Source organism: Suncus etruscus, chromosome 1 (assembly GCF_024139225.1).
Source record: "Suncus etruscus isolate mSunEtr1 chromosome 1, mSunEtr1.pri.cur, whole genome shotgun sequence".
Taxonomy (NCBI): domain Eukaryota; kingdom Metazoa; phylum Chordata; class Mammalia; order Eulipotyphla; family Soricidae; genus Suncus; species Suncus etruscus.
The window spans coordinates 68,065,587-68,137,675 of NC_064848.1; the positions used below are offsets into that span (position 1 = coordinate 68,065,587).

Genomic DNA, 72,089 nt, shown 5'->3' on the forward strand with positions numbered 1-72,089 from the left:
GCTCTATTCTTGCCAATAGGGTAGATGTAAGTGTTAGGAGGGATTTAGAGCCTCTTAGCATGTGTCCTGGAATAGCTCTCCAGTGTATGACGTAGAGGATGATTAAGTACTCTCAAATCCACAGATAATCAGATAGGCAGAAACTATTGCTAATAAAAATGCCTGGCAACCCTTAGAAAGTGTTTAGAGTATGTATGCTGAGAAAGAAGCTACTAAATTTGCTATTATTGAGCACCCGTCTCTTCTTTCTGAAGTTTCATCTGACTTAGAAATCTCACTAACCAAGAAAGGGTGGAAATACCAACAGAGTGCTAAAAGTGGACTTTAATATTTTTTCTCAATATAAATGAGAAGAAATATAAATTCTAAAGGATCTTTTCCATTCAATCACATAAGCATTTTATTTTAATCCTTTCTCAAATTTATATTCCTCATTAGCACTGATTGATCTTTAAGTTTCTCCTGGTTTTGGTTTTTGTTGTTAGAGTGGGGAACATCAGCAGTGCTCAAGTTCTGTAATCAGGGATTGCTCTGGATAGGACTCAGAGAATCATATGAAGTGCCAGAAATTGAACACAGGTCAACTATATGCAAGGCAAGCACCTTACTAACTCTTCTGCACCACATTCTGTCCAGACTTTAGACACTCTCTTCATATTTATTTTCATTCTCCGTTCTCTTGAGAATAAAGACAAGAAGATGTGGATAGAATACTATGAAGCCTTAATAAAGAACAAAATTATGCAATTTGTACCAACATGAATGGAACTAGAGGACATCATGAGTGAAGTCAGTCAGAAAAAGAGATAAATAGAGAAAGAGCTCTCTATTATGTGACTTAAAGACAAACAGTGAAGTTGTAACAAAAAACCAAAGCAACATATTTCAGGAGAACTGATTTAAAGAATTAAGTTGGAAGGAAAGGTATTAAAGGGCTATGTCTTGGGGTCCTTGGGAGAGGGAAGTGTGTATACTGGTGATGGGTATAGTGTTGGAATTATGTGCAAGATGAACTATTGTCAACAGTATTGTAGATCACAAAATCTCAATCAATAAGACATTTTTTATTTTTTAAAATAATATCTTTATTTAAACACCATGATTACAAATATGATTGTAGTTGGGTTTCACTCATAAAAAGAACAACCTCCTTCATCAGTGCAACCTTCCCATCACCAATGCCCCCATCTCCCTCCTCGTCCACAACCCGCCTGCATTTGAGACAAGCATTCTACTTCCCTCACATATTGACATTGTTATGATAGTCCTCAGTGCAGTTCTTTCTCTAACTGCACTCACCACTCTTTTTGGTGAGCTTTATATTGTGAGCCAGTTCTTCAGCCTTGATCCCTATATTCTCTGGACATTATTATCAGAGTGTCTTTCCATATAAAGGAAAATTCGTGACTTTATCTCTCCTGTTGGCTGCATAATATTCCATTGTGTATATGTACCAAATTTTCTTTAGCCATTTATCTGTTGAAGGGCATCTTGGTTATTTCCAGAGCCTGGCTATTGTAAATAGAGCTGCAATGAATATAGGTATGAGGAAGGGATTTTTGAATTGTATTTTTGTGCTCCTAGGGTATATCCCTAGGAGTGGTATAGCTGGATCATATGGGAACTCAATTTTCAGGTGTTTTTTTTTTTGAGGAATATCCATATTGTTTTTCATAAGGGCTGGACTAGATGGCATTATTATCAGCAATGAATGAGAGTTCCTTTCTCCCCACATCCCCACCAGCACTGATTGTTCTTGTTCTTTGTCTTGTGTGCCAGTCTCTATGGTGTGTGATGGTACCTTGTTGTTTTGATTTGCATCTCCCTGTATAATCTGTGAAGTAGGTAGAAGGGTGGTCTTCCCAAACTGAACTAGGTATATGAGGTGGAAAGTGCCTTTTCTATTTTTTGTTTAGCTTTCCAGACATATTACAAACATACACTAGCAAAATCCTTTCTCCATCCCTTTATTTGAATATATCTCCATTAACATAAGTCACAGTAAGTTATGTTTTGAGTTTTCTTAGTAACCATATGCCTTAGAAGTATTTTCATATCTGAACATAAATATCTGCCACATTTTGAAACTAACCACGAAACAAAGATAGACATAAATGTTGTTTTTAGTTTCTGCTTTTTTAAACAATAGTGTACTTATTTTACACATGCTCAACACACTTGTGATTTTGCTTAATAATGAAAAATTTGTGCAGCCAATTAAGCTGACCATCCTCTTCCCCATAAGGTCCAGAGTGCAGTGGCTGCAGACAGCAATCAGCCCTTGTTGATAGTGTATGCAACCTGTTGCTTGTGTGGGCTGTAATAAGGGACCTTAGAGACAGTCCTTTGTCCTGGATGCTCTTATCTGCTCTTATACTGGTCCCAATCTAAACTTCAAAGAATTCCAAAGGGACACTTTGAAAACTTTGGAAATCTTTAGGATATTGTGTCCAGAATTCCAATTGGCCAAGTCATCATGCCTATCTGCACCAAATTGTTGAAGAAGAAACATATGATTGAAGCTCTGTACCAGGCCACGTTCAAATTTCCAGGTTGCCAGATAGCCACATCTCCAAGAAGTGGGTCTTTATAAAGTTTAATGAGTTTGTAGACACTGGTGGCTGAGATGTGGTTTATTCAAGATATCAGAATCAAGAGCCACTGGACAAATGGTACACAAAGCATGCCTGAAAACCTTGGATCACACCTCCCATCCCCCATCCTACCAAACACCACCCCAACCCACCCACCAGAATAAATCTTGCTTCTTAACAAAACCAACAAAGAACCAAATTTCCTTCATGTTTACCAATTTGCACCTCACAATCAGTGAATGAAAATATTTTGCCATACTTCTTGTCATGTGGCCATTTTTGTAAGAGAAAAACAATATGTGGATTAGTTAAATTTCTACTTTTCTTCTGAATACAGTCAAATACTTTCATATGCTTGGCTGCATTTTTCTATTTTTCATTGAGTTGTTGGTATATTACTGATTTTCTTTTTTTTTTTTTGCTTTTTTTTGGACCACACCTGGTGATGCTCAGGGGTTACTCCTGGCTGTCTGCTCAGAAATAGCTCCTGGCAGGCACGGGGGACCATATGGGACACCGGGATTTGAACCAACCACCTTAGGTCCTGGATTGGCTGCTTGCAAGGCAAACACCGCTGTGCTATCTCTCCGGGCCTGGTATATTACTGATTTATAGAAGAGCTTAGTTGTTATGAAAACAGACCCTTTGCTGTGAGATAAATTAAAGATATATATAGGTATTTACTCTCATGGTGAGTTTTTCTCATTTAAAATTTTGTTTTTAAGACCTCCTGAGGTTGGTTATATTGGATAAGTATTTTTCACTGTAGTTCTTTAACATCTTCTTATACATTAATTTATCATATTTAAGAATTTTATTCAGTAGGAATTACTTTTGATATAAAGAAGGAAGGAAAGCCCCAACTATATTTTCCATAATTTTAATCCTGATATTCCAGTGTATTAATTCAATAATCTTATTTTTTTCTTTTTTTTTTTTTTTTTTTTTTAGTTTTTCGGTCACACCCAGCAGCGCTCAGGGATTTCTCCTGGCTCTATGCCCAGAAATTGCGCTTGGCAGGCTCAGGGGACCATATGGGATTTGAACCATTGTCCTGCACACAAGGCAAACACCCTATCTCCATGCTATCTCTCCAGCCCCTCAGTAATCAATCTTAACCTCATTGACTTGTAGTTTCATCATTTATCTTTATCATGCAGTTTACTTTTAATTATGCTTTAAACTTTTAGGAATAGGTGATAGTTGTGCAATGTCTGCACACACTAGTAATACATTTGTTGGTGTAGTTTAACTGTGACCTCAAATCTATCCTGTGAGATTCTAAATGAATTCCTAAAGTTCTGTTGGCAGACAATATGGATGTTTTTCTGATCATATGCTTTACTGTTTTCCAATTTCTTTCCTTTTAATGTTGTAGTTAATAATATCACAACATTTTTATCCCATCTAAGTACTAACCAGGCCGACCAGGCCCTGCTTAGTTTATGAAATCTAATGAAATTAGTGTGTTTAGGGTGGTATAGCTATAGACTGTCACAATATTTTTAATGCGTTGCACATGTACTTTTCCATAATCAATTGTCCCTTTATTTTTTGTTTGTTTTTTGTTTTGGTTTTTGGGTCACACCCAGCAGCCCTCAGGGGTTACTCCTGGCTCTAAGCTCAGAAATTGCCCCCGGCAGGCACAGGGGACCATATGGGATGCCGGGATTCGAACCACTGTTCTTCTGCTTGAAAGGCAAACGTCTTACCTCCATGCTATCTCTCCAGCCCCCAATTGTCCCTTTATAAAAAGTAAAAGGATCACTACTTTTTGTGCTGTTTAATTTTCTCTTATTATAATCATATTTTATTTCTTTTTTTTATTGTGACCAATGTGAATTACAAGCCTTTTCAATTATATTTAAGGTACATAGTGACAGTGAATTAGGGCCATTCTCACCACCCATCTTGTCCTCCCTCCACCCCTGTATCCGGCTTGTATCCCATACCTCTATTTGCCCCCTCACCCAGTCTGCTAGTGTTAACTGCTGCCCTCTTTGTATAGCATGTTGTAGATTGGGTATCAATTCTATTGTCCTTGACTTTGGGTTTGGTGTTTAAGTCTAATTATTTATTTATTTATTTATTTATTTATTTATTTATTTATTTATTATTTTTAAAATATGAAACACTTTACGAATTTGCATGTCATCCTTGCTCAGGGGCCATGCTAATCTTTGTATCATTCAAATTTTAGTATATATTCTGCCAAAGCAAGCACTCTAATCATTTTTTATTTCCACTCAATGTTCATATGACTGTTTGGTCCTGGTGCCCTCCATTTTTTTCCCTCAATTTATGAGGCAAAACAAGATGATTCAAACTCTGTGATTCTGTTGGGAAAAGGAAAAAAAGAAAAAAAAAGAACAGGCAATGACAATTAAAAAATAGCAACAATAAACAACAGCTAAAACAACTACAAAGAGAGAAAGAAAAAAAAAGAAAAAAAGAAAAAGAAAAGAGTGGGAGGAGGGATGGTGTGGCAAGGTTTCAGTTTTTGTTGTTGTTGTTGTTGTTGTTGTTTTTGCAGAAGCACAGTAAGTATTGGGGAAATTAGAAAGAAAATTCTCTTGGCCTCTTAAGTACCGGGTTTCTCCACCTTGAAGCATACTGTCATGGATGGGAATGACTACAGGCTTCAGACATGCTTATTGTAAAATCCCAAGGTCCTTTTATGATATCAGGAAACGTTCTGCTCAGTTGTGGTTGACAAAATCAGCCCTCTGTAATTAGAGATCTTGGTTTTGATTTTTGCACAGGTTTTAGAACAAATTTTTGGATTGAGTCATTCTTTATGGTTCTAGAAATTCTGCTACGTCATGGTTGTTGTAGTCAGTCTTCTGTAATTGGTAATCTTGGTTTGACTCAGATTCTTGGACAAAGCCTAGGATATATATTCTTTTCTTATGGTTCTGGAAGTTCTGCTCAGTCGTGGTTGTCAAAGTCAGACCTCTGGAGTTAGAGATCCTGTTGTTTGTACAAATCCTAGGCTATTGGTCCCAGGAAAAGCTCTGCTCAGTTGTCAAAGTCATTCTTCTGTAATTAGTGATCTTGGGTTTTGCACAGATCATAGGATGGGGTATTTTCTGATTTTCTCTTACTGCTAGGTGATGAGGTAGGGCAATCTGCTCTTAGATTAAGTTGCTGTTTCCTCTTTGTTAGGATGTCTTATCAACCTGGTGCAAATTGGTGCCATAGCAGTATTAGAAACTCTGGGGAGAAGTTTGATTTCTAGTGCTGTTGCAGGGAATTAACTGTATTGATGCTACAGTTGGGATATGGGGTTATGGGTTGGATGGTCGCAGTCCAATCATATGGAGTCCAAATTGAGTACCCATGACAAATGTTTAGTGTGGGAAGCTCCCACTTATTATAAAATGTATGGGTTCTTATTCCTAGTAGATAAGAGTGTGTTTCTTTCCATAAGATTTTCCATTTTTTAGTAAGCCTATGCAAAAGGGAATGTTGCCATATTATTTTGCAGGTGTATTTGGGGGTTAGGATGACAGGCTATACAATCTCTGTGCCCTGGATTTGGCTGAGCTTTTATTCCAAGCAAGACTTTTCTTATAAAATTTTGTGACAAGCAGAACCAAAATAAATGAAATTAAAAAAAATAGATGTATATATATAGAAAACAAGATTAAAAATTAATTTAAAAATAATAATAGATAAAACAGATGGAGGAAAGCTACCTTTACCTTTGGTAATAAACACACTAAGAGGTATAACTATTGAGGTATTAAACATATAAGAAAATATAGATATCCCCATTAAATCTTTTCTTTTTTTTAAGCCACACCAGATTACTCCTGGCTATTTGCTCAGAAATCGCTCCTGACTTGGGGGAGCATATGGTATGCCAGGGATCAAACTGAAATCGGTCCTAGGCTACCGAGTGCACAGCAGACACCTTACAGCTTGTACCACCACTCCAGCCCCCTCCCCAATTAAGTATTTTGAGATATTCTTGGGAGAGGGGTGAGATCCAGGGCACATTTTCATCTCACCCCATTGTCTTAATAGATTTTGAGTGATGGGTTGCAGCAGTTAAGGGATCAGGTAGTGTCCTTCTGGAGCTGAATTTGGCAAAACGCAGCATTCCACATTGGATGTGTGTGTGAGAAGAAGGGCCATGTAGAATGAGTCAATAGGAGTGGTGGTTGCTTCTTTTTGCTGGGGCATGAGATGAGGGACTGAGAGGGGGTCTTTTCACTTTGGGAGCTGGGTAGTGGCTTATTGGGGCAGGAGGTCTGTCTCAATACCTAATGTGTTATAAACTAAGGGTAAAGAGGGTTAAATAGGGAGGGATAATGGGTCAGGATAGGGAGGAGAGGATAAAAGGAGATCTAGAGGGGAAGTGGGGAATAATATATAAGAGTAATATATACAATATAGGCATGTATTGTTTACAATATAGATTGGGTAGACATAGGAGGGTCCACTGTATACAAACTCATGCCCACTTATAGACAAACATTAGCTCTCTATTCATAAGTTTTTGTCGGAACTTTGACCCTCATAGGATGGGTATGGTGCTTAAGAAATAATTTAATTAAGAAAAGATAAATAACTAGCTAAAATATAGATTAGGGGAGAAAAAATAAAAATAAAAATAAGAGATACAGAAGAAAAAGAGAAGAGGACAAAAATAAATAATTAAAAAAAGAAATCAAGGTGTTTAAATAAAGATATTAAAAAGTAAAAAGAAAAAAAGAAAAAAGGAAATTGGGCCAGCACCTTGAAGTGGAAAAGTTTTCCAATTTTTAAGTGCTTAGGCATTTCATCACTGGCAGGAGCTGACCTTTGTTAAATGAAGCCTTCAGGGTTAGATTGCGGCTGGAGCATTTTAAGATAAGATTAATTTTCACATCAAGGGTACTAAGAAATATGGTTGCATGGTTTTTGGACCCCACCTAATTTTGCTTAAGGGTCATTCCTCATGATGTTCAGGGGACCATATGCAATGCTGGGGATCAAATCCTGGTTTACTACAAACAAAGCATACTCCTTACCTGCCATACTATATCTCTGCCCACAGTATTATGTCTGGCCCTCATATTTCACTTTACCTAAACTTTTAGCAGTCATATTTAAGTGTTTTAATGTTCGACCATAGTAAAGTTAGTGATGTTTATCAGGCATTTCAAGCTAAACACAACAGCCATGAGTCAGACTGAAGAGCATTCCTTTTATGAACATTATGTAAATAACTCTTCTATCCACCTATTGGTATGGGTATGCCACTTGACATTGCTCTGATTTATATATAAATTCATACTAATCAACTATTTCACTTGCATATATATATAACTATATATATATATATGCAAGTGAAATAGTTGATTAGTATGAATATTGCAAACTTTTTTTGTTTTGTTTTGTTTTCTTTTGAGTCACACCCGGCAGCTTTGGGGATAACCCTGGCTCTACACTCAGAAATCGCTCCTGGCAGGCTCGGGGGACCATATCAGATGCTGGGATTCGAACCACCGTCCTTCTGCATGCAAGGCAAACGCCTTACCTCCAAGCTATCTCTCTGGCCAGAATATTGCAAACATTTTAAAACCAAAGAAATTTGCAAACAAAGTGTGCAAATGTTCAGGAAATGTGGTTTCTTTTCCTAAATTTAAGAATGTGAGGGTGTGTTAATCTGTATAGGTGGAAAACTGGACCGGATGATCTCCACATCCCATATTTGCTTGATGTTTCATCTGTCTTGAGTTCCATCTGTATACCTTCTCTCCTAAATGATTATTCTACAAAAAATGATTCAGCTATTATTCTTCTTTGTAAGTAATGTTTTTTTGACATGTCTTTAAGTTGCTCCATGCCAACTGTACCATTTTTCATTTAAGATAGCAATTACCTTGGGGCCGGAGAGATAGCATGGAGGCAAGGTGCTTGTCTTGCAAGCAGAAGGATGTTGGTTCGAAATCCTGGCATTCCAGTAAGAAAAAAAAGATAGCAATTACCACTAACTTATCAAGAAGGTTTTTAATTAAGATATTTTATTTCTTCAGTTATAATAATCATAAAAATTATAAAATCTATAGGAATACTAACCTATCATGTGGGTGCTTAACTATCTTATTTTAAATTTGGAGAAACAGATATAGAACTTAAGTTTGACTAAGGTTACAGAGAGAGTAAATGAGTTTTACTAATCAATGTATTATAAAACAACATGCGCTTATTACATAAGAACCAGTTATACTCACCTTATCCAAAGATAATCACTATTAATATTTTAACCTGACTCTTTCCATTTTCATACACATTTAGTATGAATGCTAAGATATACAATTTTGTATCTTTCATTGAACATTTTAACACAGAATTCTCAATATTTTATAAATACTTGGGGCTGGAGTGTTTACAGTGGGTAGGGTGCTTGCCTTGCATATAGGCCTGCCTACACAAATTCAACCCCTGGCATTCCATCTGGTATCCTGAGCCAACCAAAAGTGATTTCCAAGATCAGAAGTAAGCCCTGAGCATATCTCCAGATGTGGCCCAACTTGTTACTTCCAAATACTGTGTAGTTATTATTCAAGTGACTATAAAATAATCTATTAACCTCAAATTAATTATTCAAGCATGCTTTTTGTTATATGTAAAGTCTTTGAAGATAAAGAAAAATCTTGTTTCTGTGTCCTCAGCACCAAGTTGCACGGGATAGGCAAAAATCTATGTTATCTTAAAATTCCATGTGAGTTTATAATTATTCCTAGAGAAGATGTTAAAAAAGATTAATCTGGACTAACATAGAACTTCAAGTTTACTTGGAAAAGAAAGAAACTCAGTGAGTTTTGAGGTTCAGGCCTATAAATCCACCAGCTTTGCCTTGATAACATGGATAAGTAGGCTACCAAGCACAGTGAAAAGATCTTTGGAATTCAAGTAGATGAAATTTTATATTTCAGTTTCAAAGTTTTGGGGATCAAGGAGCAATGAACTTCTAAAACATTAAAAAAAAAGTTTGTCAAATGAGTTTGCCATATAAGGTTGTTGAAGATTAATCTTGCTAATTTACCCAGACCTAGTCCTGAAAGGCAGAGATACAGGATGAGGACAAAAATTAAATTGTTTCTTGAACAACTGCACTTCTTTTAAGGACTTTAAAATCTCTGATTAAAATCGTAATTAAAAAGTAGAAGTTGAGATGAGGATATGGTTGATTACCCTAGCCATAACAAAAGAAATTACAAAACAGCACTAGCCTATTTTCAGAGAAAAAAATAAAGAGCAGTTTTTGTTGCTGTTGTCCTTGTTAAATCTGATGAATTTCTTTCAACAATTGAATTATTTCAGTATATGTTCAACTTTTTCTCTTGAATTTTGCCCGTCTACAATTGAAATGTACATGAATGAAAATAGAAAGTGGCTGAAAAATGTTAGTTTAAATTCTTGCTGACCTAGATAAAGGCATATGAGTTTGAAAATGTGAGTAATGGTTAGACTAGAAAGTTGTAACCACACATTCCTTAATTTTTTTATTGTTTTTTTTTTGTTTTGTTTTGTTTTGTTTTCTGGTCTACACCTATTGGCACTTAGGGATTACTCCTGGCTCTAAACTCAGAAATCACTCCTGGCAGGCTCTGGTGACCATATGGGATGCCAGGAACTGAACCCAGGTTCATTCAGGGTTAGCAGCATGCAAGACAAATGCCCTGAGCTGTGCTATCGCTTTGGCCCCACCACACATTCTTTAAATTGTTGTCTTGTAATCGGGCCTAAATATGGAGACTATTCATTTTATCAGTGCATTTAATAAACTTTTTTTTAAAGATGACAAAGACTCAGATATGTGGGTTTCTGGACTGATCTTCTATGAGTTGATGCCAGAGTTGGATTCAGAATTTGGACTTATCTACCTGACACTTTGGGTGTTTTTCTCTTCTCTATACTGCAGAGTTAGAATAAACAGACTTTCAGGATGGTTTTCTTAATTAGAAAATTTTCTTTTTAATTTTTGATCTTCAATCAGTTATTGTTTCTTGATGTATACATAGGTTTTCAACATGGTTCTTTTTATTCTTTTTGCCTTAATCTATGCCTTGGGTATTGTCATTTGGTGTTTTTGGAGGCACTCACTTTGGTGATGCTCAGGGGTTACTCCTGGCTCTGCACTCAGGAATTATTCCTGGCTGTTCAGATGGATCAAATGGATTCCAGAAATAAGAACCAGATTAAATCCATGCAAAGCAAGTGTACCTGATGTACTATCTCTTGCCATCTGTTATTCTGGTTTCTTCATAGTGATTATAGTCAGGAGTGCTGGGTGGTGGGGATGGTATTTTGTGCCAGGCATCACACTCAGGACATTGTACATACTACTCATGAGCTCTACCACAAAACCTTTCTATTTCAAAACTCAATGCTATCCAACATGAAATGTAAGCATATAAACTGTATACAAGACACTGTATCTCAAACTGGGACTAGTTGGCTGGTCCCACTGGATTTAGAGCCAAAGTAAGTTGTGTCAGAAAAATTGGGCAACATGCCCAGGGTTCCAAAGATATGTCAGTATGTGCCTGACTCATTGCATCTAATTTTCATTGTGAAGCTGTGTCCATGTGGAACAAATAAGTTGTAGATCTGGAAGAAATGCTTTTGAGTAATTTAAATATCAGATTCTGGCATTTAATAAAGATCTGTGCTGAGTTATCCAAATGAATTGCTTTCACTGCTCAGTCTTCTGTTTTATGTTGAATCGTTTGTTACAGTTGAAATTCACATACCTTCCCAAAACATGTCTGTTCTGTCCAGATCAAAACCTTGCTTTTCTATTTACTGAAGAATAAACCTAATTATCTTTAACAAGTTTGTCCTTATATACTTTGACACAGCTTTACTTCTAACTTCCTTTAATTTTCCAGTGTTTTGCTCTTGGTCTCCATTTCTTGATTTTTTTCTCTGCTGGCATGCTAAACAGACTGTCTAATCAGATCTTTAGAAGAGAAGAAATGAGGCTGCTGAGAACTGCATTTGCTGTAGAGAACATTTGCAGAACACACTCGTACCCAAAATTGTTTTTTTTTTAATCCAAAATTTGCATTCAAGAATGGTACCAAAAGAGGAAAATGCGCCAGAGAATATGGAACATCTGCTCTGACAATGGAATTACTGCTATGACTAGGGGCTCCCCAGAATAGGGGTGATAGGAGCCAGATGATGCTCCAAAAGAGATTTGCCGATTTAAAAAGTGGCATCTGTGAAAATCTAGTAAGAATATAAGGAATGTGCTTGAACAGATGGTACTTGAAAAGTGTTGGAATAGAACCATTCTCTAAAATCTTTAAGGATTAATAAATGTGGCAAAGGGAAGGAATTACAAATGATTAATGATGACTCAATTATACTGTTCAAATTGCTTATATGTTTTTGATCCTAATCATTTTTTGTTTTCTTAAACAGGTCACTAGTTATAATCAAGGTAAAATTGTATAGTGAAAGTAAAGACTTTCTGTGCAGTTTTAAGATGATATCTTGCTTCTGCATTGCAAAAGTTCTTCAAAAATTATAACAGAAGAGTTAAACCTTAAGTGGTAAATGTATGTGTATCTCAATTACATTCACTGAAAGGCATAAATCATAAAATTAAATAAATATATTTGTGATGAAATTATTCTTAGGTTGACACAGATAAGACCTTTTAATTTTTATTTATTTAGTTTTGGAGCCATAGATTAATTAGTTTTGGAGTACTCAGAATTTGTGGTTAGGTCTGTGCTCAAGGATCACTTTTGGTTGTGCTTGGGAGAACATATGTAATGTTAAGTTTAAACCCGGGGCAAGTGCCTTGCCTGCTGTATGATCTCTACAACACTAACTTAACTTTAAGCAGTAGTTTTTGATCTTTTGGAATAATTCTGGTGTGCATGCCAGTCTACAAACAGTGGTTAATAGCCACCATGATAAACCAAATTACTTTTAACCAAACTTTCTGTCAGAGAAAACTACCTATCTGGCAAAGCATACCTTAAATTATAGACTGTCTCAAGTGTCATGTAAATTGTCCTCCTTTCATTATTATCCTTCTCCTTCAAACCCTCAGTCTCTATACCAGTTTTAATTTAGGATAGATTTCTTCAATTTCCCAATTTGCTTTGCAACCCACATATGTGGGAAAATCATATGTATCTAATTGAATTTCTCTTTTCTATCACTATTCTGATATTAATATGATTGCTTGATAAACCCGAGAATTCAGAGCAGTAGGGGGACATCTCTTTTTTCTGACACATCTTTTGGGATTACATTCAAATGCAAGAAATGGAAAGAATGCTAAGTAAAACTTTATACATTGACATTTTCTTTTCTGCTAAGATGTTTAAAGAGCATCACCATACCCACTGATTTCTCCACATAGTTTGTAAATTTCAAAAAGGTGCACCATTTGATCATAAATATGATGGACACATAAAAGAAAACATCATGCACCTCTCTAGGTTCTTCAGCTGGACAAATAAGCAAGTGTCAGCTAGACTGACAGAAGAAAAAGTAAAAAGCAATGTATTATAAACATGTAGTATTCCTATACACATTGGACAAATACTGCAGAGCTGAGTAACTCTCCTTGAAGTCTGAGGTGCCATCGTTTTCTTTTCTTTTCTTTCTTTCTTTTTTTTTTTGGCGGGGGAATGCTATAGTCATTTTTGGATATTATTTTGTACTCTGGAGGTCACTCCTGAAGGTGTTTAGGGGTTAATGCATGCAGAGCTTGTGCTCAAACCATTAAGATAACTTTCAGGAACCCATATGTACATATATAGTTATATTTATTTATTATTACATTATTAATTACTATTATTAAATATGTATTTAAGGTAGGGTGAAAGAAATCGAGGCCATACATAATAATACTCAGGAAATACTCCTGGCAGTATGAAAGAGGTCACTCCTGGAACAGAAGATTATGTGGTGGGATTGGACCTAGTGCTTCCACACACAAAACATGTTTTCAATCCTTTGAGCAATCTTCCTGGCCCTAGACAACATCTTTCAACAATTTAACTCCTGAAGAGAATATAGGACAGAAGAAAGGCAAGATCTGTTTGGTATTTTAATAGGTAATTGTAAAACAATTTAAGTTCTACCTCTTCATTAATTAGGTCTTTCTTTTAAGAAAAATGTTTACAATTAAATTTGAAGATAATATTTATTATGCCATCAGGGTCTTTCCAGTAAAATTAACCTTTGCAAAAGACATATTTGGGAAATGACAGATGTTTGATCCCCTGTAATGCAAATTTATGCTGCCTTTATTTGTTCTAGATGAGTAGACCTGCTATGTTTTCTATTGCTAATGTTCAGGTTCTAACACAAACATTTGTTCCAACCCATTAGTCATATTTCTAACTAGAACTATTCAAAGCAATCTCTTACATTTAATTTTGCATGGATTCTAAATCAATGTTAGAAATTGAGCAATGATAAAAAGTACAGTTGGGGGGCAGAGAGATAGCATGGAGGTAAGGCATTTGCCTTGCATGCAGAAGAACAGTGGTTCATATCTTGGCATCCCATATGGTCTCCCAAGCCTGCCAGGAGTGATTTCTGAGTGTAGAATTAGGAGTAACCCCTGAGCACTGCCGAGTGTGACTCAAAAACCAAAAAAAAAAAAAAAGTACAGTTGGTAGTGCACTTTTCTTGCTGGGTTTGAATCCTAGCATTCTTTATGGTCCCCAAGCCTACCAAGTGTAAACCTTGAGCACTTCCAAGTGAGACCCTGATATAAAAATAAAACAAAACTTACCTTACATTTACAACATTAAATAATTACCATTAATATATAAAATAATTTTTGTCAAGATATTGCATTACTGAGAAAACAACCAATATATTCATATACTAGGTTTCTTTTTAATGGTTAGACATTTTGATTACTAAGTTTCTAGTGGAATAATGACATTTGGGTTATAACAAGTAGTGGGTACCTAAGTTAACATAATTAACCATCTGTCTATTTGCCATTTAACAAAATTTATTCATCAATATTTATTAGAATTCACAAAGATAGGACAAAACCCTGAGAAGACTGGAGTAAAAAATGGTTTCAAATAATCTTTTCCATTTTCCAGCTATGTGACATTGGACAGATCAGAGCTTCAAGCTCTTTTATGTTAAATAGAGAAAATACCTCCTACTTCTGTTTTTGTTTTTCTGAGAGCAGATGAGATAGAAATGAAAAGGCAAGTAATTTGGAAACTCTAAAATGTCATGTAGATATTATTTAACTTAACAATTCCATAAAAAGGAGGCAGTCAGAAGCCTTTGCTTACAAAAGCTCAAACAGCTTTATGAAGAGGAAGTGAATACATAATGTCCCTTTAAGGCTGATATTAGGGACCTGAGTGGTATTACAGGGGATTGGTTGGGAACTGGCCTATCATGAGGCTAACATGGTTAGATCCTTGCCATAGCATATGATTTCCTGTGCACCATCAGGAGCAATTTCTAACTGTAGAGTTAGGAGTCACCCCTGAGCACTATCAGGTATAGCACAAAAATATAATTATCTGGTATTAGATAAGGGTTTGAGTTTTAGCTGAGGCTGGGTCTGTGAATTGGAGATGCTCTGAAGAAAGCTGGTTCTGGGATTCTACTTCTTGTCTTTGTGAGTATCTCCTTGGGATTGTGATAGGTTTATGTGCCAGTAATATTGTTTCCTTAACAATCTAGAATACAAATAGAAATACTATTATGCTGCAAGATGGCTAGTATTTCCTTACACAAAATAAGATGTTAAAAATAAACAACTGTCTCATGGGAGATAGCGGAGTGAATTGTATTAAGGAATTCATGTTATCATCATGGAAAATACCTTCAAATCTTCCAGAATCTGACTTTAATCACAGAGAGCTACTTCTTATCTTCCAGAATACAGTCACCTATGCCATGTCCCTTAAAAACAGCAGTTCCTTGAGTTCCCTAGTTGTAGAATCACCCCACATGCTGTATCTCCAAGCCCAGGTGAACGAGTCTGAATCAGAGTCACACAAAAAACAATCGAGACAAGGCTGAGGGTGAAACACTTGAAATCTGGCAGTCTTCTACCTAATATGGCCTTGCTGCCTGCCACAACTACCGTTTTTATTGAGTACGAGATCACCCCTGGGTGGGGCAGTAAACCCACCCAGGTTTACAAGTAAGACAATTTTTGTTTTGGGTGAAACCAAGTTGTAAGTAAATAGATACAAAGAAACCAGGGTTAGACTTTGTTTTAGGTAAAATAGGTGTAACCCAACACCTAGCTACATTAGAATGAATTCATGGTAAATAAATAAAAGTAGGAAAATATGCTAATTGCTAGTCCCAGGCACATGGATTCCTCCTACTTTTATCCAAAAGTCTTTGAGTCTTGAAAATCTGCCTCTTTTTTTTAAAAAAAGTCATGAACATTTTTAATTTTATTTCATTAAAACCTACATTAAGCTGTTCAAGTCCCAAAAGTATTTTTAAGTATACATTTCTTTTACTACGGAAACACTTATTTATCAAATATTTCAATAGTTGGGAGAATTTTAGATATTAGTAGTTAAAATGAAATACATAACACAGATGGAATCTCTGTTTTGGACAGAAACATGACTTCAAAATACCTAAGGCTTTCTCACACTGAAGCAATTCTAACAGTCCTGTCCTTTAATATTCCCACTGATATTTAATCAAGGAATAAATATCTGGGGATAATCTGAAGTATTATTTGCCATTTTTCTTTCATTTAATAAGTTATTTTATAGTTTTAGTCAAAGTTTTATTTGCTGTGCAAAACTTTTTAATTTAATCTAGTCACATAAGTTTACTTTTGATTTTATTTTTAATTTTATTTTATTGAAACCATTGTGATCTGCAAAGTCCTTTATAGTTGAAAAATTTGCCTTTTTAAAAAGCTTCCAAGAAACAAATATGGGAACACAACTTGATATGAGAAATTGACTTGGAGATATTAAAATTAGAAGGAAAAAATAAAGAAACAACAGGCTTCAAAGAGTAGGTCATGGTGGGTTCAGGAAAACTTAATACCTATCCTAATTGCTGCTCCCATAATAGGAATTTTAAACCAATTAACTTAGAATTTTCTGGTCAGGTCAGCTCCAATGAGGCATTTTGTAAAATCAGACCTCCTGGCCTCCTCCAGGGAAGGTGACATTGCCTAAAAAGATCTTTCATCTACTAATTTTGTCCTGTTCTCTTTCTGACCATATAAAAATCTCAGTTTTGTACAATACCTTGCTGTTCTTTTTCTGCTTGGTGGGATGCTGCTGATTCAGTATCATTAAGGTAAGTTAATTATATCTGAAAATTTATTTGGATAAAATCAGTTTTTAAGCAGCATGCCAGAGACAGTGATGAGTTCGGAGGACTAACCTGATATTTGGAACATGTCCTTGTCATTAACATCTTCCCTTTATCCTAAAGTCCTACTTTTCAAAGAACTTCCAGATCATTATAGCTGCCAGTTTTAGAATGCTTCTATCACTACCGTTCTGCCATCCTTTTCCTGAGAATCTATACGAATAATTTCAAGAGGGGGTGGGGTTGCATGATCCTTCCAAAACTTGGCTCTATTATTAGTTGTGATTGACAGTTCCTAGCACCTCTGCCCCATAACTTTTAATGCTCAGTTTTCTACTCTTCTGTTGTGAATGACAAATACTGTTATGGTCTAGCTGTGTCCCAGGAGCCAGAGCCCTGCCCTGTTTTAAACAAGAGATAACATGCAATAAAATGTTAGAAATGTGCCCTTTTAAGGAATTTTGGAGGCAGTAGTACGTAAACATTTATGAGAGTTTGGAAAAGACTACTTCTTAAGAGGTTGATAAGAAAGACACCATTCAGAAAGGGAGGCCAATAGGTCTGTTAGCTTTTTTCTTTATGGTGGTTAAATATAAAACAAAGAATGACTCAACTCTCCTAAGCTGACAAATAAAAAAGTTGTGCTCCAGCCAATTTATCATTTGCATTTACTTTCTAGACACTATTTGTTTGACCAAGTAAGAGTAGGTTGCTTCAAACTCTCTAGCTTTGGTTTTCTTCTCTTATGAAAGCATGTAGCAACATCGAAACTGCCTGATTATTTTGAAGTTAAAATATGACAAGGCCTGTGAGAGCTGGGTAGTAAAAGTTAGTTCCTGCTAATCTGTTTTTTCCCTGCTTTGTTGGTACTAGAGTGTGAAGTGCAGATGAGGTGATTGCTAAGTGAGTCAATCCTGATAGGAAAATCCATTAATTGCTGATGTGTGTCATTATCTTTCTCTACTAAAGTGCTGGGATACATATGGGAGCATATAACCTCATAAAATGCCATGTGACAGAAAGTGGCACTAAGTGATATGCAGGTGGCAACAAGATTGCACAAGATAACTGTGAACTCAGGTTCATGTTTCAGTGGCCTCCCACTGGTCCACTTCAGAATGTAGTCAGTAACTAACCAGGCATCTATTAAAAGATTTCATTATACAGCTGTTGGTATGACATCATAATGAGCTTATTTCTACTTGCAGTCTAAGACTTCACAAGGCAAAATTTCTCTGATAATATGTTTTGACTCACGTTTTAACTCATAGTCCTGGACTAGTCTTTCCCTTTGTTTGTGATTAAAGATATAAGCACAGCTCACATTTATCACTGGGTGTGGAAAACAAGCTTACCAAGAAATGAGAATGTCTGGGCTCTAGATTTAGCTTTCTTGCCCCAAAAGTGACCATCAGAATAACGATAGGTCAGTGACCAAGAAGTGACCTGGCTTGGAAGTTTTTTTGTTAAACACCAAGAAAGAGTCTCAGTGTTCTCAGTGATTAAAGGTACAAGTGCAGTTTATATTTACCAGAGGGGTGTGGAAAACAAGCTTAACAAGAAATGAGAATCTCGGGGCTCTAGATTTAGCTCTCTTGCCCCAAAAGTGGCCACCAGGAAAACTATAGGTGGGTGACTAAGAAGTGACCTAGTTGGAAGTTATTTTGTTAAACACCAAGATATCAGTGTTCCTTTAAAAAAATATAAATATGTCTTAGAAAAAATAGCTCAGATCTCAGGCTCTTTAAACTACTTTCCTAAATCCTTTCCTCACATAAGCCTCCCAATAATCCTCTGAGTTTGATGTTTAAAATCTGCATTGACCTTGTAAGAAACAAACACAGATCACTAGAAGGCAGGGCAGGAATGGACCAATGGCTACGGGACTTTTCACCCTGATTGTGAAGTGAACAAAAATGAATGAGAAGACTTTTATAGAATATTACTGGCATGAAACCCTAGGGATCCAGAAATACTGAACCTAACTCTTCCAATGAAGTTGCTACATTGACCAAGCAACAAAACAATGACCAAGAACAGAATACTCTTTTATTCATTTATCCTTGGTTAGACTTTGCCTCCAAATTTCAAAATTTCAATGCTTCAAGCTAAAGCTTGAGAACTCTCTTCCTTTTCCTTTTGATCAAATCTAAATCGTGTGCATCTAACTGAAATGGCTGCTAGTATGGAGAGCAAAAGAGTCAGAAAAACAAACATGGAGAGTGACAGGGAGACTTGTAAAGCTTTGGCTCTTCAGATGGCCATCAGAAGCAAGAGCCTAAATTGAAGACTAGTGCAGAAGTTTAGAAACATGAGATTGCTTGGGGGAAACATTTTTCTTGCTCCCAGATGTGGAACAATTATTTCAGTAGCAATAAGGGAGATATTAATGAGAGTTCTGACAAGGCTCAAGCTTCAGTGTGTGCAGCTTTACATAGTAATGGTGTCCTGAGGTACTTTATTGTTATTTATTAAGATTTTTGTTTTCTCCAGGCAGACCTCTGGGTCTACTTTGGCTTGATGCTAGGGATTGCTTCTATGGTACCTGAGGAATCAGAAAAAAAAACTAAACCAGGAAAAAAAAAAACAGCTCTGGCCTTTCAACTTGTAATTACCTGTCTAGAAAGATGCTAATTTGACCTTTGTGCATGCCCCCTAGCATAGTTAGCCTAATATGTATTCTGTGTTAATACAACTCAAAACAACTTTTACTAATTTGGGTGAAATTGAAAAAGGAGTATGAAAGAAGAAAAGATAGAGCCTTGGAAGCAAATTCTTACAGTGCATTTCCTAAAGCAATTGTTACGTACTGGAACATAATGTGAAAAATGAATAATGGCAGATAATTAGTTATCCTAAGGAGGTGATAGAAACTGACAGAGTGGTCTATTAAAACATATTCATATGCTTGAACTGTACTCTATAGATGATTGTCTCTGGTGGTCTGATTCATAGAGGTGCAAATTCTCTATCCCAGACTCTGTTAAATCTGAATCTTAGGGGTTGAGACCTGATAATATATTTAAGACACAACAGGGTACTCTTAAGTTGGTTCAAGTGAGTACATCATTGTAAATTTCATGGAAAGAGATCTGAAGGGAGAGATGGGTTAGGGTTGACTTTCTGGGGTGATGACATCCTTGGGCTTCTTTATTTTTTGACTTCCATCTCTTAATGCACTGGTAGAAGTACATTCTTAGCAGCTAGGCTTTAGTTAGCTGATAAGGCCTTCCTGAGTAGCTGATTGTACCAATGAAAGCTATCTGATGCAAGCCACAACCATCAAATTGTCTCACCCATTTCTCTTGATGTATAGCAAGTCTCGTCCCTATCTTTTAATTTTACCACCTACTCTCTCCTTAGTTCTTAGGACATTTCTACGTGATAATCAATACTTAGAGTGCCTTTTGCTTATTCATTTTTGGCAGCACACAGACTGGCTGTTTTACATTTTTTCCTATAGACTCCCTGTCTTCAGCATTCTTCTTGTCTTTAGATATATTCTGGGTAAGGTCTCTGGCCTGGCACTGGCTCTTCAAAGTGTGACCATCTGTGATTTGTTCCCTACTTAGTTGAGGACTATACCTCTTGTCCCCATTGACCTGAACTGGGTCTCAGTTAACCCTGGGGGTTTTATCTTAGGATTTTGGTTAGGAATAGGCTTACCCTTCCTAAAATGACACTTCATTCTGATCTTTGCTTTCTTTCACTCCAGTTTCACACATTGCTCCCCTTTTCTTCTCCCCAAATGATTCCTGTTGGGTCTTGTAGAACAAGAGATATTTTGCTTGACACAATGTAAAGAAGAGCAAGGCAACTTAAGCCTATTGATCTGAGTGTCTAAAGACAAAAGAACTTGGTTAATTTGTCATGGAGAGATCAACAATCAAAGCATAGGCTCTGGTAATAGAGTGGTAAGGTGTCAAGGGCAACAAATGTCCTACCTAGGTAGGAAAGGTATGGCCAGTGCTTGAAATTGACCAGTAGAGATGATAATAGGGGCAGTGACTTATAAAAATAAGTGGATATTAAAGTAAGTAGCATGTAGTTAAAGTATACTAGGAGAAATCTCGAAAAGCTGTCAGTTTCTCTCTTAGTGTGTCTAGTGAATGGAGAAATCTTTCTTTGGCACACAGAACATAGAATTGCAATTTTAGGACTCTTAGCACATTGACTATCTCATGATAATGACCTAGAGGTGTCTACCATCAGCTTGTTACAGAAGTAGTTTACTCTTTCACTTGCCTTAGACCTACTCAAGAAACTTTGATACTTTTTCAGGTATTCTGGACACTCTTTCCTTGTACATATTATGTATTTTTTTCTCTACTGGATTCCTCATTTTCTTTGCCTGTCTTCCCTACACTGTACGTCTTTTTCTCATGTTTTATTAGTTCAGTTGTTTCTTTTTATTTCAATTCAACCTCATCATCACCATCTTCAGTTACCCTTCTAGAATATGCATTGAATATACTTCAAGATTATTTATTTGTAACTTATGGGTTTATGTCCTTGCTCTGAATTTAAAAAATCAGTGTAATTAAAATGATCTAAAAGTTCATGCCTGGCAAAATTCAGTTCAACTTAAAAAATGAAAGATGGGTTTAATTAATACCTATTTTCACTGTTCAGATTTAAGTATACATACTCAATTGGGGATTAAGTAACCTCTGCCCACTATATCTGCTTCTTGTACCTATTACTGCCATTTGCTTTATTATAGATGGTCCCCCAAACACCCATTGGCTCCAGTTGTTCAAGGGAGTAAAACTGCGCATAGAGAGGAAGTATTTTAAAAATAGTCTAAATCTGGAATAAGATCAAATGAACCACAGAATTACCTCATCAACAACTAATATTTTTTATAACCTCAATGGATTAAGAAGCCCAGATATTTAGATCAAAAAGGGTCTCAGAATAGTATATTGGCTTCCTTTAATTATTCCTCAGTGGTTTATCTATTCAAACCAATTTAGCTGAACAAATATTCATTAGACACCTATTAAGTGCTAGAAATTTTCATTGTTCTATTACTTTTAATTAGCACACAAGCTTCCCACTTAGTCTATACATTCCCTAGCTCCTTGTACTAAAGAAGTTTTTAAGCTGAAGATGTAGCTCATTGGTAAAGCACATGCCTTGCATATGTAAGTTCCTGGGTTTTATCCCTGGCACTTCTGATAAATGACAACAATAAAAACAAAAGCACCATCATTGTTGGGCAAAGCAAAGAATAAACAGAGACAGAATTAGAATGTGATTTACATGGGGACAGTGCTTCTCATATAGTAAGTCTAATTTCCTAACAAGATAAGGAAGGTTGAAAAAGATGAATGAGCTAAAAGGAAATGGTTTCAAAGTTAATAGTAACTACTATCTTTTTTGTATTGTGGGAAAATGTACATAGCTTAATTTAAACATTTTAATTATACAATTCAGTGACAGTACATTTATAGTGTTGTGTAAACATGACAAATATATATATAATTATATACTTGCAGAAGTTTTTTGCTATCTCAAGTCAAAATTCTGTGTCCTTTAAATGATAATTTACCAATCCCTCTCACCTAGCCCTGGTAACCACTAGTTTATATTTTTATCATGATTGCTTCCAATAATTCCTCTTGGCATTGCTAGAACACAAGAAGTGATAATAAGCAAATATTCTACCACTGGTACACTGGTTTCAGAATTTGGCCTCATTTAAGTTATTATTATTGGGGAGGAGAATCACACTCAGTGGTGCTCAGTGCTTATTTCTGACTCTACATTAAGAATCACTCATGGTTGGCTCAAAGGATCCTTAGGGTTCTGGTAATTGTACCCAAGTCTGCTGTTTGCAAGGCAAGCACTCTACCTGCTATGTTATCACTCTGACCTATATTTACTTTTAAGAAATTTGTTCCTTTATTGGAAAATTAAATTTTTCTCATTATTTCAAACAATGTTTTAGCTTGATTTTGAAATGCAAGGAAAATAGTTAAGTTCATGTATAGGAAATGATTAGTTATTTGTAGAACATGTGAGAACCTTTCTTATGGAAATTATGAAGACAAATATTAGTTCTGTAAAGAAATGTTGAGGGATGAGGGGCCTCTTCATCCTGGGAAAGAATCTCAAACCTTAGGTCAGATGGCAAAACAAAACAAAAGAAAACAAAAAACAAACAAAAAACAACCTTTAAGCTTCCAACACAAAGATGTTGGCTGGCATGCATCCTCTGTTATCAATATGTTATATTCATATGCTAGCCAATATATTTTGGTGTGGTGTTTATACTGTATCTAGCAGGGGATGTCAGAAGGGACTCAGAACTTCCCTGAGTGATACTGACTTCCCCCTACAGTCTGGATTCTTATCAATAATTTAAGTGATTTGGGATATGAAATTTAAAGTTTTGCATCTTAAACCTTTGGTTATGCCACCTTTCCCCAACAGTTTTTGTCTTACCCTTAAAAAATATTTATTATTTGGGTAGGAGGGTTAGTCTACACTGGGTGTTGTTCATTAGACTATATATATAGTACTGGGAATTTGAACCAGGGTAAATGTCAGCCACTTCTGAAGCAAATGTCTCTCTCCCTATACTATCTTTCTAGCCCTTTACTGTTTTATTTTAATTCATTGTTTTATTAAAGTACCGAGATTTAGTTATTCAGAGTTGAGTTCAGATATACAATGTTCCAGCACTGATGCCACTACCAGTGTCAACTTCGCTTCACTAATATCCCAAGGTTCCTTCCCATACTCTTTTTATTTATTTATTTTTATTTAGGGGGGGTCATAGCTGGTGGTGCTTAGGAGTTACTCCTGGCTCTACACTCAGAAGATACTCCTGGTAGATGTGGGGACCATATGGGATGCTGGGAATCAAACCGACAGAAAACTCGGTTTGATTCTGAAGTCCATCTGGGGTTTGCCACGTGCAAGGCAAACACCCTACCACTGTGCTATAGCTCTACCTCCTCCCATACTCCTTTTAAACTTTAAAAAACTTTAAAATATTTTTATTGTAACAATGTGATTTCTCAAGTTGTTCATAATATAGTTGTTTCAGGTACAAAACTTTCAAACACTAATATCACCACCAGTGTGGTTTTCTCTTCACAATATCCCACCACCATAAACTGCCTCCATGTAGGCACAAATAAATTTATTTCATATTGTTTGCACAAAGGTAAATTAAATTATCAAAATTTAGATTAACAAGGGTCAATTTGAAATGATGTTATATCTCTCCATCATTTTAATAAAGTCAGTATCTAAGAATTTTTTTTTTGGTTTGTTTTTTTGTTTTTGGGCCCCACCCGGCGTTGCTCGGGGGTTACTCCTGGCTGTCTGCTCAGAAATAGCTCCTGGCAGGCACGGGGGACCATATGGGACACCAGGATTCGAACCAACCACCTTTGGTCCTGGATCGGCTGCTTGCAAGGCAAACTCCGCTGTGCTATTTCTCCGGGCCCAGTATCTAAGAATTTACTGCTGTTGTTTCTGCTAGTTTAGCTAGTTGTTACTGTCTAGGCTTACTGAGCTTAAAGATCTCTAAGTACCTCTCCTATAATATTTTCTGTGATACTATTAGACTGACACTACTTTTTAATATTTATTTATAGATCAGACACAAATTTGAAGTCTCAGAGATTGGCCACTTCCGTTGGAAGGTGTAAGGAGTGGTTGTTGAACTACTGTACTTAATGCAAAAAGGGGAATCTGTACTCCCTATTCTGAGAATGCTATAGATATCAACTTGATAGAGTTACCTGGGAAGTATCAGGAGTTATTATTTTCTTTTGGATCTTAGTGGAGAAGGTGGGCAGTTTTTTCTACTGGGATCATGGCGCTGTATGCTGGGAGTATGTGTGTGGATCAACTCAATCTAATCCTCTTCCTTAAAGAAAATCCCAGAGTTATAGCCCTATAGTTTGACCTCATCTGAGGTGCACATTATTTGATTTCTATTGTGGAACTGGGCCATTTTTGTTGAAGGTGTGGCACTGGGCTGATGTAGTTCACGCAGTAAAGGGAATCTTTTGCCCTTTGGCAGTATTCTTTCCTCAGTCATTATCTGTGTCCATTTCTGCATTTTTTTACCTTGGTTTTGTGGCTTCTTTTTTTTTTTTTTTCACAGCTTTGGAGAGTTAAAGAATTTTAGCTGCCAAGTTTGATTTGTTCATAACCTGTATGTATCCCTTTTTAAAATCCTTTTCTGGGCTTATTTGTTTTGAATTTTACAAAAAAGAATTTTGTCACTCTTAATCTTTTGTTCAATCTTTATTCAATAACTTCTAGTTATTCTCTAATTTTTTGGCTTATGCACACGTAAGTTGTATCTAGGTTTACTTTATTCTATTTAATGAACTTTAATGAGTATAACCTTCAGAGTTGGCATCTACTCATGAAAAGTTGCTTGACTGGGATAAGAAAGTCAATTCTCAATCTGAAAAAGGGACTGCAATAAAGGCAAAAAGTAATTTACTTGCTAATGTAACAAAGCCAGCATTGAAGCAATTAAATTAGAATATCATAGTTATTATAAAAAGAGGATATTTAGTAGGTAGAACAGAAAATGTCATGAGATTTTGGTTGACATGGATTTTTGTTGTTTTTTTTTTCAATGGTACTTACAGTAGAAAATAATTCTTTCTATTAAGAACTATGTGACATTTTCTTCCCATTTATGGTGAGAATGCGGGTTTTATCACACACACACACACACACACACACACACAATTAAAGCTCATTCAAGAAACAGAACTTCTCTGTAATCACATAGACTATCTCAAGCTCATTTGGGATCAAGTCAAAAGAAGAGTCAGCATATTTTACAGCTAGTAGGCATAAGAAAAGCCTTGCTATTCCATAGCTGAAGAGATGCTTTCTTAATTAAAGACATTAAGATGAGGGTGGTCAGTTAGCTCCCAAGATAGTGAGGGTTATGCTAGCAATATGGGTGGGTTTATCCACTAAGTAAAACAGAAAAGAGAGAGCTGCATGAGTGGGTCTATGAAGAGGATCTAGGAAGGATCAGAGAATGAAGCCAGGACACATGCCAACTAAGCATTGACTGATGGTTTACTCAGAAGATACCACTGCGAGGTGAAGTATACATGGGCCGAGCATCCTCTCTTTCCACAATTCTCTGAGTCTGATCCTCAGGAAACTTGAGCACAGTGATTATAACCTTTGCCACAGTCTTAGTCTCACGACCCATCAAATACTCATAAAGCACTTTTCGCAAATATTCAAACTCAGTAGATTCTCCTAAGAGTGAGCCACCAGAATGATATAAATTGCCACCTTTAGAGAATGTCTCTACATTTTCCTTACATATATTCTTTTGGTACTTCTTCAAATGGTCTTCTAAATTCTGAATCTTTTCTTGGAACTCTTGCTCTTTTAACTTGGAATCACTGACTAGTGTAGTCATCTGTGCAAGTTGTGCCTGGAGTTTCTTAATAGTTACCTCCATGCTATCTCTCTGGCCCTGGTTTGCCTCTTCTTGCTGGAGTCTTTGCTAATATTTCTTTTGCAGCTCCTCAAGTTGAGTCTGCAGGTCCATCACTTTTGCAGTCATTTCTTCTTCACGAGCATCAAGGATTCCTTCATATCTTTTAGCTGTTCTTTTCAGATCATCTTTTTCTGCGATTTTTTTAATGTAACTTATTTGTTTCTTCTTGATGGCTCTCCAAAAGCTCAGCCTCCACTGCCTGGGCTTTATCTATGGTTTATTTTATGGTCACCTCTAACTCCTGTTCCTTTTGTGCCAGCTGTGTATTAAACTTCCTCATTAGCTGTTTTAATGTAAAATTGTGCTTCAACTCAAGATCTTCCTGTTCCTGTAGCTCTATAAGCTTCTACTTCTTGGTGAAGGTCCAGAAGTTTATTTTCACTCTCTGCGAGGATTGCTTTTTTTCTGCAACTCTAACTCTTCTAGAGTCAGCAATTCTTGCTGTTCTTTTGCTTGGGTGATCTTCAAATACTCTGACTTTTTTCAAGAGCTGCTTTCATTTGCTCCTGAAGCTCCTTCACTTTTTTCTGAAAGCTAGTGATCAGTTTCTGTTCTTTGCTAGCCAGCTCCTCTTCAAGAAGCTTCTGTAGGTTTGCTATTCATTCTGAGAATTTTTGGTGCCATTCACAACCTCCTGTTTCATTTGACTTAATTCCTGTTGAAGACTGAGACGTTCTTCCTCACTTGCTTTTTCAATCATTTTGATTTGTTCATCCTTTCTTGCCTTCATTTTTCTCATGCTTCTTATGATTTTTGAGCTGTACTCAAGGCTTTTTCAAGTTTTTCAAAAGCAGCTCTTTCAGACTTTTACTTCTGTTGCCGTAACTCCTCTCCTTGAGTTGTCACCTGTTTGATGCGACTTCGAAGCTGAGCAATTTCTTCTTCTTTCATTTCTAGGGCTTCATGCATCTGGCGCTTTGTTTCTGCTATCACCATTCCCTTATCTTGTTCAAGCTGTTCTATTAAGTTCTTTGCATCATGCAACTGAGTGATAAATTTGGTCTTCTCAGCCATATGACGCTCCTTCATATTTTCGAGTTCTTGAAGTTGTTCATCTAGTTGTTCTTGAAGTGCTTCTTTTTCACTGATTAATAGTGTACACTGCTCCTTATGATTCTGGATTTTTTTCTTACACAGCTACAATAAATTCTCTTGGCACTTGACTCTTTGCTGAAGTGTTTCCAGTGTTTTAGCAGAAGCTTCATCTTCCACCACTGTTTGTTCTGTATCACTCTCGGGCCTCTCTTTAGGAGAGTCTTCAGCTTGAGGTTCCACCTAAGGGAGTAGTGTCTGTAAGTCCAAATTCATAGGGCCATTTCATAACCTTTGTTTCAGCAGAGCAACTTGGGTCTGGAGAACACTGATATACTGATCTTTTTCCTCAAATGATGCATCAAACTCCTCTTGGAGGTGTTTCTTTGCTTGCTGGTCTATTTGGCATTCCTCTCTTAATTCTGCAATTCTCCGAAGTGATTTATCCTGACTCTGACTTAATATATCATGTAACTTTTTCTTCTCTCTCTCCAAGTTTGATAAGCTGCAGCAAGTTCAGAATACTTTACGTTGTAGTTCTTCAACCTTCACTCTATTCTTCGCAACCACTGAATCAGATGTTCTCTGCTGATATTGTCCAAATTCCCCCAGTGAGTCTTCAGCGTGGCCTTCCAGATCAGAGGGTGGATCAAAGGCCATAGCATCAGAGTCAAGGTCAAATCGGTTCAGTGACTCTTTGGAAGACGTCCGTGCCAAAAGCTCTTGAGAAGGGGATCAGAATAGAGATTCCTTTATTGGACTTTGAAACAAAGACTCCATGGAAGGCACCAGGAGCTGGAGCTTCTGTGCGAAGGACTGAGTGTCACCTGACTGAAGAGTCTCTGGTTCATTTCCATGGTCACTGTCAAAAAACTTTGTGGACTGAACAGATGCATTCTTCATCAACTTGCTCTGTCAATGAAGATGTCCTGCTTCTATCTCTTGTTGGTGTTGAAGTATTGGAGGAAGTCTGAGGAGACGCCAGCTGCTGCTTCTCGCTGATCTTCTGCTTCAGTTTCTTGAACATGGCACGGCCTGGGGATCTGGGGGCGACCCAGCGACTACTTCACACTGGGGCTTCGTGAGCGTGTCGCCGCCACCACATCTCTCAAGTCTGGGTGCCCCTGGCTGGCTTCGGAACGCCCCATCCAGCCAAGGTGGCAGCAGCGGCAACCACGACAACTGCAACGGCAGCAGGTGAGCGGGGCCTGGTCCACCATTCTTATTAAATCATTGCTAGCAAAATATCTGTGTTATTTTCATTAAGGCTAGAGTTTAGATTTACCTATTTAAATTGTTAATTTCATGGATTACTACCGGCTCTATGCTCAAAAATTCCTCCTGTCTCAGGAGACCTTATGGGATGCCGGGGGATCGAACCTGTGTCAGTCCTGGGTCAGCTTTGTGCAAGGCAAACACCCTACTACTATGCTACCACTCTGGCCCCTATATGGAAATTATTGACTAGAAATTTCTGAAAGGAGCAGGAGAGATAGTACAGCAGTAGGGCATTTGCCTTGCACGCAACCGATCCAGAACGAATGGTGGTTCAAATACCAGCATCCCATATGGTCCTCTGAGCCTGCCAGGAGCGATTTCTGAGTGCAGAGCTAGGAGTAACCCCTGAGCGCTGTCAAGTGTGACCCACCCAAAAATCAAAAAATAAAATAAAATACAAACTTCTGAAAGATAAAATGTGTTTGGTTTTCAGAGAGTTAAGGTGTGGGGTCAGTTCCTCTTCAGAATGCCTTTTGTTCCAACTTTCTTCCTTTAGTGTGGTGCCACATGTGACAGAGACCAATTTTTTATACCTGTTGATCCTAGTATTTTAGCTGCTGTATACATTGTGCTTTCTCCAGATGCCTCTGTTGTGTTCTGAAATGAGCCTTCTGCCAAACCAAACATTGAAGTCCTATATTGTCATACCTTAGCTTAGAATGTGACTGTATTTGGATACTGCATCTTTAAAGAGGTCATTGAGGTCAAATGAGATTATTGGGTGGATCTTAATTCAATCTGACTGGTAGCCTCTTATGAAGGAATTAGAGCACAGACATGCACAGAAATGACTATATGAAAAAGACATGTATGGAAAAAAAAGGAAAAGACAGCCATCTAAAGCTGAGGAGATAAACCAAAACTGCTTACATAGATTTAGGACCCCAGAGTTATTTAAAAAACACATTTGTTGTTGTTGTTGTTGTTGTTGTTGTTATTAAAACCTTTCTGTCAGTGCTAGTTTGTTTTGGGCACTCTAGGAGGCAGATCTAGTCTCCATATCTTGACTGTGTTCTTTTTTTTTTTTTTTTTTTGGTTTTGTTTTTTGGGCCACACCCGTTTGACACTCAGGGGTTTCTCCTGGCTATGCGCTCAGAAAACGCCCCTGGCTTGGGGGGACCATATGGGATGCCGGGGGATCAAACCGCGGTCTGTCCTACCCTAGCGCTTGCAAGGCAGACACCTTACCTCTAGCGCCACCTTCCCGGCCCCTTAACTGTGTTCTTTACACACACAGAGGCACTGTTCTGATTGGCTTGGAGATAAAACTTGCTTTGTCTTCTTAGTCCATTTTAGTTTTACCTTTGTGGGCCTGCATTCCAAGGCTTATTTCACATGACAAGTCTTCTCTTATCTTGTATGCCCCCTCTCCTTCCACATATATTTAGCTGTATTTACCTTTGCTTCCATATTAATAAAAGAAAAATAAATCACAGAGGCTTTTGTTGTGACTTTACGGCTGAGGTCACCTCTCTTTTAGTCAAATAGTTTCCAAGTGTTGTGTATGTAAATATTTTAGGGGATTACTATGTTACTCACCCTAACCTGATTGGTGATTGTGCCCTACCCTAGGGTGTGACCTGGCCTTCTGCCCCCACCCTAGGGTAGGACCTGATTCTGCTTCCACCATTGGTTGGTATCTGATCCCACTATTGGGTGGTACTTGATTCTGGGGGATAAAAACAAGGGTCTGTGGAAGGCGAGGGGCTTTTTTGCTGGAACTGAGGCTGAGTCTTTGGACTTCAGTCTTGTCCACCGAATAAAGCTAATATTTCCATAAGCCTGACTGTCTGCGAGCTGTTTACCTGCCGTTTCACCTCGGAACCGTCGGCTAGACAAGGTGGCAGGTGCGTGCTCCGAGCTGGAAGAGAAAGGCCTCATCCTCCATCCTTCCATCAGTCAACCTCTTCAGGGACTGACTTGCAACACCAAGAAGTGCATTTTGTACTGCCAGAGTAATTGGGATGTGTGGGGGCCACATCTTTCCATGCTTAGGGAACTCTATCATACCTGAGATCAAAGTCAGGGTTCCTATGTACATATTGTATGCTTGAACTGTTTGAGCTATCTCCTTGACTCTCCTCCACTTTGGAATGTGCTCGTGGTTTTTTACTTAACCTCTTTCAAAACCCTGGTGCTCACTGACCCTCCACAGGGCTCACTTATCTTATTCTAGATGCTTTAATTTGTGTCATACCATCTCAGACATACACTCCCACCCCCTCTTTCTTTACAATCTACCCCATTAAAAAAATCTAAGGCAGCTTACACAAGCATGCAAAACGCAGTGTGGTAACATATTTAATGTAGGGAAGAAGACAAACACTGTTAGAAATATCAAGGGGGGGGCGGAGAGATAGCATGGAGGTAAGGCATTTGCCTTGCATGCAGAAGGATGGTGGTTCAAATTCCGGCATCTCATATGGTCCCCAGAGCCTGCCAGGGGCGATTTTTGAACATAGAGCCATAGAGTAGTGCTGCTGGGTGTGGCCCCCCCCCCCAAAAAAAAAAAAGAAATATCAAAGGGATCCAGGACTCATCAGATAATCAGAATGCAAGTAACTTTTGCTACAGATTTGGGCCACTTTTCAAAAAATTCACTTGAAATCGCAAACTTTACAGTTACACAATTCACACCGTATATAAAATGAAAATAAACTGATTGCTCAGGAGAACTAAAGCTGTTCCTGGCATTATCTTGAAGGAAATGCATTTCCACCTGTGTGTTCTGAAATGGCTTCATGTATGAATGACATCTGGATATCTTAACAGTGAGTAGTGATGAGGTTTTTTAAAACTCTCACAGAGTTACATGCATTGAGGATGAATTCAATAGAAATGGCTCTACAGATGCCAAACAGTGGGAGTCAAATACACAATTCTTTGAATTTAAAGATAGATTTCAAAGATCCTAGGGGAAGACAAGGATTACATAAGTATGCTTCAGGCAGAACATTAACTGTTTCTCTCTTTTCAGTTTTGATAAACACCTGGAAACAATGAGCAATAAATTCAGTTTTATGGTAATGACAAGAATCAACATGAGGGGCCGGGTAGGTGGCGCTGGAGGTAAGGTGTCTGCCTTGCAAGTGCTAGCCAAGGAAGGACCGCGGTTCGATCCCCCGGCGTCCCATATGGTCCCCCCAAGCCAGGGGCGATTTCTGAGCACATAGCCATGAGTAACCCCTGAGCGTCAAACGGGTGTGGCCCAAAAACCAAAAAAAAAAAAAAGAATCAACATGAAGAAACTTTTCTGAATTGGCAATGAAGTGTAGATAGCTTGCCCCATTGGTGATTAGAATGAAGATAAAAGATGCTATTTCTGACACAAACAATAGTACAAGTACAACTTGCCTTGCCTGTGGCTGACTCTGGTTTGATCTCTGGTACCTTCTCTTGTCCCTCAAGTCCCAACAGGAGGCAAAGCTAGGAGTAAGTTCTTAGCTTGATTTGGTGCGATCCAAAGAAACAAATTAAAACAAAATTGATTTCAGTTGTCAGTTTTCTGATGCCAAATTTTTCAGATACATCTGGATTTGAATGAGGTTTTTTTTTTTTTTGTTTGTTTTTACTTTTGGGCCACACCCGGCAGTGCTCAAGGGATTTAATTCTAGTTCTATACTCAGAAATTACTCCTGACAGGCTCATGGGACCATATGGGAAACCGGGGATCAAACCCAAGTCAGTTGTGTGCAAGGCAAACACCCTACCTGCTGTGCTATCACTCTGGCCCAAAGATGACTTTTTTTCTTATTGTCTTAAGAAATACCCTGTGCCAATGAGCATAAGTAATCCTGTTAAGAAAATACTAGGAGATTTACAAAATGTAGACTAAATATACTATAGAATTTGAGCTTGTGTTAAATGATTTGAGACAATGGTTAAGAAAACAGGAGTTTGTTCTGGACTGGGTGCTATTAGGAATTTGGGATAATTCTATGATTGAATATCTTAATTTTTACCCTGAATATAAGAAAATGGACATTACCTAAAACTGTAATTGGTGAGAAGTTTCAGCCTTTTCTCACAAGGAAAAGATTGTTTGGATAGTTTTCATATCTTGTTTTTGTCTGTCTTCTGACATGAGTATGAAGTGGATGTATTTTTGTCTTATTTCTCTCTGAAATAGAGTGACTTTAATTTTGCCTTGTAGCAGCATCAGGCTGTATTTGCCAGTACCTGGTTTTATCTAGCTATTTTTGTTCCTCTTACACTGTCTGGACTGAGGAGCACAGATGGCACACTGGATGAGGGAGGAAAGAGAATAGTCCAAAAGTAACAGCATTTCTCTCCAAAGCTTTGGGCTAAATACTGATTTATGTTATTTAGTTTTGCGGGGTTCTGCAAGCCCCCCAGGGGGGGGCCCCCGGCCAGCAGGAATCAGTCGGGAGGCTCACGGACGACCACATCTTTATTTAGCAGGGCTAGAAGCACAACCACACCTGTAAAAAATCTGTGAGAGGTTAGTAATAATGACCTTAGGCGATTAAACCGGTCTAAGGTAATCTTTATTGGGGTTCAGCATCTTATATAGAGGAGGAGAAATGGGCGGTAAAAAGACGGTGTCAATCATACATTTTGGCGCGAAAGCCATGAGACAAAGGCAGTAAATCATCTTCCAGAGGGGAGGGAGAAGGAGTGACAATTTTACAATCATTCCCAAGTCAGCAGCTTTCAAAGGATTGCCCTATGACCCTAAAGTGGGGTCTGCAGCTCACAATCCGGAACTATCAGCAGTTTGTGATGGGCAAGTTTTGTTGCATAGTCATTAACTCCGTAATGAAGTTAAAGGGAGTAGCCTAAATCTGGGAATGGTATCGGGGTGTTTACTTTCTCTCTGGCTTCAAAGAAAATATCCTTCAGCTGCAAAATACCTTTCCTGTTAGCTCAAGGACGCACGGCAGAACCTGCACGTAGGCAGCTTTTAGATGAAAAAAGCTGCATAAAGACAGAAGACAGAAAAATTGATCTCTGACAGGACACTGTCTCCAACATAGTTTTTCTTATTATATTTTTATTTTAATTAAGCTATAGTTAATTTTCAAAATACCCTCTTAGAAAATGGGTTCTGGTTTGCTTGCTTACTTTTTTTTTTTTTTTTTGTAGTGCCCGAGATTAAACTTAGGGTCTCACATATGCAAGGTGAATGAATTACTATTGAGCACTGCACTTCCAGAGTAAGGGGTAGGGGGTTTGAGATACACATGGTGGTGCTCTGGGGTGTTCTTATAAGGGTGGTGCTCTTATGATTCAGCACTCAAAAATATTAAGAATTCTGGCAATGCTTGAGGGACCATATGGCACGCTGCCCCATCATATGCATGCAAAGGAAGTGTCCTACTCGCTGTACTATCTTTCTGTACCCATCCCCCAAATAAGAGTTTTAAAGTCTAAATGTGGTTTAGAATCATCCGAGGAGCCTTAATCCAGCAATTCTTACTAAAAGTAAGCCATTTTCCTAGGATATTTTTTTTCTTAATGCACTGATAATACAACATTTTTTTTTGCCAGTTCTCTGATGCCAAAATGTGTAGCAATGGCTGCCATTTCTCTTGTCGCTGAAGTTATATATCTTCTTGAGCTCATTTAGAGCTCAAAGCTTCACAGATTGTCCTTTCCATATTCTTAGAAAAAATTTCCCTTTCCTTCACTGTAGTTCTGGTTCTCTGTACCTGTGTTTTGTTAGTCCATTCAGCCATAGAGAATATTTTAATTCCTTTTTTTTAAGTGATCATAAAGTACAGTGATATTGAATACACAAATTATTTACATTATTCTGGGAAAGCGAAGAAGGAAATTTAACATTGCTTTTTTTTTTCTTCTTCAGAACAGCAAATTTTTCTTTTAATTATAGTAGAAAAATAACACACAGGACACATCTATATTGAATTCACTGTCTCCCTGACAGAATATTCCATTTAGGACTCAGCATTGTTGACTCAAAGCAGAGTATCAAAAATATGTTGAACTACAGACATAGAATCGACACAGTTCTTCACAACAGCTACAGGAAACAAACCCCATCCAGGACATCCTTAATACCGCTGGGCCACCAACAAGTGCCAGCTCTAATATGATATCCTGACAACAAAGAAAATGGGAACAACTTGACCTAAGAACAGGGTATCTTACCTCACCAGCTAATGATAAGACAAAATCAGAAGGCTTGTCACCCTTTGGTCAGTCCAAAAGCCAAGACCACGATTTACAAATGACTGGCTGCTAGAACCATGACTGGACTGAATACATCTTGAGACCAATAAAAAACTCCTAGTCCTGGGTTTGAAATATGACCCGCACAACAACCATGATCCCCAGTTCCAAAGGTCCGGCAGAGACAATTGCAACGGAATGGGGCTTCTAGAAACACAATGAAAGGCGCTATCCTAAATTTCATCCCAGGATCAGTGCAAAGACCAAGACCACCAATCACAGAAGATGAATTAAAATGACACTAAGGGAACAGAACTTCTAGAACCACAAAGAAAGACTTCATCATTAGCCCCACTCCTGAACCTGTGCAGATACTGAGATCTCTAGACACAGAGGTCTTATCTCATCACCCAGGACGGAGCACGAAAGCACCACCGGTAGAGTAAATGAACCTGAACGGAGTCTATAGTTAATCCCATGACAATATAACCCAAGGGTGGAGAAACCCCATAACGCTTAGGCCAAGTGAATCCCTTTTCGAATGACCCCAATATTTACTGTGCCAGTGCAGGAGGGAAAGAAAAAAAAAGGCAAAAAGCACAAAATATTTTTTATCATTTATCTATTATTTTTATTCTTCATTTATTATTATTATTATTATTATTATTATTAACCTATCTACTTTTTGTCGATTTCTTTGTTTTGGTGTGATTATTAAAGCTGTTGTCCCCATTTATATTTATACTGTTTTTTTATATTTATACTGTTTTTTTTTTCTTCTTTTCTTTTCTTTCTTTAGATGCTCTGCCATGTTTTTTAACTCAAGACCATGGCTTTTTTTTTTGTGGTGCCTATTGTTATCACTGGAGTGCTCTCTGGATATTTGACAATTCTTTTTGTACTGTGGGGATGTTTCACCTTATTTTTCTCCATCATCTCTCAAACAGATGATGAGAGCCTCTAGAAGGATTCCGCCCATTTTCAGCATATTAGACTTTTACCCCAGTTTACTACTTTTCTCTTCTTCAAATAAAACAACATAACTTGAACTATGTAGTCCTTCCTCCCAGTTAGAAGGGGAAATAAGGGAGGCACCAAGACCAAGACTTCTAAGTAGTAAGCTAGGTACAGAGGGGACCACATATTCTCACAGCTCCTAGGGTGAGGGAGGAGGATATGGGAGGTAGGACGAACACGGAGGGGTAGGGAGGACAAATCGTTGATGGAAACCCCCCTGATCTTATGTAAATATGTACCCATAATATTATTGTCAACAATATGCAAACCACTATGATCAAAATAAAAATTATATTTAAAAAAAGAAAAAACTATGTTGAACTATAAATTGGTTTAAGAAAAATACTTGACTATTTAAAATATATTTTTCTTAAAGTAGGTAATATAAAATTAAACAAAATTAAAACTGTATAAAAGCATAAAAATAAAATTAATTTTTTCTTCCTTTGTCTTTATATTCCAGTAACTTTCCCAAGTAAAATTCTGATGTTATAAGTTGCTAAAAATTCTTGTAGAGCAGGAAGAATTCAATGAACTTTTTCTATTGAGGGAAAAACAGGAAATATTTTGCTTATTGTGATTTATTAGTTTCTATCACAATTATTCAATTCTGCCATTTTAATCACAAAGCAGTATTTGACAGAACATAAATTATTTGTGTCCCAACAAATCTTCATTTATGGTGAATGAACTTTGACTTGTGTGCCATTTCTATGACTACATTATTTTTTATTAAAGAGAATAATAAAGAATTATGTTATTCATTTTTAATCCCTGAAAAATCTGAATGTTATTCATAACACGTAACAGATGGTGAGCTGGAACTGGCCATAGAGCTGGAGTTGGCCAAATGCCAAATTAAAGTTTGAAGACTCTTGATGTAAGGCATCCCTTACATATTCTATTTCGTATAGTTTCATTTTTTTTCATTTTTACAAATAGGATCCATGCTATGCATAATGTTTTAATTAATTAATTTTCATTAACTTTTCCTGGTGGTCATTCTAAAGGATTCACAGGTTTAATTCTTACTACAAATTAATCACATGATATTTAAACATGTACTGTGATATACTGAAAAAAATTGATGGGTTTCTGATCATGCCTTGTCATTTGTATACCTTTATTAGTCTATTTATAGAGTACATTTTTAAAGAAATATAATAACTAACAACTCAGCATAAATACAATAAAAATTATATTGCATGACTGAGTTCTTACGGGATTCACATGTAAATGAGAATCCCACAGGATTAGTCTTAAATTAATAGATTTTGGTGTGTCCAAAAAACCAACATACAGAAGAGAAGGGGAAGGAGTACTCAGCAGAATTCCCTCAAAGGACTCTGAAATCTCTAACTCCTTCTGGGTACAGATCAGAGGTTCTTCACTGATCTGTTGGGGCTGGCTGCTGCTGGATACTGCTTGTGAGGAGACAGTAATGAAATTAAGATAGGATATAAAAGAAAGAAATTCTTTTTTAGGGACAGGGTTTAGGGTGAGAGAGTGCACTCCTGGCAGTGCTCAGAAATTACACTTGGATCTGTGCTCGGAGATCACTTTATGCAGGGCTCAGGGATCATAAAAATGCTGGAGATTGAATCCTGGTTGGCTGTAAGCAAGGCAAGTGCCCTAAAACCCTACTATCTCTCCTGCCCTAAAGGGAAGAAAAAAAAATTCTTTTTTTTTTTTTTTTTGGTTTATGGGTCACACCCAGCAGCGCTCCGGGGTCACTCCTGGCTCTACACTCAGAATCGCTCCTGGCAGGCTCCAGGGATCATATGGGATGCTGGGATTCGAACCACCGTCCTTTTGCATGCAAGGCAAACGCTCTACCTCCATGCTATCTCTCCAGCCCCAGGAAGAAAAATTTTAATATATATATATTATATATATATTATAATTTTTTAAATTACTTGAAACACTGTGTTTACAAGGTTGTTCATAATACAGTTGGGTTTTATTTTCACAGTTACAAAGTTGTTTGTGATTGAGTTTTCTTTCTTTTTTCCCACTGTCCTGACTGAGTTACAATTATTCAAAGTACAACCCCCCCCCCACCAGCAAGCATTTCTGGTCACCAAGGTCCCCAGTTTCCTTCCCACCCTCCTTACTGCTTATTTCTGAGGCAGACATTTCTACTTTCTCTCTCTCTCTCTCTCTCTCTCTCTCTCTCTCTCTCTCTCTCTCTCTCTCTCTCTCTCTCTCTCTCAAGAAAGGAATTTTAGCCACTCATTTATCAGGCATTTGGGTTGCATCCAGATTCTGGCTATTATAAATAGCACTGAAATAAATATAGGCATGGAGAAGATATTTTTACATTGTGTTTTGTGTACCTAGAGTATATCCCTAGGATCATATGTGAACTCAATATTCAGTTTGTTTGAGGAATATCCATATTGTTTCCCAGAAAGGCTGGACTAGATGGTATTCCCACCAGCAGTGAATAACAGTTTCTTTCTCCCCACTGATGGTTCTTGTCCTTTGTTATGTGAACCAGTCTCTGTGGCATGAGATAGTACCTTGTTGTTCTTTTGATTTGCATCTCCCTGATTATTAGTGATGTGGAGCATTTTTTTCATGTGCCCTTTTGCCATTTGTATTTCTTCTTTGAGGGAGTGTCTGTTTATTTTTTTCTCCCCATTTTATGATGGGGTTAGATGTATTTTTCTTGTTAAGTTCTGTCAGTACCTTGTATATCTTAGATATTAGTTCCTTATCTGATGGGTATTAGGTGAATAGTTTCTTCCATTCTGCGGGTAGCCTTTGTGTCCTAGTCACTGTTTCCTTTGAGGTGCAGTAGCTTATTTGTTTATCTCTGCTTCCACTTGTTTGAACAATGATGTGTCCTCCTTGAAAATGCTGTTAGGCTCAATGTCATGGAGTGTTTTGTATATGTTGTCTTCTATATACCTTATGGTTTTGGTCTGATATAAAGGTCTTTAATCATTTTAATTTGACCTTTGTGCATGCTGTTAGATAGAGGTCTGAATTTACTTTGCTGTATGTGGATGATCAGTTGTCCCAACATCACTTGTTGAAGAGGCTTTCCTTTCTCCTTTTTGCATTTCTTGCCCCTTTAACAAAGTTTAGTTGATTGTGTATCTGGGGGACAATCTCTGAATACATAAGTCTATTCTATTGATCTGCTTTATTTATTTTTTATTAATTTTATTGGAGTATTTTATAGTAATTAAATTAATCATTTTAAAGTTATAGAGATACTCCAATCTATCCATCAGTTTTCAAGGAAACATCTCCATTATCACATAGTGCAATCTCCATACATCAGTTATATACCTTTGAGCAATGATATGCCAGAGAAAAATGGTCACAGAATTCTAGAAAAATTTTCTCAGTAATAAAAAGAAATGTATTAAAGAATATCCCCCATTGTTGTCTTATGTAGCGACTTATCTACTCTTAAAGAGTTAGTTTTTTAAATATACTATGAATTTTATAGTGATACAATAGAAATGTGGGAAGAATTTGAGCCTTAAGAAAGTATTTAACCTAATCTGGAAGCAAAACTTCTGGATTTTTGTATTAAGTGACATTCTTTATAATAAAGTTGTCAATTTTTTTGTTACTTATATCTAATAGTATGCCACATTTATAATGACTGTGCATATGAATGATGAAAATTAAAATTTCTACTGGTTAGGAATTGGAGATTAATGAAAAAAGTCAAGATGTACTTGTATTATTCTTTATCATAGTATGAAAACTTTTTAGCAGGCAAAGAGTCTAGCACTGATTTTAAAAAGGCATACTCTGAAAATTTCATGAATCATATAAAGATCTAAGAATTGTTTTAAAAATAATTTTTGGGATAAATAAGGCACAATATTTTTACTTTTCAATGGGATAACATTATGTACCATAGTTTCTTTATCCAATCACCTCTTCTAGGCACTTGAGTTGTTTCCAGACTTTGGCTTTTGTGAATGGTGATACACAATGGAATACTACTTGTGATAATAAAAGATTAAGTTATGAAATCTGCTGATACATGGATAGATCTGGGAAGTATCATGCTAAGTGAAGTTAGTCAATGGTCAAGGGAAAGTCATATAATTATCTCTCTCATATGAGGAATATAAATAATAGGGAAATAACAAATGCCCAAAGGTGCTAGAAATGAAGAATATGAAAAATGGTCTTTTTTAATATAAATTCTTTATTTAAGCACAATGATTACAAACATAATTATAGTTGGGTTTTAGTCATAAACAGAACCCCCCCTTTACCAGTGCAAAATTCCCACCACCAATGCCCCCTCCCCTCCGTCCCATTCCCTGCCTGTATTCGAGACAGGCATTTTTAAGTGTAAGTAAACTTTTACAAAATTATAAAATTATTCTAAGAAAAATTTGAAATGAAATCAAGAAACAGAACAGAATACAATGATGAATAGTCTCATTTTGGGGAATGCAACCCAATAAATATTTCTAATAAAATATATTTTTAAAGGGCTAACAGATGTTTAATAAAACTTTTCTTGGGGCCAGAGAGAAAACATGGAGGTAAGGTGTTTGCCTTGCCTGCAGAAGGTTGGTGGTTCGAATCCTGGCATCCCATATGGTCCCCCGAGCCTGCCAGGAGCGATTTTTGATCATAGATCTAGGAGTAACCTCTGAGCGCTGCCAGGTGTGACCCAAAAAACAAAAAACAAAACCAAAAACACACAAAAAATAAGCTTTACTTCTCTTCTTTTTTTATTTTTTGTATAAGAGTTAAAGAAGTACAATAAAAATGGTGTTATAGTGGCAATTATTGTTTGCATAGGCACAGCAAAATATGGAGACATGGAAAGGAAAAGCCTTGGCCTAAATACAAGGAGACCTTACCCCTGAAGTTTTCTGGCATAAGACCAATTCTAGGCTCCAGGCATATAAGGTTGTCCAACCCAAGTCATTGTCTGTAGTGTCAATAAACTTTTTCCCCTGTACAGTTACTGTTGTTGATATCATATTTCTGTAGTTAAAGATCCTGGAATCTGTGCATATCCTACATCAAAGTCAGGATAATGTGGAGTGTCCTCTAGTTTTACCTCACAATTAGAGAGCAATGTGGAGAGCCCTACCCTGAAAGCAGGTAGTTGTTGTTGTTAAGTCTTCTGGGTGTTAAGGGAGCTCTCTTTGGAGTAGATCTATGCCAGGGCAGCAGTAGGTCTTCCCTAGTAGAGGATTGCTCCCAGGTGATGTTATAGACAACCGTGGTTGTTTCATAGATGGCATCCCTGGTTCAGGGGTGAATGGACAATGCCCATTCTTTTGAGGTCTGAGCCAAGTCATTATGACAAAGTTCAGGGCGTAAGGTTCCACTGCATTACAAGATTTGTGTGTTCATATCTCTATTAGATAAGAACTTATTTGCATGTTTAGTATTTTCCGATTTTAACGTGCCTATGCAAAAGAGGAACAATGCCTCATGGCATTATTGATGCATATGGGGGCTGCTGGAACAAGTCCAACAATCCCTGTAACTTAGTTCTAATATGAGTTCTAAATCTAAGGACTATTCTACCAGAATTCCTTATTGAACAGATCACAAAGAGAACAGACAAAACAGTGGGAAAAATCGTCACTGTATTAGAGAATATTCAGTAAGAGTTATAGTTATAAGGGCATACATAAAATATATTCAAAAGATATATGCGTGTCCCTTTTATGTCTTTTGAAATAGTTGGGGTGTATTAAATCCGGTGCATCACTTTGGTCTGTGATTTGGCCTGTGCAGTCTGATAACCGGCTGGCGATAGTCCCATATCAGGGAAAATCCTTGAGCCGTGACTTCTCTAAAACTGAATCTCTTAGCAAGCAAAGGTCCACAATATCAGAAGAAGAAGGAAAGGTGGCCTCTCAGAGTAGATCTGGGATCTTCTCAGGCTGAGAGTCTATCTTATCACTTATGGTGCGGTTTGGCAGCTGGCTTTCTGTGGGAATAATAATCTGCTTCTTGAGGAGCCAAGAACTGAAGGTAAAAAGGGTTAAATGTGGGGTTATGATGGTTGGGGGTGAGGGAGTGAAGGACTAGACATGAGCTTGTAGGGCGATGAGCACGGGCAGAATACAAGATGGACATTATGCTTATGCAAAACATACATTAATCATAGGAAATCCTATTGATTTATATTATACGCCCCCGTGCGGTTTTGAAATGGAGACCGTTGAGAAAACCTGTTGCTGGTGACTTCCCCTGCCCAACCCTCTTGTGCTGGGTGGGAGTAGGCCTGGAGTCCCCTATAGAGTCCTCCCTGGCACCTACCTTTCTGGCTGCATGGACCAGCACCCAGGCATGTCCCTGGAGTCTGGAGGAAGAAGAGTGGAGCTGGCTGGGAGCCTCCCTGGCCTTCCAACACTCCCCCAAGCTAGGAGAAGATATTTGATCTGGGGTCTCCTCACACCCCATGCCGGCAAAAGCTAGCCTCCAGAACAGAAAAGCGAGAACTGGTCTTTAGAAAGAACCTTGGAACTGGGGAGAGAACACAGAAAGGAATATTATGACAATATTCTACCATGGAGGAGGATGGGGTGCTGAAAGGGAAAGAAAGGGATATATATATATACATATATATATATATGTATGTATGTATGTATATATATATAATACCCTATCAATAACAGCATTATATATATTATATATATTACCCTATCAGTCACATTATTGCAAACCAAAGTTCATAATAGGAAAAAAATGTAGAGACAGGACTGGTGGCTTGAGGAAATAGGTAGAGGAAAGTAGACACTGGTGAAGGGATTAATGTTGAATCATTGTAGGCCTGAAAATAACTCAGAATTATTTTGTAACTTTGTAATTCATGGTGATTAAGTTAAAATAATAAAATGAAATATTGATTTATAATCAATTCTATAAATTTCTAAACTGATTTTTAAAAAATAGGGGACTATAGCAGCCTGGGGGGTAAAGGAGGGGAGATATGCGATGCATGCTGGGAACAGAGGTGGAGGGAGGCAACATTGTTAGTGGGAATGCCCCTGATTTAATGTCACTATGTACCTAAAATACTACTGTGAAAGATTTGTAATCCACTTTAGTCAAAATAAAAATTATTAATAAAAAATAGGGGACTAAAAAATAGGGGACACAACCAACAGTGAAGAGGCATTGGTGAATATATATTATATGTGGGTGCTTGGCTCCAGTGATACTTTTAGATCCTCACAGTCACACCACCCCACTTTTATAATGCACAATTTCTGGGATCAAACTCAGATCCTTAACCACTTTAGTTAACTCCTTGGTTCCTAGCTCTACTTTTTTTTTTTTTTAAAGATTTCAGGCAAAGAAAAAAACAAAAAAAAACCCTGTTCTACATTATATGTTAAAATAAGATCAAGATAACTGGCATTAATTATAGAATGAATAAAATATAGGCAAAACATTTATAGCTGTGTCAGTATCTTTAAAATTAAGAAATATCAATTCTATATTAACTTGGTGTCCCAACCAAAGTAGGAAAGGGGTACTGAGTCAAGCTTGCTACAAGTTTAGGCCTTTACATGATTATTTATAGTATCATGGGAGCAAATTATAAGATTAACTGAGGATAAACTATTATTAGATATGTCAATATTTGTTAATTGTTGGATAACACATAAATTTCATCTCTGTCTCAACCTAGTATCTATCTCTTTTAAGATCAAACACTCATATATACACACACATATGGTTTGAACAACAGTAACAATAATTGGCTGTAATGCTTTCATTTAAAGGCATTTATGAACTCAATTTTTATTCATGCTATTTATCCTCAGGATTTTAATAATAGGTGTCCAAAATTCTGTTAATGTTTATGTTCAACAGACCCTTTACCTATAGAAAGCACCTTACAGCTCTAAGATCAGAATTCAAAAGACCCATACATAAAGTTGTCATATATAAACAGAACAACTGTATGATTGATTTGTAAGAATGATATGTGAGGGGCCGGCAAGGTGGCACTAGGTGCAAGTGCTAGCCAAGGAAGGACCATGGTTCAATCCCCCAGCATCCCATATGATCCCCCCAAGCCAGGGGCAATTCCTGAGTGCTTAGCCAGGAGTAACCCCTGAGCATCAAATGGGTGTGGCTGGAAAAACCAAAAAAAAAAAAAAAGATATGTGAACACCTTGTTACAGAAGTTTTACCAGTTGTAACAATGGAAACTTTCCAATAAGTGATTATAAATTTCTTAGTCATAAACTGCATGGCTTTTGTGTGATCTTTAACTTCTTTTGCTTCAATATTCTGTTGTCTCTTCTCCCTTCTCTCATAAACTCACCTCCCTCATAAGCCCCTTCTAATATGTTTGAGAGTGCTGAAATTCTACCTTGGAAGAATACAAAGTGGTCTTTAGGTTTTATGCATATAGAAACCTATATTTTAAAGTCATCAATACTCTAAGCTTCCATAGAAGGCTTGGTCCTCTTGAGTCCATTCTTTTGAGTCTAGCGTACTTCAAGTATATCACTAAAGTTGGTCTAGGCAGAAGAAACCTGGTGTAATAGAAGATAAATGGCATTTAGTCATAAAGATCTACATTCAGTGATTAGATGACTTAAATAATATAATAAAATTAGCCAATATAAGAGAAACTTCATTTTTGTATGGGAAGAACCTCTCAAGTGGTGCTTACGGACACAGAGCTTCTTTCAGTGGCACTTGACCACACAGATTAGATGGTTGAATATTAGGCAGGGCCTGAGCAGTGAGAGACTAAAAACACAGTGTTGGAATTGGTGACTACTAGAGGTTCCTTGATGATGTGCAAGGTCCTTCAGAACCTTACTTAGGGATGCTCTAGGTGCTCCTGGGGACACATCCATGGATGCTCAGAAAGCAATTAGGTGCCAGGAATTGAGTGAGTGTATGGTATGTACCTAACCCATATACTGTCTCCCAGTCTCAAGAAATCTCATTGAAAAACTATATTTTAAAAGGCACATTACAATCAATTGTGAATTTTGTGTAGGATCATAAAAGTCCTAGGATAGTCAAATATATATTGAAAAACTAGAAACTGGGAAGTAGGGCCAGAGTGGTACCACAGTGATACCACAGGGAGTTTGCCTTGCATGCTGCTGACCCAGGACAAACGCAGGTTTGATCCTCGACATCTCATATGGTCCTCCAAACCTGCCAGGAGTGATTTCTGAGCACAGAGCCAGGAGTAACCCCTGAACACTACTGGGTGTGGCTCAAAAAAAAAGAAAGAAAAAATGGAAAGCATCTCATTAACATAACTTGAAGCTCTACTATATAGCATAGTGATAAAAACAGCATAGTATTAGAACAAAGACTTTCAGACCAATAGATAACAATTAAATTTCCAGTGATAAACCCTCAAGTATATGGTCAATTAATCTTTGACAAAGAAGCCAAGAATTTGAAATGGAATAAAGCTAGTCTCTTCAAAAAATGATGTTGAAACAATTGGATAACCATGTGTAAGAAATTAAAGACCCACCCATCTCTCACACCACACACAACAGTCATTTCTAAGTGAATCAAAGAGCTTGAGATTGGACCCAATTCCATAAAGGTCATTGAGAAAAACATAGGCAGAACAATCTAAGACTTAGATCTCAAAGATGTCTTTGATGATAAGATGCCAATGGCAAGGACTACAGAATCAAATCTCAATACATGGAATTACATCAAATTAAAATGGCAAAAACAACCCCACAAGCTTAAGTTAAAAGACAGCTAACTGGGAGAAAATTTTTCACTCAACACATCAGGTAAAGGGGTGCTATCAATAAAATATAATGTACTCACAAAGATTAACTCCACAAAGCCTAAAAGTCCTATTAGAAATGGGGAGAGGAAATGAGCAAACACCACTCTGAGGAAGACCAACAGATGGCCAGCAGGCACATGCAAAAAATTCTCATCATCACTTATCATAAAGGAATTCTAAATCAATTAGATAATATGATATCATCTTACACCAGGGAAGATGTCAAACATACAAAAATACTGGGAACAATTTGTGTTGGCTACATGGTGAGAAAGAAAAACTTATCCATTGCCGATGGGAATGCTGCAACTCTTATGAAAGGTTCTCAGTAAATTAAAACTTGAGCTGCCATATGACTCAGAAATCATACTTGGATATCTATTTCCAGGATGGAAAAACATCATCCAGAAGGATGTATGCACACACTATTCATCTCAGCATTCTGTAAAATAGCTAAGAATTGGAATCAGTCTAGTTGTTCAAAACAGAGGATTGGATCATGAAGATATGGTATGCATTACAATGGAATACTACATAGCTGTCAGGAATGATGCTATCATGCAGTTTGATGCAACATGGATGAAGATATTATGTTTAATGGAGTAAGCCAGAAGAATAAGTACATAATATCACATATAGGTGGTATTTAGAATAACTGCATGAAGAAATGCAATAGGAGTTGTCTCGAATACCCTTGACCCCAGAATATAGAGAAAAGAAAAGAAATTGAATGAAGGAAAAGAAACATAACTCTGGAAGGTTGGGAGCCAGAGGTCAAGTGGTCTTGGGTGCATTGGTGGTGTTACAAAGGACAGAACTAAATATCTAAGCCAAAGTCAACAACAATGAAATCAAGAGTCTCAAATTTTAGTAATCAAAACTTAAAATGGAATTGTTATACTGGCTGGCTGGGTGGCAGGGGTTGGTGATACGGGATGCACTTTGAGAACATTGGTGGAGGGAAGTAGACACTGGTGGTGGGATAGGCCTGATACATTGTATGTCTGAAACCCACTATGAAGAACTTTGTAAATCACAATGGTTTCAATAAAATAAAAGACTATGAAAAGTAAATAAAATATGAACTTATTAAAAAACAAATGGCACATTATAAAGACCTGTGAGAATTAGTTAGGACACATAGAAACAGCTTAAACTTTCTACTCAACAACTTTTTGAGAAATTACTCAGTTTCTGCCATGAATAAAGATGGACAGTTCAAAATTAGGCACAAAGGTATTAAAATGCAACATCTTACAATCATCTGGCTACAGTATACCAAGATCCAGAATAGTATAGAAACTCATGAAAGTCATATAGCAAGTCTTCTGTAAGGATCTGGTAATCTAAGCATTTTATTCTTTCTATTGCTATTGTAAATTTAATTGTTTTCTTAATTTTCTTTTCAGATAATTCACTTCTAGCATAAAAATGTTACCAAATTTTTGTATGTTGATTTGTATTCTGTAGATTAACGGAATTCATTTATTCTATTTTTATTAGTTATTAGTCCACAATGAATCTTTACTGTGTTATACCTATCTGCTTATTTCATCTGAAAATAAATATAATTTTACACCTTAAAAAATTTCAAGGTAGAGAACTGCCTGATCCTAAGGAATATGTAGTTCACTGGGGAGGGATCACACTGGGGAACCAATTATTTCAGAGAAAGGGCAGAAATGTTTGAAGATAATGGTGACAAGATGGCATAGTGGCTGAGAAGACTTCCTAATGAAGATGACCTTGACGTTAATGATGAGTCTCCCCTACTTGTGTTTCAAAAGATAGTCAGGAATTATATCAAAAAAGTGAGAGGAAAGGTAGTTTAGTTTGAAGGACACTTAGGCTAGTCTGAGTGTAAAAAGTTGCCACTGAGTTGAAGGAAATAATGGCGATATTAATAAAAGAGTAAAAAAAAAGTCAACTATTGCTTGAACTACACTATGGTGAATAAACCTAGTCAAGAGCAAAGCCACTCAAATTCACTTTATTTTTTTTGCCTTTTTTCTAGTCAGGAGCCCCACCACAATACATAAAAATAGCAGTTCACTACAAAGGTCACAATGAGAAAACAACGCAGAACTGCACCACACCTGTGTGAAGATGCTAATTCTGAAAACTCAACCAACATCAGCCATCTACATAACATTTCTGCTCAGAACTTTAAAAGAAATTCAAGTCCTAAATATAAATGAACCCAATGAGGGAGAAGAAAAATATTGAAAACAACTGCTAGTAGACTTAAAGAAAGACATTAATAGCAACACAATAATAGTGAGAGACATCCACCCACCCTATCACCTCTTGATAAACCAATCAGGCTAAAACTTAACAAGGATATACTGGATTTAAATGAAGAAATGTAAGAGAATGGCTTAGAAGGTATATATAGGGCCCTTCATCCTCAGAAAGTTGGATACATATTCTTCTCCAATGTACTTGGGAGATTCTTCATGATAGACCACATGCGGTGCCATAAAACCCACCTTTATAAAACCAAGAGAATAGAAAAAATATCAACTATCTTTTCAGACTATGATACACTGAAAGTAGAAGTGAATTACAAATAGAAACAGAGAAAAACTTTAGCTCCTGGAAATTAAACAGGTCACTGATGGTTAATCAATGGGTCAGAGATGAAATCAAAGAGGAAATCGAAATAAATAAGAAGAAAGACAAAAAAAGTTATCAGAAATTGTGGCAATCAGCAAAAGCAGTAGTAAGAAAAAATAAGCAGTAGTAAGAGAAAAATTGCAAGCATTAACCAGGAAGGAAGAAAGGGCCTACATGAATAACTTAATGACACAGCCTAAGAAATTGGAAAATGACCAACAAAATAAACCAAAAATGGGCAGGCAGAAGAAAATAAAACTTACAGCAGAAATTAATAAACTGGAAACTCAAAAAAATAATTGAACAGATCAATGGAAGCAAGAGTTGGTTTTTTGAAAAAAGCAATATCATAAACCATTATCAAGACTCACAAAGAAAGAGAGAGATAAAATATATAAGCCAAATCAGAGATGAAGAGGGGGAGGTCACTATAGATACTACAGTATCTTAGAGGGTAATAGGAGATTACTTTGATAATTTGTATGATCTGGAATTTCTGAATTGAATCAAAAGGCTTACCAAAAACAAATGATACAGATAGATTCCCTGATGACTTATTTCAAACCTTTAAAGAGCACCTACTGCTACTCCTTTTTGGGCTTTTTCAGAAAATTGAAAACAGAAATACTCCCAAATAGTTTTTATGAAGCTAACGTCACTCTAATACCAAAAGCTGTCAGGACACTACAAAAAATGAGAATCAAAGGCCCAAGTCCTTGATAAAAACAGATGGAATGATCCTCAACAAAATACTAGCAAATATAACCCAACAAATTATCCCAGAGATGTAAGGATGGTTTAACATATTCAAGTCAGTCAATATAATACAATATAAATAAAAGAAAAAATAAAAACACATCTGATCTAGCAATAGATGTGGAGAAAGCATTTGACAAGGTTCAAAACCCATCCATGATAAAAAAAAATATCTCAAGATGGAAATTGAAGGAAATTTTCTCAATATAGTCAAGGTCATTTACCACTTTCCTCTAAGATCTGGCTCAAGACAAATGTGCCCCTTACACCACTTCTATTCAATATAATTTTGAAAGTACTTTTTGTAGCAATTAGGCAAGAAAAATGTATAACACAATCCAATTGGGATAAGAAGTCAAGCTCTCACTGTTTGCAGATGATATTGTACTATACTTAGAAAATTAAAAAACATACAAAAATGTTTTTAGAAACAGTAAATTAGTATAGTAAAGTGGCAGGATAAAAATTAATTTTCAAAACAATAAATTTTTATATCCTACTCCTTTGCCCCCCAGGCTGCAAGTATAAGTGGTCTCCTCTGTGTCTAGCTTGTTGTAGATTGGGTATTGATTCTGTTGTTGTTGGCTTTGGATTTAGCGTTAAGTCTGATCATTTTTTTTTATTTCTACTTAATATTCATACAACTGTTTGGTCTTTCCAAACATTTCTGCCCCACACCTTAATTTATGAGGCAGAACAAGATGATTCAAGTTTTTGGTTCTGTTTGAAGGGAAAGAAAAAAAAAAAGCAAAAAACAAACACAAAAAACCCGGAGGAGTCCATCTAGAGGGTTATAAATATCAATTTAAGAGAAGAAAGGGAAAAAGAAAGAAAATATAACAAAAAGACAAAAAATACATAAAAAGAACAAACAAGGAAACAAAAAAACAAACAATGACAAAAAAAAACCCCACAAAATCTGAAAAGCACCACTGTAATACAGACAGCAACCAAACAATGATCATAATCTGAAATAAAAAGAAAAAAATTGTGCTTGTATTTTTCTGCATAGGCACAGTAAATATTGGGGAGATTAGAAAGGGAATTTTCTTGGCCTTAGAGATACAGGGTTTCTCTGTCCTTGAAACATACTGTCATGGGAATAACTACAGGCTCCGTACATGCTCTTTTGTGGTGTCTGGAAACTTTCTGCTCAGTCATGGATGATACAATCAGGCCTCTGTAACTAGATATCTTAATATTTGCAAATGTCATAGGATGGCACCTAGGATAGAGTCTTTCTTTACGGTTCTAGAAGTTCTGTTCCATCACTGTTGTTTTAATTGGTCTTCTGTAATTGGTGGTCTTGGTTTGTGCACCGATCCTAGGACAAAATCTAGGATAGAGTCTTTCATTATGTTTCCAGAAGTTCTGCTCAGTTGCAGTTGTCTCAGTCAGACCTCTGAAATAAGAGACCTTAGTTGTTGTACAGATCATAGGCCAAAGCCTAGGCTAGGGTCTTTCTTATTGTTCCCAGGATAAGTTCTGCCCAGTCATGGTTGTCACAATCAGTCTTCTGTAGTTAGTGATCTTGATTTTTGCACAGATCAAAGGATGACATGTCTTCTGATTTCATCTTATTATTAGGTGATGAGATAAGACAACCTGCTCTTAGATTAAGTTGTGGCCATTTCTCATTGTCAGGGTGTCATATCAAAACTGTGCCATGTTAGTGTCAGAACAGTATTAAGAATGTCCCAGAGGGAGTTTGGTTCCTGGAGCTGTTGCGAAGAACTCTGTCGATTCTATGTCTGAGATCTAGGATTTGGGGTTGAATGTTTGCTGTCTAATCACATAGAGTCTTAAGTTGGGTCCACATGACACATGTTCAAGCTGTGATGTGCCCCAGTTATTGTAAAATGTATGCATTCTTATCCCTAGTAGATAAGAGATTGCTTCTATACATAAAATTTCCCACTTTTTAGTATGCCTTTGCAAAAAGAAATGGTGCTATATTATATTGCTGGTACATTTGGCGGTGAGAGTGTCAGGCTCCATCATCTCTGCACCCTGATTTTGTCATGAACTTTTTATCCCAGGCAATACTTTTTCTTGTAGGTTTTTGTACCAAGCAGAACCAAAACAGGTGGAGTTAAGGAAGAAAAGAAATAAAAAACAAGATAAATAAAAGAATATATATATATACATATATAAATAAATAAAAATTAATTTATAAAAATTAATTGAGGGAAAAGTGATGTAGGAAATTACCTTACATTTGGGGATAAACAGGTTAAGAGGTAGTATTATAAAGGTATTAAACATATAAAGTAAATATAGGCTTCCCCATTGTCTTTTGAGATATTCTTGTGGGGGTGGAATCCAGGGCACATTTTCATCACACACCTTGGTCTTGTTAAGTTTGAGAAATGATTTGCAGCAGAAAAGGTTTGTGTAGAGTTCTTGCACTGGGGGTCCTTCTGGAGCTGAATCTGTATCCAGCAACAGTCCACATTTGGGTGGTGTGAGGAGTGGTGAAAGCAATTAGGGTAGTAAATGTACACTGTGACAGTGATGGTTGGAAATGATCACTCTAGACAGGAACTGGGTACTGAAAGGGGATAAAGTGAGATGCGTGCTACTCCTTCAGTATCAATAGAGCAAACTACAATGTCAAAAAATAAAAGAGAGAGAGAAAGGGAAAGTTAGGAAGAAGTAAAATGCCTGCCCCAGAGGCAGGTGTGGGGTGAGTGTATGGGAGGGAAACTGGGGACATTGCTGGCTGGAAATGTGCACTATACTGCAAACCAAAGTGTCTAAAAAAAGAAAGAGAGAAAAATATAGAGAGAAGAAAATGTATGCCTCAGAAACAGACAGAGGAATGGTCATTAAGGAGGGTGAAAGGGAATCTGGGGACATTGTTGGCAGAAAATATGCACTGGTGAAGGTTGTTATACATTGTATGATTGTAAATCAATCATGAAAAACTTACCAGTGTGGGAAAAACTGTATTTGAAACAACCTTGTAGCCATGTATTTTAAATAAAAATTTTTTAAAGAAGATTTATTCAATAAGAAAGGAGGTTTAAGGAAAAAATGCACTTTCCCCCTGAAATGTAAAATCTCAAAATATCCAAGAATAGGTAAATTAAAATATTAGAAAAGTACAAGGCAATCCAATATATCATGTCCAGGGAGAGCAAGATAGGCAGACTAAAAGTAATTATATGAAAACATTTTAGATGTCAAAATATAGTTATTTATATAAAATAAAAATATTAAAATAGTGATTTTTATTTTTTGATAAGTAGGGTGATAATGAATAAGGAATTAAAACAAAACCAAAACACGACAGGATTTGTGGGGCTGGAGGGATAGTACAGTCAGTAGGATGCTTGCACTGCATGTGGCCAACCTGGATTCAATTCTTGGCACTTCATATGATCCTCAGAGCCTGCCAGGAGTGATCTGTGAGTACAGAGTCAAAATTAAGCACAGTCAGTTGTGGCCAAAAACCCAAAACCGAAAGAAAAGATAAGAAAATAGGACTTGCCAGACTCCCATAATAAGGTGTTTTTTGTTTGTTTGTTTGTTTTCTGATGTGAACTTTATACTTGGTCACTTGGTCACAAAACCTATAAGTGGCAGATAGATCTAGTGTGAACTATTATTTAAGTTCAAGGCTAGCGTATTTCCACTAAGAGTGCTTTATCTCCTTCAGTGTCAGACCTTAGCATATGGATGTTATTTTTAGTGCTCAGGTAACACCTGTAATAATAAAGTCTTGTTTAGAAGATGTGGCAAATATGTTCTAAGCCTTTTTGTGCCAGGAAGACAGGTCAGCCTCAGAGGATTATCACTTAAATGGCACTGGGGAAAACCTGGGCTAAAGAGGGTTCCATCTGTGAAGCAGGAGTCTAATATTAGGATCCAGAAAATGCCTTCTAATAGAGAATGAGGAGGAATGGGATAAAGTTTAAGAGCCAAGTCAATAGGTAAACAAAGGTACGGTAGAAAGGAGTGAAAAGAGCAAAGAGCATCATCAAAGCTGGAGAGTCAAAGCTCCTTGTTTTTTCTTAGGTGTTGGATGCAGAGGATTCCTGAAGTTAGCCACCTTAGTTCAATGCAGAGTTCTCACAAAGAGCAAGTTTTAAGCGGGGCTGTCAGTGTAATAGAGATCACTTTTGCTGTGCCTCTTCTATATATACCCCATTGGCAGAGAGCTTTTTGCTTCCTCCCTGCTTTCCTTTTATATCTCTGCATGTTTCTTTGCAATGTATATCCCGAGGCACCCTCCAAATGGAGGTGCTATTTGAATATGACATTATTAATATTTTCTGGAAGATTACCTAGGCTGTAAAATAAATCTATAGATATTTGTTAAAACGAACCCGCCTGAGTTTACTTTGTATCCTAGAGATCATTGTCCCAGAAAAATCAGGCTAGAGATAATTTGTAGTTAGGAAATAGTTATATAGTAGAATATGTGTGTTGTGGGGATAGGCAGAGGGGCCATATTCTGGTTCCTTTTTATGCCAGAATGAAAATCCAGTATAGATTTTAAAGCACTGTCATATTAAAGCACTGACATATTGGTAAACCTAGGAAGCCTGGGCTTTGCAAGGGATTAATGTTGGTATATGTCACTAAGCATATCAGTTTGTTTTTCCTCTGGCTCTTCTTTCTCACATCAGAGAAGGACCTTGATTTTCAGATAATTTTCAGTTTCATATTATCTCTGATTCCCTGAAAACAAGGATACTCTTTTTGTCTCTCTGTCTCTCTCTGTCTCTGTCTTGTCTGTGTCTGTCTGTCAGTCAGTCAGTCAGTCAGTCAGTCAGTCAGTCTGTCTGTCTGTCTGTTTGTCTGTCTCTGTCTGTCTCTGTCTCTGTCTCTCTCTCTGTCTGTCTCTCTCTCTGTCTGTCTCTCTGTCTGTCTCTCTGTCTGTCTGTCTGTCTGTCTGTCTGTCTCTCTCTCTCTCTCTCTCTCTCTCTCTCTCTCTCTCTCTCTCTCTCTCTCCTCTCTCCTGTTATCCATAGATCAGATGGAGCTGTATTCACCCCAGAGTTTCTTTTGTGGTAATGCCAGTTATGAAACCTTAAATTCATCTTTAACTTTAAGAGAAAACTCTAATGCTTCATTTGCAATGAAACTATGTTCTACAGGATAGTTCAGAGCTAAGAAAGAAAGACAAGGCTCTTCCTGAAATATTTGCAGTTTTAGCAGTGTACTATATATAGTGGTACCAGAAAAATTTTAAAATATAAAAAAACTTATGAAGTGGGATCTCTGTATGAAGCAAAGTTGCAAATATTGTCTTTTCTGATTTGGTAGAAACTAACAACTTCCTTTAGAATTTTCAGTGGAATTTCAATTCAGCAGAAACATTGCCTGGCAGCTGATAGATACATCCATAAAATCACTGGGAAAATCTAAACTTTCAAATGTTCTGATAAAAAGGATGTAGACATCCTTGTATCCTATTTCTCCAGAAATGGGAATTATCAGAACAAGATACATTGTTGGAGTAAAGATTTGCTTTATCCTTTTGTTTTTTATCCTCCCCCTGTTTTTTTTTTTTTTTTTTTTTTTTTTGCATTCAACAGATGCTTAAATTAGAGGGTCAGTAATAGGGGAGAAGGAAGGATAATCTAATATTAGTTGTTTTTTTTTTTTTTAGTTATTTTCAAATATCTAGATATCTTGGATATTTTGGATATCTGGATATCTAAAACCTGGATATTTTCAAACTGGTAATATCTTTCATATTTTTTTTTTACCACTCAGGCTGCATCCTCTCCCTCTATCCCTTCCAAAGGAAAGGAAGAACGATCATCAATGGCAAAAGGCAGTCGCAGAAGCGACACCTAGAGCCGGCTTCATGCTCAGGAGAGGAAGGTCTGGCTCCTCCTCGTGGCTTTGGGTGCTTTACAGGATCAGAGAAACTTCTCTAGTCACATATTATAGAAATGATCCCTTAAAGTATAATCTTATATCTTTCATATTTTTATTCAAGTTTAAGAATTGTGTCTTCAGTTCTTCACAACAGCCACAGGAAACAGATCCCATTCGGGACATCCTTAATATTGTCCAGACACCAACAAGTGCCAGCTCTAATATAATATCCTGACAATGAGGAAACTGGGAACAACTTGACCTAAAAGAAGGTTATTCTACCTCACCAGCTAACGATAAGACAAAATCAGAAGACTTGTCATCCTTTGGTTTGTCCAAATGCCAAGATCGCGATTTACAGATGACTGGCTGATAGAACCATGACCGGACTGTATTTTTCCTGGGACCAATAAGAAAAGCCCTAGTCTAGGGTTTGAGTTACAACTATTATCTCTAGTTCCAGAGGTCTGTCTGAGACTATTGCAATGGAATGGGTCTTCTGGAAACATAAAGAAAGACGCTAACCCAGGCCCCATCCTAGGATCCTCACAAAGACCAAGACCACCAACCACAGAAAACAGATTAAAACGACACTGAGGGAACAGAACTTCTAGAACCACAAAGAGACATAATCATAAGTTCAACTCCTTGACTCGTGCAGATACTGAGACTTCTAAATACAGGAGTCTGATTTTATCACCCAGGACGGAGCAGAAGTCTTCCATACACCACCAAAGCACCAAGGGGAGAGTAAATGAACCTGAAAGGAGTCTATAGTTAATCACATGACAATATACTTCAAGAGTGGAGAAACCCTGTATCTTAGGCCAAGAGAATTCCTTTTCGAATGACCCCAATATTTACTGTGCCTGTGCAGGAGGGAAGAAGAAAAGGAAAAACAAAAAAGCAAAAAGCACAAAACAATTTTTCTTACTTATCTAGTCTTTGTCGATTTCTTTGTTTTGGTGTGGATACTGAAGTTGTCTCCATTTATATTTTTTTTCTTCTTTTCTTTTCTTCCTTTATGTGCTCTGCCATGTTTTTTTTTTTTTTTATCTCAAGACCATGGCATTTATGTGGTGCTTATCTTTATTGTTGGAGTGCTCACTGGATATTTTATTTGACACCTCTTTTTGTACTGTTGTGGCGTTTCACCTTCTTTTTCCCCTTCATCTCTCCAACCTAGGATGAGAGCCTCCAGAAGGACTCCATCCATTTTTGGCATATTTGATTTTTCCCCCAGTTTATTAATTTTCTCTTCTTCAAACAAAACCACATAACTTGAACTATCTCATCCCGCCTCCCAATTAGAGTGGGAAATAAGGCAGGTACCAAAACCAAACAGGGGTAGGACCACTAAGTAGTAAGCTAGGCACAGACGGGACCACTTATTCTGGCAGCCCCGGGGGTGAGGGAGAAGGATATGGGAGGTAGGACGGGAACGGAGATGGAAGGAGGGCAAGTCTAGGATGGGAATTCCCTGATTTTATGTTAATATGTACAAAAATATTATTGTCAATGATATGTAAGCCACTATGATTAAAATAAAAATTATGTTCATTAAAAAAAGAATTGTGTCTTAATATTCATTTAAATGTTCAAATAAGTCAGTCATAAGTGATTAAGATTTCTTACATTATCCTATTCTATAAAATAATTCCTGTAATTTTTAGATGTGATAAACCTGGAATCAGAAAAATTATAACACAAAAAACAGAGATCTTCGTTTTGTTAATAAAAATTCAAAACATTTAAAATATCAGTAATAAAACGTGTGCTCTCATATTTGCTGAATAATAAAAATGTGGACAAATACTAATAAAAAACAAAAACAAAAACAAAGGGGGCTGGAATGGTGGTGCTAGAGGTAAGGCATCTGTCTTGCAAGTGCTAGCCTAGGACAGACCGAGGTTCAATTCCCCCGGCGTCCCATATGGTCCCCACAAGCCAGGAGCAATTTCTGAGTGCATAGCCAGGAGTAACCCCAGAGCGTCACCCAGTGTGCCCCCCCACCTGAAATGTCGATAAATAAAGGCACAAGCTACTCGAAAAGTACACCTTTCCTCTTCTTTCTTGGGCTGGAAAAGTTTTGAAAAATAATATGTGGTAGAAGAATGGATGGAAACGTTTAAGAAAACTTGAAATATTTATTTATTTATTTATTTATTTATTTATTTATTTATTTATTTATTTATGTATTTAGGGCCATATCCGTCTAAGGGGTTACTTTGTGCTCAGAAATAGCTCCTGGCTCAGGGAACCATATGGGATGCTGGGGATCGAACCTGCGTCCTTCCTGGGTCAGCTGCATGGAAGGCAAATGCTCTACTGCTGTGCTATCACTTCAGCCTAAAACTTAGAACTTTTAGAAAACAAGCTCAAAAGGAATAAGACTTAAAATATGCAAATTGTACTTACCATAAAGAATAAAAACAGGGATAGTACAACCATAAAAATACTTAAAAAACATAAAAACAAATAAAAAACATAAAAACAGGGATAGCAAAAGATACTCGTAAACCAGTGTTTAAAGCAATCTTTTTATAGATTAAATGATGGACGCATCCAATATGCCCTTCAATAGATAAGTGGATAATAGAATGTGTCATACATGCTCAGTAGTTTTCTATTATTTGACCTTTAAAAGGGAGAAATTCTTGATACATGCTATAACATGGATGGACCTAGAAAACATAATGTTGAGTGAATAAACTAAGCAAAAGGACATTTTTAAATGATTGTACTTATATGAGGTAAATATATTGGACAAATTTATAGACACATTAAGCAAACTAGAATATGGTAGGAATTGGGGAATGAGCAAAGGAGAACTATTGTTTCTGTTTTGGTGCTGAAAAATATCAGTGATGATCACATAGCATTGTGAATTACTTAATGGCACTAAATAAAGTCTTAGAACTAATATCACTATTTTCAATTTTCATACATTTAAAAAATTAGAAAACTCACAAACTATAACAAAATTTGATCATTTTATATGTACAAGAAATGAAGGAAAAATAATTTTCTATTCAATGCCTTAGGCAGTGGTCCTCAAACTATGGCCCGCGAGCGACATATTGTATTTGTATCTGTTTTGTTTCTTCATTGCAAAATAAGATATATGCAGTGTGCATAAGAATTTGTTCATAAGTTTTGTTTTTACTATAGTCAGACCCTCCAATGGTCTGAGGGACAGTGAACTGGCCCCCTGTTTAAAAAGTTTGAGGACCCCTGCTTAGAGGCTTTTAGTCAGAGACTTAAAACTCAAACTGAAGGCACATGTCTGGTTAATTATGCGATTTTAATCAAGCAGGTTAACCTGCTTTCCCTTTGATAAATGGAAATGATAGAAATACCTAATTATGGTGAAGTGAAGAAATTTTCATTTAAGTACAAAGCTTAACATATGGCAGTTAGTCAGTGGTCTTCAACTATTTCCCATTTTCTTCTCACCCTTCTCTTTGTCCTAATTTTTTCCTTTATTTTACACAATTTGCTTCCCTTATTCAGAGCTCAGTTCTCTAACAGACTGCTCTCGCAAACTGGAATCAGGAAAATTTCCATAGAGAAAAATGTTCTTGATCCAGATGAGTTTAGAAAACTTTTTCTGCTGCCTTTTCATGGAGAAGTCAAGTTCACTTGAGCCTCTGGCATTCTAACTCAGTCCACATGTTCTCCATGCATCTTAGAATTCAGAGGCCATCCTGTTTCTTAGAACACCAGCCCATCTTCCTTATACCAATGCATGGAGGAATTTCCTCTTTTCTATGGGTTCATTATATTGCAGACTTTGGCATTATTCTATGTAGCATTTTTTTTTTGCTTTTTTGCTTTGTTTTCTTTTTTGTTGAGCAACACTTGAAGGTTCTCAGAGGCTGCTCTCAGCCAGTATTCCAGAGTTTGCTCTAGAAGGTTGTCTGCAAGAACAGAATGCTAGGAATTAAACCCATACTTCCCACATATAAAGCATGTGCTGTAGTCCTTTGAAATATTTCTTCAGGCATTGTTTATAGTTAATTAAAATGAAAAATTACTGAATTTTGGGAAGTGGCATCTTAAGTAGTGCTCAAGAGGTACAGGGCACCCTTCCAAGTTATTATAGGCTAGCCTGGCTGACACAGTCCAATGTATGGACAACTCAATGCATGAAAATGTGGCTTCTAGGGATGGCACCCAGTGGTGCTCAAGGCACCATGTGGTCCCACATAGCAAGGAATGTACTTAATCCCTATACTATCTCTCTGCTTACTATAGTATTTTTTAATTTGTTGTTGTTGTTGGGTCACACCTGGTAGTGTTTAGAGGTTACTCCTGGATCTCAGGGATTACTCCTGGCAATGTTAGGAGATCATATTAGGTATTGTGATTGAATCCCAGTCAGCTGCACATGAGGCAGTGCCCTACCTGCTGTATTTTCTCTCTGGACCCTATAATCATTATTAAAAAATACATAGGCCCTGTTTTAAAAGTTAAAAGTTTTACAATAATTAGAATGAAGACTAGTGGTCTCCTTCTCCACTGATCCCAGTCACTGAGGACCAAGTGCAGTAAACTGTTACTGCTTTTCCTGCTAATATTTTACTTCACTTTCTACATCATAAAGTTTTATTGCTATTCCTTGTTTTTATTTTTCTTGAGTAAGATATTATCAGTGGACTTGCAATAAAAGATAAAAAACACTTTAGTCACTTACAAGTGACTTCCTTTACATTCTCTCTTGACACCCTTTCATTTAGACAATTTGGGATTATGTTCACTAGAGGCATGTAAATCTCATCCCAAGCCTCAGTATTTTGGAAATTTTTTCCAAGTGATGTTTAGGAGGCCTGGGACTTCTCAGTCTTTTATAGTGGACATTTGATGCAAGGGCTCAAGGATATGTAGCTGCTCAGCCCCTGCAGTGCCAGAGATCATATGGCCCACCGATTCCAGTTGGAGCTCTGGGATCTCCAGGCTTATGCTCATTAGTGTGTGGGTCTTATGCCACCAGAGCTAGATCATATGTCTTGTTAAACCATACCTACATCGTATCCATAGGCCCCCTAATTGCAGAATTTTGAAAAATCACTTATGGACCAGAGAGCTTTTACAGCAGCTAAAGTGCTTGCCTCGTAGGTGGCTGCCTGATTTTCAATCCCCAACATTAATTATAATACTCCAAGCTCAATCAGGAGTGATCCTTGATTTCAGTGCTAGGAGTAAAACATGAGCACCACTAGAGGTGACCCAAAATTAAAAAAAATATATATTTAACAGTTTTGAATTACACCTAGTAGTGCTTAGGGGTTCCTGGCTTTACCTTTAGGAATCACTCCTGGCATGCTCTGGTGATTCTTATCCCCATTTATAGCCTATAGTTTCTTACTTTCTGTTCTAGTGTTGTAAGAATAGTATAGCTGTGTTCATGTAACTTCTGTCTTTAAGTTCTGCAAAGGTTTATACTTTGGAAGTTTTATTCTAGTTGCAGTCTCTTGCTCTGCTGGGCTTTTTTTTTTTTTTTTTTTAAATACTACTCTGCTCTGATGGGAAGAAAATATTTTTGAGCTCTATCCAAAATGATTAGGGACTACTTCTGGCTCTCTGTTCAAGAATCATTCCTAATGATATCGGGTACAATACAGTAATAGAGATTGAAGCAGGGTCAACTGACATGGAAGGTAAGCATCTTTTTTTTTTTTTTTGCTTTTATTAATTATGACAACAAAGATGCAAAGAGAGAGGACAGGGTAAAATTAGAGTGGAAGCCCAATCACCCATAAGCAGAATTCTCGGTAGTCCCATCGATGATATCCCAGCCTTGATCTTTCAACCAAAGAAAATTAAGAAAAACAAAACTGAACCCATGTACAATACAATTAATTTGTCCCTCAAATCCCCAGTTGTATTACATACTATTTCTTAGCAGCACACAATATAATCCAAAGAGATTAGACTTATGTAACTCCTTAAACATTGAGGGCAAAGTACATTTATCTTGTTCCATGCACATGCTTACTAGTTTAAGTTAACCTCAAAAGTTTTAGTGGGTTGTTTTTCTTAAGGATTGGAGTCAAGGGAAAGTAGTAATAAATGGTATTAGAGTGGCATTTGTTTGCATAGGCCCACCAAAATATAAGAGACATGGAAAGAAAAATTATGGTCTAAATACAAGGAGACCCTACCCCTGAAGTTTCCTGGCACAGGACTGACTCTAGGCTCCAGGCAAACTAGTTTGTCCAATTCAAGTCATCGTCTGTAGTGGCAATACACCTTCATTCCTCACATAGTCTCTATTGTTGGTATCATGCTTCTGTATTAAAGGTCCTGGAGTCTGCATATCCCATATTGTAGTCAGGATGGTGCAGAGCATCCTCTCGTTTCATCTCACACTTAAGGGGCACTAGAGAGAACCATGTCCTGTAGAGCAGGTCATTGTTGTTGTCAAGTCTTCTCAGTGTAATCGGAAGTCTCTTTTTAGGAGGTCGATGTCAGACCCTTGGTGGTGTCTTTCCTGGTAGAGGACTGCTTCCAGCTGTTGCTATAAAAGACCTTGGATGTTTCGTAGATAGCTTGCCTGGTTCTGGCGTGAATGGAGGATGCCCATTCCTCTGAGGCCTGTGCCAGGTCATTCTATCAATGTTCAGGGTGTAAGGTACATTGTACTGAGATTTATTAGATAAGAACTTATCTGTAGGTATAGTGTTTTCCTATTTTAATGTGTCTATGCAAAGAAGGATCAATGCCATGAAGCGTTATTGGTGCATCTGGAGGCCATAGGAACAAGACCAGCAATTTCCATGACATAGTTCAATCATAGGCATCAAACTGAGGGACAGTTCCACCAACAATCCTTATTGAACAGCTTACAAAGAAAAGACAAGATGAAAGTGGATAGAAACATCATGGTAGAAGAATATAGAGAGAGTTACACCATTAAAAAAATATACATGAAATATTCAAAAGATATATGTGTTTAATTTATGTCCTTCTAAATAGTTCTGGGATTGTTAGATCCACTGTATATCTTTGGTCTGAGATTAAAACTGTGTATTATAGAACTTAAGAGGGGTAAATCGGGGGTAGTGATGGTTGGGAGGAGTATACGTTCGCGCGGGGGCACTAGCCCCCGAGTGGTTTGCATCATGTAGACTAGTATGAAATTGCCAGTGACAGCATGAGTATAACTGACAAACTATCTGCCACCCCACAGATCAAACACCACCCCCCAAGCCAATCTCACGAGCTCAAGCGCAACCCTAGGCCAATCTCCGCAGCTGGCCTGGGGGTGGGGAAAACCCAGGGTGCCCCATCAGGTCCTCCCAGAAACCCACCTGGAGATCCGGAGGAAAGGGGGAGAGGGGGGTCGGGTGACCCAAGTCCAGGCCCCCCTACCCTAGGCCGGGCCAAGAGGCCCCTGGCACATACGGAGGTCTGCCAGGAGCCAGCCCGTGCCGGCTGAAAATCCTGCCCCAGGAAGGGAGGAAAGCCCTCCCAGGCCCAAAGGACCAGAGCTCAAGACCCACCCTAGGCCCTTTTTTTTTTTTTTTTTTTTTTTTTAATTCTATGTCATGGGCTTTCGTCTAACTCCAGTTAGGCTGGAAACTCTCCTATCCTTCATATGGGGTTCAGCTCTCCTTTTGTGGCAAATTCAGGATTTGGTGTAGATTTTGCAGTAATTGTGTGAGAAGGGAGATTCTGTTCTATTTGTTTCTTTTTGTTTGGGGGGGTACACACCTGGCGGTGCTCAGGAGTTACTCCTCGCTCTGTACTCAGAAATCACTCCTGGCAGGTTTGGGAGAACAAATCGGATGCCAAGTATTGAACCTGGGTCCATCTCAGGTTGGCAGCGTGCAAGGCAAACATTCTAATGATGTGCTATTGATCTGACCCCTATTTGTTTCTCTTAATTCTTTATACTATGTTATATAATTTTGTTTTTGTTTTTGGGTCACACCCAGCAGTGCTCAGGTCTTACTTCGGGCACTGAGCTTAGGGCTCAGTGCATATGGACCAGAGCACCATCGGGAGTGACAATGGAGTGTAAGCTCTAAGCATTGATATGTATGAACCCCAAACCAAACCAAAGTAACCAAACAACAAAACTGAGCTAATTAAAAAACATGACTTATATCAGCATATTAAATATGTTAGACTTTTTCTATTTATTCATCCATATAATCTATATTTATTAAGCAAACAATTTACCTCACATAAAATGTTGGGGAATAAAGATATATTTGTGAACCAGTTGCAGAAGTCTTATTATTTTTTCTTGTAAAGCTACTTTTAAATTTGGAAGTGATTATTATCACTTAGATTATCATTTGTTTTGTAAAACTTTTTAAGACTTCCTATTTAAAAAATGTGTGTATTTTACTCCACATTTGATCAATAGCTTAAGTATAGACTTCTGGGTTTAACTAATAAGGTTAAAGCCATTATTATGCTTTCTTTCAGAATCTGACATTGTTGTTGACACATTCACTGGCACTCTTATGACTAATATTTTATTTGTGACCTCTGTTTTTTCCCCAGAAAGTATTTTTGACCTTATTTTATCCTTAATTTTCTGAAGATTTGTTGTGTGATGTTGTGTGATTAAGTGTGTGTGTGTGTTTACTAGAACTTCAGCAGGTTTTCAATCTGAAAATATATGTCTTTCTCTTTAAATAAGTGACATAAATTATTTGCTTCATTTTTTCTAAACTCTTCTAAAGAAATAGAAGTTTCTTTACTCTATAGTTATGTATTTTGTCTGTTCTTATTTGTCTTTTGTTTTACTTTTTGGAATTTATTTTTCAATTTTATAACTGAATTATTCTATGAACCATTTCTCTTTAGTTACTGTTTTTAACTTCATAGAGCTTTCCTTATGCTCTGTTTTGCTTGTGTTCCTCCTGTCTCCCACCCCCTTCCAAGATAATGAAAGAAGAAGTAAAGAAATAAATTCATGAGTAAAGAATTTTTTTCTTAATTTTTGGTAAAATTTACTAGGTAAGTCATTAGGAGGGCATTGAATGCCTATCTCAAGAATTTGATGTTAATTTTAAAACATTGTATGGTTACTACAGCAAAAAAAATATAAAGGTATCTACCAAGTGTGTTTGGGAAAGCATGTGCGCTAAATACTTATATTTATCAAAAATGTTTATGGAGAGTATTATGTTGAGAAAAATGAGTCAGGAGAGGATAGGTATAAAATTATCACAGTCATTTGTGAGATATTAAAAAAAGATAGGTACTAATAATACCCAAAAATCCTTGTGACAAAAGACTGGAGGGCTAATCTGTGGTAGAAAGCTTGCCACAAAGAGTGGGTCTGTGTGATTAGGGCCCAGAAGAGACTATTATTACAATGTTAGATGGAAACTATCTTGCCCCATGATTCCTCGGGACAAGAACTGGGTGCTAAAAGGAGGTAAAGTGAAATACATGATGTACCTTTAGTAACAATAATGAAAATCACAATGTCTAAAACGAAAAACAAAGGAAGACAGAAAGAGAGAATGAAGAAAAAAATTGTCTGTCATAGGGGCAGGTGGCAAGGAGAGAATGGAAAATTTGTTTTTGCTTTGCTGGAGAGAAATATGCACTGGTGATGGGATTGGTGTTAGACATTCTATGTCTGAAACTTTCAGTCATGAGTAACTTTGTAACTGTATATCATGGTGATTAAATTAGAAAATTTAATTTGCTTTGTTGGTGAGAAATGTGCACTGGTGATGCGATGGGTGTTAGACATTCCATGTCTGAAACTTTCAGTCATGAGTAACTTTGTAACTGTATCTCATGGTGATTAAATTAGAAAATTTAAGAATTATGGAGAAAAGTGTCCAAAAAAGCTTAATAGTCTAATTTCCAAAACAAGATAGATAAGATTTTTGTGCATGTCCATGCTCAATTTTCAAAGTTTGAGCAGCTTCTCCATACAGATAGAAAAGTGACTCTTTCGATTCCTTTAAAGATACCCACGACATTCTTCAAAGAAATGGATCAAACACTTCTGAAATTCATCTAGAACAATAAACACACTCGAATAACTAAAACACTCCTTGGGAAAAGAAATATGGGAGACATTACTTTTCCCAACTTTAAACAGTATTACAAAGCAATAGTTATCAAAACAGCACAGTATTGGAATAAAGACACACCCTCAGATCAGTGGAATAGGCTTGAGTACTCAGAGAATGTTCCCCAGACATACAATCACCTAATTTTTGATAAAGGAACAAGAAATCCTAAATGGAGCAAGCCTCTTCAACAAGTGGTGTTGGCACAACTGGCTAGCCACTTGCAAAAAAGCGAACTTAGACCCCAAGCTAACATCATGTATGAAGGTAAAATCCAAATGGATTAAAGACCTTGATATCAAACCTGTAACCATAGGTATATAGAACAACACATAGGTATATAGAACAACACATAGGTAAAACACTTTATGACATTGAGACTAAAGGCATCTTCAAGGAGGAAACTGCACTCTCCAAATGAGTGTAAGCAGAGATGAATAGATTCGAATATATGAAGCTGAGGAGCTTCTGCAACCCAAAGGAAACAGTGCCCAGGATACAAGAGACACCCACTGAGTGGGAGAAACTATTCACCCAATACCTATCAGATAAGGGCCTTGCTAATGTCCAAAACAACAAGGCAGGGACAGAACTTTACAAGTAAAAAATATCTAACCCCATCAAAAAATGGAGAGAAGAAATGAACAGACACTTTGATAAAGAAGAAATACAAATGGCCAAAAGGCACATGAAAAAATGCTCCACATCACTAATCATCAGGGAGATGCAAATCAAAACAACTATGAGGTACCATTTCATGCCACAGAGATTGGCGCACATCACAAAGAATGAGAACAAGCAGTGTTGGTGGGGATGTGAAGAGAAAGGAACTCTTATTCACTGCTGGTGGGAATGGCATCTAGTTCAACCATTATGGAAAGTGATATGGAGATTCCTCCAAAAACTGGAAATTGAGCTCCCATATGATCCAGCTATACCACTCCTAGGGATATACCCTAGGAACACAAAAATGCAGTACAAAATCCCCTCCTCATACCTATATTCATTGAAGCTCTATTTACAATAACCAGGCTCTGGAAATAACCCAGATGCTCTTCAAGAGATGAATGGCTAAAGAAACAGTGGTACATATACACAACGGAATATTATGCAGCTGTCAGTAAAGATGAAGTCATGAAATTTTCCTATACATGGATGTACATGGAATCTATTGTGTTGAGTGGAATAAGTCAGAGGGAGAGAGATAGATGCAGAATAGTCTCACTCATCTATAGGCTTTAAGAAAAATAAAAGACATTTTTGCAATAATTCTCAGAGACAAAGAGATCAGGGCTGGAAGGTCAAGCTCAAGACATGAAGCTCCCCACAGAGAGTGGTGAGTGCAGTTAGAGAAATAACTACATTGAGAACTATCATAACAATTTGAATGAATGAATGAGGGAAGTGGAAAGCCTGTCTCAAGTACAGGCGGGGGTGGGGTGGGGAGGAGTGAGATTTAGGACATTGGTGGCGGGAATGTTGCACTGGTGAAAGGGATGTGTTCTTTACATGATTGAAACCCAACTACAATTATATTTGTAACAAGGTGTTTAAGTAAAGATATTAATAAAAAAGAAAGAAAAGTGACTCTTGTTGAAAAGCTGAAAATAGACTGGAGGGATAGTCTTTCTCTGTGGGGCAACTATGAGAAGTTAATTATGTCACTGAAAAATTATTCTTTATCTAGTTCAACTAAATAAAATCACTCTGACACTTGCTTTATGAAACACTAAGACCAGAGTTAGGTGCAGAATTTTTAATGACTATTTTTTAAAAATATATATCATTTCAGATTTTCTTTTCTCTAGAGGTTTACAGAGTCATTTGAACACACACACACACACACACACACACACACACACACACACACACACACCCCAACATTCACATCTTAAGGTCTGTTTCCTGCCATAACTTTGTGGAGTTGCTTTATCTCCACAATACTGAAAGTTTGTTGCTTTGAGCAGGTACCATCTCCTGTTCTGGGCATAGAATTCTACCTATTTCCTTCTCTGTTGTTAATTATGTTTTAAGTACAGTGCTGCAATTCGATCACCTCATTGCAGCAGCTGCTCTCAATGAGTTTCAATTAATTGCATCAGCTTTTCAGGTAGGATAGGCCGATGACAACCAAAACGCTTAGTAACTCAAACTGTAGAAGTAATGACATGAATTATTTAAGCCTGAAATCACCATAGTTTGCAAGTTCATTTTAGCTCAGAAATAAAAACATTCTCAAATTGAAGATTTCTGAGAACATTTTCAGCTTCTGTGTGTACACTGCAGCTCAGACAATCAATATATTAGTAGAAAAAGCATATCTTGATGATATAGTGGGTGGTGCTGGGAGAGAGGTCATTGACATCAATGGAAAATCTGATCGATAAAGAACTGGCTTTTTATTTTGTATCTGTGTTATTGACTTGGCACCATCAATCTTGTGTTTTTATTTTAAACACATACATTATACACGACAATTTTAATTGGAAACTAAAGGTCCTTGATGTCAAAATCAATACAATGTATTTCTGGGAAGTGAACCTAAAAAAAGTAAACAAGAAAAATGTCTTTTTTTTTCCTCCACAGATACTGAAAGACCACAAAAAGTGGTGAGTTCAGCTAGAGAAATAACTACACTTACAACTATCATTACAAAGGTAGTGAGTGAGAGAAATAAAATGCCTGTCTTGAAGACAGGCAGGAAGTGAGTGTGAAAGGAGATGACGGGTATTGTTGGTGGGAATGTTGCAGTGGTGAAGGGGGAGGGTGTTCATTTTTATAACTGAAACTCAAATACTAACCTCTTGTAATCATGGTGCCTAAATAAATATATTAGTTAAAAAATTAAAAAAGCATTTTCAGATTAAAAAAACCTCATTTGGCTCTTATAAACACTAGATGAAGTGATACAGTCAAATTTGATCATGAACTCATTTTATAGAAAAAAAGAAATGGAGACTTGGAGATGGAAGAGATGTTACCAGAATCATAAAGCAAATACATGATCAAACAAAGCTAGAAACCCAACTCTCTTAAATCTCTCTTTGTGTATTTATTTACCTGTAGAAAACAAAGATATGGTGATTAATTGATCCCTTAATCACTTGATGTTTAAAACTCAAAATTTTCAAACCAAGTGTATAACACAGAGAAAGGCATTATTACAGCTGTAGAGTTGAGTATTTCTTAAATAATCTCCCAAATATCATCATTCCATTAAAAAATTTCATTCTGTCCATTAATATATTTGGTGTTATATTAGATAACTTATTTGTAGAGCTAGGAAAAAGAAATAGTCATAAATTAAGCATGGGAATTTATTTAAACAAATACAGCACTTTCCTAATATGGAGTCTAAATATTCTTAGATCCCATTGATATACAAATGGCAATAGCAGAATCCTTGAAATTCAATGCAAAATTGTATGAGAAAGAGAGAAAGAAAAGAAAGAGAAAAAAAAGAGAAAGAGAGTGTTTTATTATTTTATGCCTAAGGAGGATACTTTGGTTTCATTAGATTTAAAGCCAGGTCTTGTGGCCATAGTAATATTGTACAGTGGGTAGGGTAGCCTTGCAATTGATCCAGGTGGATTCACTGCTGGACATCCCATATGGTTCCCTGAGAGCAGAACCAGGAATAGCTACTGAGCACTGTTCTGAATGTGATCCCAAAACAAAAACAACAAAATAATATCTCTGATAATTATAATTCCTTCTTTTCTCCATTCAGGCAACCCTCAAAAATCCCCAACTCTTGAGCTTTCAAGGAACTTATTTGTTTGATGTCAGTTGAGCTCAGCTTTGTTTTGTTACTTAACTGTGATAAATACAAGAGACACCTTAGTCATCTGTCTTTGTTTCCATAGCACCCAGAGCCCTGCTGGCTAAGAAGGAAATGCTGAAGAAGCCACCGATTCATGAATGTTGACTTTTATCACTTCGATAATGAATTAAATGTGCAAATTTGACTCCTTTTACAAAACGGAGACTTGGAGCTGGAAGATATAATACCAGGACAGAAAAGTAAGTAAAAAAAATATCTGACTTCTTGGGGCTGGAGTGATAGCATAGTGGTGGGGCATTTGTCTTGCACACGGGGACTCAGGAGGGACCCAGGCTAGATCCTTGGCATTCCATATGGTCCCCAAGCCTGCCAGGAGCGATTTCTGAGCACAGAGCCAGTGGTAACTCCTGAGGGCCACCGAGTGTGGCCCAAAACCAATAAATAAAATAAAATATAAAATAATAAATAAAATAATAAAATGAAATATAAAATGAAATAAAAGTACCTGATGTAAAATGCCTTAACATTTTTCTCAGAGCAGATGAAAACTTTAGTTGCCATGCCAAAATATGGATTTTAACTGGTAAATCAGTTTTAAATAGCAGTGAAATAGCAGGTGTGGTTATCAGGCTAGAACACTAAAAATAAATGTTCTAGTAATTTGTGACTGAGAACAGGTCATTTTTAATGATTACCATTATTATTTTATTTTTTTATATAGAAAAAGATAAAACTTGATTTTTTCCTTCTATTTGCCTGGGTGTGGTTGCTTTTTTATACAGGAGGACAACTACATTCAGATTGGTTTATTAAGGACCCAGTGCACAGTTCCAGCAGCAAACACCCAATGTAACACAGCTAGCTTCAAACTTAACACTCATTTCTATAATTACCATAGTAAAAAGGAACAAAGAGTATTGAAAATGAATGAGCTATGATACAATTTTCTTTCCAAAATGTTTTCTTCATTTGTCAACTGTAATTACAATGGATATCTGTTTTAGGTCATTTTAGTGCATATCTAATATATGTATGTTTTATATACATGTATAAAATCAATCAGCACACTTTTTCAAATCCACACAGATTAACAGTGACAAACTCAATTCTGTGTATATATAAATATATAGATTATAAAACATGATGATTTAGTACAACTTTTGTTAATTCAGTAGTACAAGCTATTACTATTCTTTTCTATGGGGAGGGCATACCCAGTGACGCTCAGGGTTTACCCCTGGCTATGTGCTCAGAAATCGCTCCTGGCTTGTGGGACCATATGGGACACTGGGGATTAAATTGAGGTCTGTCCTGGTTCAGCCCCATGCTATTACTATTCTACAAAATTTTAATTTTATAGCTACAAGGGTGAAAAGTGACCTATTACATTCACATTTCTTATATCATGATATACAAACAGTACTTATTGAATCTAAGCCCTGAACTGTCAGTCTTTAATATCGGCACTTGAAGAGCTTCCTTACTTTTACAGACTTCATTCATATACTAATCACATATCTAAAGTTTGTAAATACTCATCAGTTTAACATGCAAGAAACAGGTAAAGTTAAGCCTTTAATTACACATTTTATATATAAGTTAGATCACACAGCTCAATACGACACTACCCATTCTAAACCCTTTACACACAAACTCTCCGCTAAGTTAGGTAAGTTTTAAGTCTTTCCCTCTTTTCCTTGTAAGTAATGTACAAATTTTGAAGTAGCTAGTAAAGCTGATATTCATTGACAACTGATAGCTGGGTCTAAAATTGGTTCTGCAAATATTGTACTTTGCTGTGTTCCTTAATTGTATGCCCATAACATGCAGAAAGCTCTTTTCACAAGAATGACATCAAACTCAACTAAAAGACAAAATTTATAGTACTGTATAAAGTCATTCAGATTCAAGAACAAATGTAGAAAAATATTAAACAGGTAAAAATTTGCTCTCAGACGCTATCTTTAAGGTCATTTCAAAAATCACACTCAGATTCTTTTGTACAGTTGAAAATGTCATTGTGTGAATTTGCAGATTTGTGGTGTGGAACTGAAATCTAGAAGTATGTTTCTAATCTGTGGTAAACCTCACCTTCAATTATCAAATTATCAAGTACCACTCAGTTTTCTTTGCCTTTTTTTTTTTTTTACAACAGAATTCTAGGGGATAAAACTAGGGAGTGGGGAGCCACTGGCATTTTAATAAATTTTCTCTTCACAGTAAGTTTTAAAACTTTTCATAAGAGTGCCTAACACTCTTAGCCATCAGTGGCTCTCAAGCCTTAAGCCATCACTTGGACACTTTATTTATTTATTTATTTATTTATTTATTTATTTATTTATTTATTTATTTATTTATTTATTTATTTATTTATTGGTTTCGGCGGTGCTCAGGGGTTACTCCTGGCTGCTCAGAAATAGCTCCTGGCAGGCATGGGGGACTATATGGGACACCGGGATTCAAACCAACCACCTTTGGTCCTGGATCGGCTGCTTGCAAGGCAAATGCCGCTGTGCTATCTCTCCAGGCCCTGGACACTTTCTTAAAACTCAAGACATCACCTGATTTTTTCCTACCCTCATCTCTATCATGCTGGTAAAATTTGGAGAGTAGAGAAATGATTTGGCTAAACGTATATTTAACTTGCGGTAGTACTTGAGAACAGAGGTTTTTTTTTTTTTTCCATAGTAATTTTTATTGTGGGGGGGCTGGAGAGACAGCACAGCGATAGGGCATTTGCCTTAGTTGCAGAAGGACGATGGTTCGAATCCCGACATCCCGGATGGTCCCCGGAGCCTGCCAGGAGTGATTTCTGAGTGTAGAGCCAAGAGTAACCCCAGAGCGCTTTCAAGAGTGACCTCCAAAAAACAAAAACAACCTAGGATAGGTGCAAAAACCAAGACCACCAACTACAGAAGACTGATTAAAACAACAGTGATGGAACAGAACTTTGAGAACCATAAAGAAAGACTCCAACCTATGACCTGTATAAATACCAAGATCTCTAGTTACAGAGTCCTGAGTTTATCATCCATGACTGAGCGGAAAGTTTCCAGACACCACAAAAGGACCTAGGGGAAAGATAAAGAGCATCTACGGAGCCTGGAGTTATTCTCATAACAGTATACTTTGAAAAACCCTGTATCTCTTAGGCCGGAGGTCTGCAACCTGCGGCTAGCGAGCCACATGTGGCTCTTTACACTTTTAATTTGGCTCTTCTGTGTGCCAGGCGGCTGCTCCAGGAGTCAGAACTCTGCTCCTAGCATCTGTCAGAGCCTCCCTGTGCTCCAGTCGGGTCATGTGGTATAGGGGGCGTGATTTTCTGTGTGGCACCACACAGGTCCAGTCAGGTCATGTGATATGGGGGGCTTGACTTTCTGCACTACAGACTGAGGAGCAACAGAGG

At 37.1% G+C, this 72,089-nt stretch overlaps 3 non-coding genes and 1 pseudogene across 3 annotated transcripts; 1 reads left to right on the forward strand and 3 right to left on the reverse strand.

Annotated features, from left to right (window-relative positions):
* Positions 1-2,207: 2,207 nt before the first annotated feature.
* On the forward strand, positions 2,208-2,344 carry LOC126030369 (small nucleolar RNA SNORA70). The gene has a single exon (XR_007503112.1). It is a non-coding gene; the product is annotated as a small nucleolar RNA SNORA70 (small nucleolar RNA).
* A 2,370-nt stretch (positions 2,345-4,714) lies between these two features.
* Positions 4,715-4,818, reverse strand: LOC126028610 (U6 spliceosomal RNA). Its single transcript, XR_007502451.1, has one exon. It is a non-coding gene; the product is annotated as a U6 spliceosomal RNA (small nuclear RNA).
* A 21,905-nt stretch (positions 4,819-26,723) lies between these two features.
* Positions 26,724-28,471, reverse strand: LOC126007904 (golgin subfamily A member 4-like; annotated as a pseudogene).
* Positions 28,472-54,730: 26,259 nt separating this feature from the next.
* On the reverse strand, positions 54,731-54,944 carry LOC125995090 (small nucleolar RNA U3). Its single transcript, XR_007490714.1, has one exon. It is a non-coding gene; the product is annotated as a small nucleolar RNA U3 (small nucleolar RNA).
* Positions 54,945-72,089: the final 17,145 nt, after the last annotated feature.